The 72,089-nt window shown below is 44.2% G+C and overlaps 2 pseudogenes; both read right to left on the bottom strand.

The window, feature by feature from the left end:
* LOC147683824 (uncharacterized) overlaps window positions 1–11,844 on the bottom strand; it is a 16,222-nt pseudogene extending 4,378 nt beyond the window's left edge.
* A 2,925-nt stretch (window positions 11,845–14,769) lies between these two features.
* Window positions 14,770–51,448, bottom strand: LOC147683823 (E3 ubiquitin-protein ligase makorin-1 pseudogene; annotated as a pseudogene).
* Window positions 51,449–72,089: the final 20,641 nt, after the last annotated feature.

Raw genomic sequence — 72,089 nt, 5'->3', positions numbered from 1 at the left:
GCTGAGCTCGTCATGAAACTATGGTATTCAAATAATGTCAGCACAGGAGGGGAAAAGCCATAGCAGCCAAGGTGTTAAAGGAAAGAGCACCAGCACTTTAGCACAGACTAGCAGTGGTAAAGTACACAGAGGCATACAGTCAACAAAACAAATTCAGCTACAAGGAGGCAAAATGTTTGGGGGAAGACCTCACCAAGGCTATTGGGTCTAACAGGAGTACATAGTGGAATATAGAAATACAGGAGCTGGATGAAATGTAGTGTCAACAAAACTAACATTTACTGAAAATCTTTGTTAATGTTAAATAAGGGTTCTTCTGTTCATTAGACAGTAGAATTTCTTTTGAAGAACAAAAGAATAGTGTTATAAAAACCTCTGCTGAAGTGAAGTTATGGGTACTGAACAAAATTAAAATTACCCTGAAATTCGCCAGTTATTTTCAGCTGGGTGAGCCACAACTTTCACCCCCAGTAGGTGAAAAAAAATGCACACAGTGTTCAAATCACTGAAAAAAATACCTTGGACCATACTAGTTTATAGTTTAAATATGTATTTGTAATTCTTCCTGAAACAGGGAAACATTCATATTGGCGTAGGAATGGTCTGTTTAAAGGATGAGGGAAGGTGGACCTGGATAAAAAGTGTTACTTGGGCAGCTGGAATTGATAGGCCATCCTAGGAGAGACACTGGCATTGCCACAACACCACAAGAAATTGCGACTGTCAGCGGCTGTACATACTTTCCAAACTCCAGGGAAACCATGTATGGATCTGAATCAGAATAATCATCATCTAGATCATCATTGAACAAGTCCCATTCAATCTCCAAAGTCTGTTAGGTCATCGCCTGCCCATACAGCTGTAAGCATCAAGAGCATCTCTCCTAGTTCATACCCACCACCTCGTGTTCGTCACTCTCGAATGGATCATTGCTCTCTCGCTGATGGAACAAGAATTTGCAAGTAAGCAACTTGCTGGATAAATCCTCTCATATAAAACCATAATAAATTACTAATAATTGTTTGTAGTACTAATTTCACACAATATTCTTACACATATTAGAAGAAGGGGAAGCTTGCCTATGTGTCTACTAACAAGTAAACGGAGTGCAACTAAAATGGCAGCTAAAACGCGAGAAATAAACTGTGCATGCGCCAATTCATGACGTCATAACGCTTGGAGGGAAAGCGTTGCTTCTGCGCAGTAACACCAAATATATATATATATATATTTTTTAAGTTTTCAAAAACATTTATTGAGGAAAATCATGGCAGACACAATACACTGTGCAATACTGCAGCTCAAATCGACAAAATACAGATTAGAGCAAGTGTTTAGTAACAGGTAGATTACATCTTTCAGCAACTTAAAAAACTTGAAAGTTGAAATCACAGCTCCACTATACTGAGGTCCCTCCCCCCAGGGGGAACACACACAAAAAAGCAACATCAGTGGGGGTACTAAAAAAGCAGGGGCGCTTATGGAAAGGGAAATAGCAGTCACTGACCAGCACCGGCGGCCGCTGCGGACACAGGGCCGGCGGGGAGCGCAGGAGAGGCAGCGCCACTGGGATGTGAGCGGGAAAGGAGATAGGTAACCAGAGGGCCCCAAATGTCAACAGGTCGAGACCTGGCAGGCATTAAATCCCAGAACTCCGATAGGAAAGTCTGGCACCAAGAGGCATCGTCCAACCAACTCTCGGCTTTGGGAGCAGGCCGACGACCCCAATACATGGCCACCCTGCACCTAGCAAGGACAAGCAGCATCGTGATCAGACTTTGAGAAGCATCAGGACAGAATTTAACGAAGCAGAGAAGGCACAGGGGTGGATCGGGGTGCACTGCAGTGCTGGTGATGTCAGAAATGGTGGAACACACCACCCGCCAGAACTTAGAGATCTTAGGGCATAGCCATGCTAAATGGGCAAAGTCCACGGCAGGGGCAGCGCACCGCACACAATTATCTCCAGGAATTATCCCGAGCCTGTGCAGCTGCACTGGGGTGCGGTACAGCCTGTGTAAATACTTGAAATGGATCAGACGGAGCCGGTAGTTTGGTGACAGCTTTTTCATCTGATTACAGCAATATAGCCAGTCAACCTGCGAAATGTCGATACCGAGATCCGCACCCCATGCCTCCAGCACACGATCCAAGGAAATGGTGGCGGACATTAGGTTGAGAGCGTATAGTCTGGTGACTAATTTGTGTGGCGACTGGGAAGTATATATGAAATCCAGAGCCGGCATGATGGACGGTTGCCGAGGGAATGTGGGGTGCAGTGTCCGGCAGGTGGCTCGCAGCTGATAGAATAAAAGCGTGTCCAGCGGCACTGAGGAGTCAGGAAGAGAGTAGAAGGTGTTCTCTGAGTATAGATACGCCACCATCCTCAAACCTAACCGCGTCACATGTCTAGACATGCTGGAAGACTGAAGTGAGGGGAAATCTGGGTGGTTCACTATTGGCACGGAGTTGGCAGAGAGCCGAGGGATGCTAGAAAGCCGACGCAGGTTAGACCAGGCCCATCGCAGCGTCTCAACTTAGTTGAGCTCCGCCTGAGGGCGAACTGCGGGTGCAAACAAAGCCATGGACAAAGGCAAGGGAGAAGCCACATCCGTCTTGACTGCAACGTGAGGCTGATAAGGGGTAGGGTGAATCTAAAACTACAGTAAGCTGGCCTGGACACACAAGGCATAGATCCTGAAGTCAGGCGTGCCCATCCCACCGGCAGACATGGGGAGAGTAAGGATATCAAAAGCTACTCTTGGCTGTTTACCTGCCCAAACGAGATAAATGATTAGGGAGCATAATTTGCGAAAGAAATGAGAAGCGAGAGGGATAGGGAACAAATCGCGATTGCGATTCGGCCCGCCAGAGATAGCAGAAGTCGGCTCCATGATGAAATCCTGGATTCTAGCCAGTCCACCGCACACCCGAAGTTAGACCTTCACAGTTCATCCAGATCCCTATTCAGCCAAATACCCAAATAGCGCGTGGGGCCAGAAGCCCACACAAACAGAAAGTCAGGTGGTAATGGCACAGTGGCATCCATCAAGGGGAATAGAAAAGACTTGCTCCAGTTTACCTGGATGCCCGAAAGCCTGCCAAAGCGTATGATTTCCCGGACCAAGGGGCTGAGGTTCTCCTGAGGATGGCCGACATATAGGGTAACATCGTCCGCGTACATTGAGACGAGCAGGGAATGGGACAAGAAACCAATACACCTGTAATTGTGGTGCTGCCGAAGCCTGGCGGCCAGGGGTTCCATCACGATGGCAAAGAGCATGGGCGATAACAAGCACCCCTAGTGTGTGCCACGTTAAATACGAATAGGGTCGGAGACCTGGCCATTATTGTAGAGACGTGCCGAGGGATTGGTGTAAAGGAGTTTAACCTTACGCAGAAAGATTTCACTGAAGCCCATACGCGGCAAGATGTAAAATAAAAAGGGCCACTCCAGCGTATCGAACGCCTTAGTGGCATCCAGCAGGGCAGCCACAGCCAGTAGGTTAGGATTAATTTGATGCAAAACTGAGAAGATTTTGCAATGGTTGTGCGAGGTTGCCCTACCGGGAATCAAACCTGATTGATCGGGGAGAGCAATGGTGGGATTAAGTAAAAGAAGGCGGGAGGCGATTAATTTAGCAAAAATGTTGTTATCTATGTTAATGAGGGAAAGGGGGCAGTAGGAGTCTCGACGGTCGGCAGGCTTGTCGGGTTTCAGAAACAAGGTTATCATCGCCTCATGCAAGGACGGCGGGAAGAGACCGGTATCAAAGGATTCATTGTACATAGCCGCCAGATGTGGTTCCAAGAGATCGGTGAACGTTTTGTAGAACGAAGCTGGCAGGCCGTCCAGGCCAGGGGCCTTGTCTCCAGGTAGACTACTGATGGCAGCCAGTATTTCCTCCCTGGAAAACGGTTCATCAAGGAATTTACGGTGGTATTCTGACAGCCAGACCAGCGCAATAGATTCAAAGTATTGATCAAATTCCTCCCGTGGCAGAGGAGTACCAGCAGAATAGAGTTGTGAATAAAAATCGAGAAAGCGGGATTTTATGTCCTCCGTGGAGGTAGTCCTGTCCGGGCCACCATCACTGAGGGCCGTTATATAGGAGGCAGCACGCGGCAGACGAAGAAGGTTGGCAAGAGTACGCCCCGGGTGGTCCCCCCACACCAAAGCGACGTGCCCGGCCCACTCTGCCCAAAAAAGGCAGTTCGCGGCCAGCTTCATCCGAGAACTCAGTGTGTTTTTGGCGTAGTAGCGCCAGCTTCTCAGGACTGAGGTGTGCCGCCTGGGCAGCATCCAGATCCTTAATTTCCTCCTCAAGCTTAACCAGAGTGGTACGAATAGAGCGGAGGACGCCGGTCTGTTTAGAAATACATTCACACCGAATAACGGCCTTAAACCCTTCCCATAAGGTGGAGGCAGAGTCGATGGAACCCGCATTTAAATCGAAATAGTTGGTTATCACGGTTTGGATGTCTGCACAAAAAGCAGAATCACGGAGGGCGTTAGGGGGGAGACGCCAGGTGAAAGCCCGTTGCAGGGAATGAGGAGGGCTAAGACAGGTCTGGACCGGTGCATGATCGGAGAAGGTGCGAGCCATGTGCACTGGATTTGTGAGCCAAGACAAAACGTCCGGCGAGGTCAGCCAAAAATCAATTTGCGACCAGCAGCCCCTCGCGCCAGTAAAGCAGGTGCCTTCCCGAGCATCGGGGCAGAAGTGGCGCCAAGCTTCATAAAGAGCGTTATCGGTTCAAATAGACGTGAGAGCTGCAGCTGCACGCGGATGGGACGTATAGGTCCAAGGTCGCCAATAGAGTGACATTAAAATCTCCACCCCAATCTACCGTCGCGGGCCCGAAGGAGGAAATGAGGTGGCAGGTGTGATTAAAAAATTCCGAGTTATCGGAGTTGGGGCCGTAGACCGCGGCAATCGTAACGGGCTGAGCCAGTAGTAAACCATGGAGGATCACATATCTACCGTCTGGATCGAGGAGTACCCGGGCGGCCTGCCAAGGGAGGCCCTGGCACATCAGAATGGAGACTCCCCTGGCATACGACGAGTAGGTGGAGGAGTGGAATTCCCCCCAATAACGGGATTGGAGTCTGGAGACCAATCCGGGCAACAGGTGCGTCTCCTGTAATAGACATATATCTACTTTGTGTCGCTGTAAGTTTTAGTGAATCAGTCGGGCCTTGCAGAGGTCATTCAGGCCCCGGACATTCCAAGTCCAACAGACGATGTCAGCCATAAGGGGGCGGTTCAAAGTGTAGCACAACACACCGCAGACTGCAAGCTAGGCAGACAAGCACAGAGCAAATGAGAAAGAGGAAAGTCAGAAGGTGGCAGGGAGCAGTACAGGTAGGAGGCAGCGCAAGCAAATTGAACGGCCCTCGGAGGAATTCCACAAACAGGGCAGTGAGGGAGAGGAGCGCAAGCATCTAACTGACGGGCATTGCTGAGAGAGCAGAGCACGCGGGTGGGAAGTGATAGCGCCCCACAAACCAAACCACAAGAGGCGCAGCTTATAAGGGGGAGGAGGGACCAGTGGAGCAACATGTTGACCAACAATATATGACCAATGAGCGTAAACAAAACAAATCAGAGACCACAATGCAGTGCAGCAGACAAGACATACTGCGGATAGCAATCGTCTTGAGGCGAGGCGATGCGATGCAGGAAGCACAATGCAGTGTCAAGAACAGTACATGTGGAAGCAGTATACAACAAACATACAGTGGTGAAAAAAAGCCACAACCCCAATAGAGGAGCAAGAGGCCCCCATAGAAAACCTCACCTACCCCAATCGAACAGTACCTTGCAAAGAAACCCCCCCAACCCTGCACCCACTCCAACCCCCCAATTAGGCAGAGTCACCAACCCACCCCACCCCGCTCCCCCATCACACCAATCAATCAACCCCAACCGGAATGATTGAGGATGAAAAAAAGACCCCCAACCCCACTCCAACCCCCCAATCAGGCTGAGACACCAACCCGCCCCACCCCAGGAACCCACAACCAGGAAGGGGAAAAACAGCAGAGCAAGCGGGAATCATCCTGTGAGGGCATGGCAGGGCTAGGCATACACCCTCACAGTAAAGCATGGTGACCAAGCTTGGGTAGAATCAGACATCACATAAACAAGGGAGAACAACAGCAACATAGAATAGCACTTCAGTCATTGTCACTGAGGCGGTCCGCAGCCGCGGATGGGGATTGAGATGGTGGTGGCCGGGATGTTTTGTCGAGCTTCTTGGCGAACGCCAATACCTCCTGAGGATGAGGGAAGACAAGAGTCTTTGCACCCTGGCGGACCTTGAGCTTCACCGGATAGGCCAAGGAGCATGGGACCTCATGTTTCTGTAGGATTCGCTTGCAGCAAGGAACTCCTGCCGGGCCCCTGAACACGCGTGGTGTAGTCTGGGAAAAAGGAGAGGGTGTTGCCCTAGTGGACGATGGTGCCTCTGTCCCGCGCAGCTCTGAGTATGGCGTCGCGGTCCCGGAAATTGAGCAGTTTAGCATTGATGGGGCGGGTGGGCAGACCGGGACCGGGACGAGGACCAAGGGAGCGGTGCGCTCCACAATGAAAACAGAGTGGAGGAGGTTGCCGAAGAGTTCTTTGTCCAGGGTCTCCACAAAGTCCTCCATACAGGAGATGTTGGTCGATTCCGAAAGGCTCGTTATGCGGAGATTGCTCCGGCGGGAACGGGCCTCCAAATCCTCATTTTTCTCACCGATGACCGCAGGGATCTTATCCATTTGCAACAGTTTTTGACGATCCTGCGTGGTGGCATCTCCTGCTTCGGAGACCCGGGACTCTGGAACACTCCGGATGGGACGACCTGCGGAGATCGAAGGCGATCTTGGGCTGCTTCGGGTCGGACTTTCCCAGGGCAAAGAAGGCTGTCAGCTGACCAGCACGCCAGTGATGGGGACCCACACACGTGGGACAGCAAGGTCAGGGATGCGCTACCTGTGTCGAGAGCCACCAGCACAGCAATGTGAGGGAGCGTAGTCGTGCGGCTAAGGCAACCAGAGGGTGGAGGGTGAGAAAATGGCGACCACGCAATGGAATCAGTGGTGGGTAGACTGCACCCACACCCGGAGGGTAGTCAAGCAGGAGGAGGGGCACCAGCTGGGGTAGTGACCGGTATCAGGCAGCATCAAGCACAAGCAGGGACCCCGGTTCAGGGGCGTGGTCACTACGCCGGCCCCCTAGGCTAAGGTAGAGCAGGAGAGAGGGCACCGCACCCACACAGCATGAGGCCAAAGGTCGAGTCCACCAGCGCGGCCGGAGCAACGGCCCACGAGAACGAGGCCTTCACAAGGCGACCATGCAGGCCTTTCCGCTGTAGCGCCGACTCAGGAAGTCACTGTCCTGCATGTGGGGGGTACCTAGGCCTGACAGCAGTGAGAGCACAGCTGGGGTAGTGACTGGTATCAGGCAGCACCAAGCACAAGCAGGGACCTCGGTTAAGGGGCGCGGTCAGCACGTGGGCCCCCAGGCGAAGGAAGAGCAGGAGAGAGGGTGCTGCACCCACACATCATAAGGCCAAAGGTCGAGTCCACCAGCGTGGCCAGAGCAAAGGCCCACCCGAACGAGGCCATCACAAGGTGACCATGCAGGCCGCTCTGCTGGAGCGCCCAGTCAGGAAATCACTGTCCTGCATCCGGGGGGTGCCTAGGCCCGACAGCAGTGAAAGCAGAGCACAGGTGGGCCACACAGGGAAGCAGGCAATGGGCTGGAGACTCATTGGTGATGTCCACTTGGTAGGGCGGTATGACGGGCCGAAGGGGGAATCGCACACCATGCAGAGGGCCGCCCCGGCGATGAGACGCGGGGGTCCGCCGCTCCGAGCACCAGCGGCCGCCGTCAGATGCGGCCAGGAGGTGGTGAGAGTGCGTGATGTCATTCAGGCCACGGCGCTCCGGACCGGTGGTTGAACACACGGACCCCCAACCCCGCCAGCAACACCCCGAATGCAGCATCACTCACCGGGTGCCACAATGTCTTGGCTCCGGACCCCTCGCCAGCAGCATGCAGCACCAGGGTCCCGCCGGCCCCAGAGAGAGTCGGAGCGGCCCACACAGGAGGCAGCACGCAGTCCGGGCACAGGTTGCAGTCGACGTATCTTGGCCGCGGAGATGAGCTGAGGAGCAAGAGAAGGCACAGCCAACGCCTCTCACTGTGCAGCGCCTGAATCCATCGTCGAGGTGCAGGTAGGAGAAGAATGCCTGCAGGATACTGTCGAAATGTTAAGCTTGGCCGGCAGAGCCCACTCAAGGAGTGGCCATCTTGCAGCCGGCCAAGCCACGCCCCGCAGTATCACCAAATATGGCCACTTCAGAACTCACATGCTAAGCATCTGCTCTGCTCGAAATTAAACCTTGGATTGTACTAAGTGCTACTGCATAAAGAATTCTTTTTATTAAATGGGATTAGAGTAGAGATAAGTGGTATGCAATGAAATCATTTTATTTGAATGTAACATTTTGTCTTTTTGATTTCTCTGTTAGTTTGTAATTGGGCCTAAAGGAGAGTTGAGGCTAATAATCACGTGGTCCATGTGCACAGGTGCATTAGAAACAACTCCGGAGTCATGATCTCAAGTCTTGGAACCCGATCAATGACTCCCCTTTCCCATGTCCTGAGAAACGATGGAACATCCTGAAGACTCAATGGACACATGTATAAATGTTACACAATGCTATAAAGACATTATGAAAACAGGTGGGAAATAAAGCTTGGGTGAAACAAATGAATGGGCGGGAACATAAGACAATGCTCTTAAGAAAAAGTAGTAAACTTAGCATGGTGCGATGATCATCCCCTTGGCTTGTCCCAATCAGAATTAGCAGTTTACACAATTTTGAAACATTTGGGGGCGGAACATGCCATCAAAAGGTATAATTGGGGTAGTTAGTTAGATGAAGTAGCCTGATCGCTGCCAGAGCGGTGAGAGATAGAGATGCTGTCCGAATGCTGATTGAAATACCTAAAAGCAGACTTAGAATTTTTTAACAGATAAAACTAGGAAGGAGTTTTACAGAAGAATCGAGGAGGCAATAGAACTAGGAAGGAGATTTGCAGAAGAATCGAGGAGGTAATTAGCACCAGAGAAGGGTTTGACGCTGGCATTAAATCCAGAAGAGGTTATCTGCCCTCTCCTAATCCTGCCCTGAACCTGTCAACTTTTCTGAGGGGCCCAACTCTTGGCGAGAGGGGTCTGATCTTGCACCATCCTAGGCAAATGTAATATGTGTATTTTGTCAATGTGCCTTTTCTCTCTATCCTCTTTTTCCTGAGGTACTCGTCGCTAAAATGTATAGTCTAATTCTTACCTCTTCAGAATGATGGAGTTAACACTGTCATTTGTAATTGGTTTCACCTTAAAAATTAAAATAACCCTTAAATCTAAACTGAGTCTGTGGTCATTAATGAATAAACCAGGAAATTTGTTCTTTGTGAAATTATCAATACTAATCAACTAAAATAGATCCATGTGTAAGAAAGAGCTTAGTAATTAAATAGGCTCGAAATTTGTAGGCAGATCGGACATATAGACAATCCCTAAATTGATCTCCAGTGAATTTCATCGACTGGATATTGTAAGTGAGTGTGGTTTATGTGCCCGAATGTGTGTATATTAGTGATAATTGTCCGCAGGTTGGTGTCTCACTGGATCATCGCTCTTGGATGAACTCCCAAATGCATCTCCTCTGCTTGGCCTGATACCTGCTTGAGGAACCCCCTTTGGGCCGCGGCTGTGGCTCTCTGATATATTCATATGGATAAGCATGCTTGTAAAAACAATTCCCTCCAAATGGACAACTCCCTTTACCCTCATTAAAATAACGGCATGACTTGTTGCTCGTGACCTACTTGTAATTCTGGATGAGTTTCTGTTTTTCCTGCTTTTCCTCGATCCAATATTCACTTGGAACAACAATATTTGATTCCGCATCTAGGATTAAATGATCTTGCTCTAAAACTGCTTGGCACTCCTCCACTTGCGGATGAACTGCAGTATGTGTGGTTGTAGTTGGAGAGGATCCCAAATGGCCCCTCACTGGGTTTAACCTTTTCATAAATCACTTCCATGCACACTCTGCACACCATGTCCTTACTCCACTGTACAGAAAAAGAGAGGTCCAAGTCCTCATGTGCCTCCATGCAGGACTTTATGTGCTCCGACCTCTGAGCAGTGTCAACTGGATGGTCAACTCTGGGCTGCTCTCCAGATTGTCATGCTAATCCTACATTACCTTTGCTTGCTCAGGAGCTTCTGGAACAGATGGTGTGACTGGGGCATGTCCACAGTTAGGTTGCCCGGGTACAAACTAATACATTAACCCAGTATTCAATGCATTGCATCGACACAGTGTGTTGGGACTCTTCCACTTCGGTACCAGTTGTGCTCATCTCTGCAGTCGTGCTCACTTCAGTACATGAGACCGGGCTCAATACTGGGACAGACGAATCCACAGAAGTCCTTCCATCAAGTACCAGCTCCTGGTCCTTTATTTGCTCATATCTTCACTGGTCGCCGTAGGTGCAGCACCCTCGCTGGTAGTACCTGCAGTAAATTGTAGGATGACTGCTATAGAGATAATGGGAGTATCTGTAGCAGTGGCGTAGCTGAGGGGGGATCTGTCCCCCAAAAGCTCTGTTTTTTGGGCCGGTGGAGGCGAGCACCTTGGGTCTGTCCACTACCACCACCCCGCGAACAAGTTGTCTGTCGGCTGCCACCCCCTCCCTTCCTCCCCCCCAAATCAAGTTGTCTGTTGGCCAGCAGTATACAACAAACATACAGTGGTGAAAAAAAGCCACAACCCCAATAGAGGAGCAAGAGGCCCCCATAGAAAACCTCACCTACCCCAATCGAACAGTACCTTGCAAAGAAACCCCCCCAACCCTGCACCCACTCCAACCCCCCAATTAGGCAGAGTCACCAACCCACCCCACCCCGCTCCCCCATCACACCAATCAATCAACCCCAACCGGAATGATTGAGGATGAAAAAAAGACCCCCAACCCCACTCCAACCCCCCAATCAGGCTGAGACACCAACCCGCCCCACCCCAGGAACCCACAACCAGGAAGGGGAAAAACAGCAGAGCAAGCGGGAATCATCCTGTGAGGGCATGGCAGGGCTAGGCATACACCCTCACAGTAAAGCATGGTGACCAAGCTTGGGTAGAATCAGACATCACATAAACAAGGGAGAACAACAGCAACATAGAATAGCACTTCAGTCATTGTCACTGAGGCGGTCCGCAGCCGCGGATGGGGATTGAGATGGTGGTGGCCGGGATGTTTTGTCGAGCTTCTTGGCGAACGCCAATACCTCCTGAGGATGAGGGAAGACAAGAGTCTTTGCACCCTGGCGGACCTTGAGCTTCACCGGATAGGCCAAGGAGCATGGGACCTCATGTTTCTGTAGGATTCGCTTGCAGCAAGGAACTCCTGCCGGGCCCCTGAACACGCGTGGTGTAGTCTGGGAAAAAGGAGAGGGTGTTGCCCTAGTGGACGATGGTGCCTCTGTCCCGCGCAGCTCTGAGTATGGCGTCGCGGTCCCGGAAATTGAGCAGTTTAGCATTGATGGGGCGGGTGGGCAGACCGGGACCGGGACGAGGACCAAGGGAGCGGTGCGCTCCACAATGAAAACAGAGTGGAGGAGGTTGCCGAAGAGTTCTTTGTCCAGGGTCTCCACAAAGTCCTCCATACAGGAGATGTTGGTCGATTCCGAAAGGCTCGTTATGCGGAGATTGCTCCGGCGGGAACGGGCCTCCAAATCCTCATTTTTCTCACCGATGACCGCAGGGATCTTATCCATTTGCAACAGTTTTTGACGATCCTGCGTGGTGGCATCTCCTGCTTCGGAGACCCGGGACTCTGGAACACTCCGGATGGGACGACCTGCGGAGATCGAAGGCGATCTTGGGCTGCTTCGGGTCGGACTTTCCCAGGGCAAAGAAGGCTGTCAGCTGACCAGCACGCCAGTGATGGGGACCCACACACGTGGGACAGCAAGGTCAGGGATGCGCTACCTGTGTCGAGAGCCACCAGCACAGCAATGTGAGGGAGCGTAGTCGTGCGGCTAAGGCAACCAGAGGGTGGAGGGTGAGAAAATGGCGACCACGCAATGGAATCAGTGGTGGGTAGACTGCACCCACACCCGGAGGGTAGTCAAGCAGGAGGAGGGGCACCAGCTGGGGTAGTGACCGGTATCAGGCAGCATCAAGCACAAGCAGGGACCCCGGTTCAGGGGCGTGGTCACTACGCCGGCCCCCTAGGCTAAGGTAGAGCAGGAGAGAGGGCACCGCACCCACACAGCATGAGGCCAAAGGTCGAGTCCACCAGCGCGGCCGGAGCAACGGCCCACGAGAACGAGGCCTTCACAAGGCGACCATGCAGGCCTTTCCGCTGTAGCGCCGACTCAGGAAGTCACTGTCCTGCATGTGGGGGGTACCTAGGCCTGACAGCAGTGAGAGCACAGCTGGGGTAGTGACTGGTATCAGGCAGCACCAAGCACAAGCAGGGACCTCGGTTAAGGGGCGCGGTCAGCACGTGGGCCCCCAGGCGAAGGAAGAGCAGGAGAGAGGGTGCTGCACCCACACATCATAAGGCCAAAGGTCGAGTCCACCAGCGTGGCCAGAGCAAAGGCCCACCCGAACGAGGCCATCACAAGGTGACCATGCAGGCCGCTCTGCTGGAGCGCCCAGTCAGGAAATCACTGTCCTGCATCCGGGGGGTGCCTAGGCCCGACAGCAGTGAAAGCAGAGCACAGGTGGGCCACACAGGGAAGCAGGCAATGGGCTGGAGACTCATTGGTGATGTCCACTTGGTAGGGCGGTATGACGGGCCGAAGGGGGAATCGCACACCATGCAGAGGGCCGCCCCGGCGATGAGACGCGGGGGTCCGCCGCTCCGAGCACCAGCGGCCGCCGTCAGATGCGGCCAGGAGGTGGTGAGAGTGCGTGATGTCATTCAGGCCACGGCGCTCCGGACCGGTGGTTGAACACACGGACCCCCAACCCCGCCAGCAACACCCCGAATGCAGCATCACTCACCGGGTGCCACAATGTCTTGGCTCCGGACCCCTCGCCAGCAGCATGCAGCACCAGGGTCCCGCCGGCCCCAGAGAGAGTCGGAGCGGCCCACACAGGAGGCAGCACGCAGTCCGGGCACAGGTTGCAGTCGACGTATCTTGGCCGCGGAGATGAGCTGAGGAGCAAGAGAAGGCACAGCCAACGCCTCTCACTGTGCAGCGCCTGAATCCATCGTCGAGGTGCAGGTAGGAGAAGAATGCCTGCAGGATACTGTCGAAATGTTAAGCTTGGCCGGCAGAGCCCACTCAAGGAGTGGCCATCTTGCAGCCGGCCAAGCCACGCCCCGCAGTATCACCAAATATGGCCACTTCAGAACTCACATGCTAAGCATCTGCTCTGCTCGAAATTAAACCTTGGATTGTACTAAGTGCTACTGCATAAAGAATTCTTTTTATTAAATGGGATTAGAGTAGAGATAAGTGGTATGCAATGAAATCATTTTATTTGAATGTAACATTTTGTCTTTTTGATTTCTCTGTTAGTTTGTAATTGGGCCTAAAGGAGAGTTGAGGCTAATAATCACGTGGTCCATGTGCACAGGTGCATTAGAAACAACTCCGGAGTCATGATCTCAAGTCTTGGAACCCGATCAATGACTCCCCTTTCCCATGTCCTGAGAAACGATGGAACATCCTGAAGACTCAATGGACACATGTATAAATGTTACACAATGCTATAAAGACATTATGAAAACAGGTGGGAAATAAAGCTTGGGTGAAACAAATGAATGGGCGGGAACATAAGACAATGCTCTTAAGAAAAAGTAGTAAACTTAGCATGGTGCGATGATCATCCCCTTGGCTTGTCCCAATCAGAATTAGCAGTTTACACAATTTTGAAACATTTGGGGGCGGAACATGCCATCAAAAGGTATAATTGGGGTAGTTAGTTAGATGAAGTAGCCTGATCGCTGCCAGAGCGGTGAGAGATAGAGATGCTGTCCGAATGCTGATTGAAATACCTAAAAGCAGACTTAGAATTTTTTAACAGATAAAACTAGGAAGGAGTTTTACAGAAGAATCGAGGAGGCAATAGAACTAGGAAGGAGATTTGCAGAAGAATCGAGGAGGTAATTAGCACCAGAGAAGGGTTTGACGCTGGCATTAAATCCAGAAGAGGTTATCTGCCCTCTCCTAATCCTGCCCTGAACCTGTCAACTTTTCTGAGGGGCCCAACTCTTGGCGAGAGGGGTCTGATCTTGCACCATCCTAGGCAAATGTAATATGTGTATTTTGTCAATGTGCCTTTTCTCTCTATCCTCTTTTTCCTGAGGTACTCGTCGCTAAAATGTATAGTCTAATTCTTACCTCTTCAGAATGATGGAGTTAACACTGTCATTTGTAATTGGTTTCACCTTAAAAATTAAAATAACCCTTAAATCTAAACTGAGTCTGTGGTCATTAATGAATAAACCAGGAAATTTGTTCTTTGTGAAATTATCAATACTAATCAACTAAAATAGATCCATGTGTAAGAAAGAGCTTAGTAATTAAATAGGCTCGAAATTTGTAGGCAGATCGGACATATAGACAATCCCTAAATTGATCTCCAGTGAATTTCATCGACTGGATATTGTAAGTGAGTGTGGTTTATGTGCCCGAATGTGTGTATATTAGTGATAATTGTCCGCAGGTTGGTGTCTCACTGGATCATCGCTCTTGGATGAACTCCCAAATGCATCTCCTCTGCTTGGCCTGATACCTGCTTGAGGAACCCCCTTTGGGCCGCGGCTGTGGCTCTCTGATATATTCATATGGATAAGCATGCTTGTAAAAACAATTCCCTCCAAATGGACAACTCCCTTTACCCTCATTAAAATAACGGCATGACTTGTTGCTCGTGACCTACTTGTAATTCTGGATGAGTTTCTGTTTTTCCTGCTTTTCCTCGATCCAATATTCACTTGGAACAACAATATTTGATTCCGCATCTAGGATTAAATGATCTTGCTCTAAAACTGCTTGGCACTCCTCCACTTGCGGATGAACTGCAGTATGTGTGGTTGTAGTTGGAGAGGATCCCAAATGGCCCCTCACTGGGTTTAACCTTTTCATAAATCACTTCCATGCACACTCTGCACACCATGTCCTTACTCCACTGTACAGAAAAAGAGAGGTCCAAGTCCTCATGTGCCTCCATGCAGGACTTTATGTGCTCCGACCTCTGAGCAGTGTCAACTGGATGGTCAACTCTGGGCTGCTCTCCAGATTGTCATGCTAATCCTACATTACCTTTGCTTGCTCAGGAGCTTCTGGAACAGATGGTGTGACTGGGGCATGTCCACAGTTAGGTTGCCCGGGTACAAACTAATACATTAACCCAGTATTCAATGCATTGCATCGACACAGTGTGTTGGGACTCTTCCACTTCGGTACCAGTTGTGCTCATCTCTGCAGTCGTGCTCACTTCAGTACATGAGACCGGGCTCAATACTGGGACAGACGAATCCACAGAAGTCCTTCCATCAAGTACCAGCTCCTGGTCCTTTATTTGCTCATATCTTCACTGGTCGCCGTAGGTGCAGCACCCTCGCTGGTAGTACCTGCAGTAAATTGTAGGATGACTGCTATAGAGATAATGGGAGTATCTGTAGCAGTGGCGTAGCTGAGGGGGGATCTGTCCCCCAAAAGCTCTGTTTTTTGGGCCGGTGGAGGCGAGCACCTTGGGTCTGTCCACTACCACCACCCCGCGAACAAGTTGTCTGTCGGCTGCCACCCCCTCCCTTCCTCCCCCCCAAATCAAGTTGTCTGTTGGCCACCACCCCCACTCTTACCTGCACCAGGAGACAAACTTAGGGGTTGCCCCGGGGCGACATTAAGTCTAACCACGTCACTGACCTTCAGGCTACTTACTGGGCCCCAGGTGGCGGAGGAAGAGGAGCCGGCGGCTGCTGCTGACTTTATCCCCAGAGCCACTGCATTGAATATAAGACTTTTGTTCTAAACACAAAATAATAAGTAAAATACCGGAGAATTAAAAACATCTCAAGCACTCATCATAAGTAATTGCCTTTGTTTGTAAATTAGATAAAGGGAGATAAAGGGAGCCCTCCATCGTTTGTCCAGAATATTTCATTGCATGCTGTTATTGTGTATTTTGTATCATTATAAACCGCATTTTCACTCAGCTGTGTTTATTTTCTTTGATGTATGGTGCTGAGTGCAGTAACACCTTCGCTGCGGCGGCTATTCCGCCGCAGGGCTAAGGGGGCAAGGCAGCCGCGCGGCGCTCACACGCTGGTGACGGAACCCCTCCGTCACCAGCTTTGGGTGAGCTGTGCTGATGACGGAGCGGTTCTGTCATGGCCCGCCCGCTCAATAGACCGCCAGCGCAGGCGCAGAATCCGCGCCACACAGGCGCGTCGGGCGGGCCATGATGGCACCGCTCCGTCATCAGCACAGCGCCACCGCGGCTGATGACGGAGCGATTCCGTCATCAGCGTCGAAGAGGTTAATGAATTCACACATGTAAGCAATAGATGATCTAAAGTTTGTTGTCTTTTTCCATTACAGACAAATGGTGTTTCTAGTTTGACAGAATTGCAATTCACGGTTTTCAAGTGAATAACTCCAACGTTACAGGTTTGTGGCAGGTGGTCCAGCTTAGTTAAGCCCACACAAAAATATTTTTGTGGCATTCACTCATCTATTTTTACACCGCATATACTTTGATTTGGAAAGATCTTTGATGAATTTTGATTTAAACCCTGTTCACCACCTTGTTCCACGTACTTGCTCATCATTCCCATTTTTATGACTGCAATGAGGAAGAGTGGGACTGGATGCACTTAAATCAAAGAAAAGTAAGCATGCCATTAGGAGTACTATGCCATCATGTGAGTTAGAATACATTTTAGGTTTACTAGGCACATGTTGATCAAAGTCAAGATATAAAAAGTTGCTTATTGATACCAAAGGTTTTTATACTTGTGAGCAGTGATTTGCTACTTTATAAATACAATTAACTTAAATTCCATATTTTTAAAGCACAAACCTATCACCTCTAAGGGTATTCAGGCACTGGGGGCCATCTAGGAGATTCAGTGAGCTATTGCCTAGAGTCACATGATGCTAAGCTGAGCTGTCGCCGCGATCAAATCGTGAGGACTGCGCTCCGGAGTAAGCCGCTCTGGCAATAATATAGTGGCTCCTGCATTGTTGATATGATACATGTTAAATTTAGTGAGGGTGTCTGACATCGGTGCTGGTAGCCAGAGTAAAGTTTATGCTCATTTTGCCTTTGAAAAATGTCTTCTTTTCTAAATATTCTCATACATTTCTCCTTCTTGGCTATGAAACTGAATCAATATTGTCACCAATTGACTTATGGCCTTACCTAGGCCAGAGCAGGTTGCACACTGGTCTTGCCAGTGGTGCAGATGTCATGAACTTCACCATCCTGGTTGTGGACCACATGAAGTCTCTAGCTATCTCCCCACCAAGCAGGATCTCTCTGAAACACCCAAAGCAGGATTTTTTTTTTCTGAACAAAATGTAAATGTTTTTGATGTGCAGGGAGCTTTTTCTCTAGGCATGGGGGCCAGCTAACATTTTCCCAACCTGTATCTGCCATGCCTTTCATGGTGAACGTGACAAGGAAAATGATTGATGGTCATCTCTTCCGCCACAGGATGGGACAAACATCACCATGACATTTTTCCTGTGGCAGACAGACCGCTCGGTCAGGGGTTACTGCCAAGTAGTTTTGATGACTCTATAAAGAGTGGGGAAAACGCAGGTTTGACTGGGTGGGAGGACCATTGGTTTACAGAGTTCCTCCCTCTCCACCAAACCCTATAAAAAAGGGATGTATGTCAGTACAACACGATCTTTTAGATCGCGGTACTTTACAATGCGGTTATTACAACGCAAGTCGTAACAACGACTTGCGTTGGAGGGCGCGATTGAGGATTATTATAATTTTCTATTCCAACACCAGCCCACGTAACAGTAGGGAAGGTGTTGGAATATAAAATTACAATATTCCTTAACCAACAGCGCCATTCAGCGCAAGTCGTAGTAACGACTTGCGTTGTAATGGCAGTGTGGTAAAGGTAGTGCGGTGTAAACACAGTGTTGTAAACAATGTTTCCCATAAGAAAGATCCCTAGGGCCTCATTTAGAGGTTGGCAGAGAGGGAACTCCACCACAAATGTGTTGGGATGCCCTATCAGCCAAACAGACAGTCTTCCTATTCTATTAAGAGTCATGTTTCCACCATAGGAACCCACTGTTGACTCCACCAATGGAAACCCTACACTGACAGCCCAAATAACTTGGAACATTCAGTATAAGTACCTCGGACTAACCTCCCTATGTTGAGTAGACATTCTGATGTACTTTTTTCTGTTTAGGACTACCAGGAAATGCATATAGAAAAAAAGAAAAATGTCACCCACACCTTGGGGGGAACTCTCCGGGTGGTCTGCTTTAGGAGTTTGTTTTTGAAAAATAAAAAAGTTTGCTGCGCTGCCGATGAAAACTTTAGGCTGCTCGATAAGCTGTCAATGCCTTCTGACGAGCGACTGTGGCCTTGGCATCTCTGATTGTATAGAGATTCCTAGCAGGCAGGCAAAGATCTCTAAATATCTCTAAATATGACCTTCGTCCTCCTGGCAAATGGCAATCACATGTCATAACTCTAAATTGTGCCTTGAGTATTTATGTGGTAACAGAGAAAATTTGGATCTATAGACACAAGTTGCAAACAAAGATTCTCATAATACAAAAAGTGTTTTCCTGTGGGTATGAGGGAAAGAGATAGATATAACACCAAAAAGAAGGAATATGTAATCCTGATTAAAACAAAGAAACAAGATTTTTACAAAGGAAATTGGGAAGTGATTGTTAGCACCCTCCTTGACAGATTTTTTCGACAAGGTAACAGACCCCCTTCGGTGTACGGTTCCAGAAGATGTTTGGGTCATACATTTAAGAAACATTTATATGGCCCAGGAGATAACAGAGATGTGGAGGTGGATTTCCCAAGGGAAGGAGTTATTGGTTTTACTCTCTGAACAGTCCTTAGGTAAACTAATATCCTCCCTTAAGTTAACAAATGCAGCCGGCCCAATCTTCCAGCAATTATTTGGAAATCTAATCCCAAATGGTTGGCTAGCTTGTTGTCTAAAGTCTTCGATATTATAACACAGATGGGAAGGGGAAAATGGGCGCAATAAATAATCTAGCCCATACATAAAAAAAGAAGCTAGATGATCACAGGAACTTTTGCCATATTAGTCTACTCGATGTGGTAGCAAAATTATATTCCAAAGCAATGTTACTGTTCATAAAAGATTGGATAAAAGCCAATAATCTTGTGCTCATGGAAAAAAGAGGCTTCAAGCAGGGTCATTATACAAATTACCACTGTTTTAGCCTGTGGTCCATCAGTCAGAATGCAATGGAAATGGGTTTTAGCTCCACCTTCAACCTTATGAATCGCAGTATCTTGTGGAATAAAAAGTGGAATATGGCTATTCCCCATAACCTTTTTGTTATCCTACAAGACCTACATCGAGATAATTGGGCTACATTGGAGTTACATTTAAGAGGGGGCCTTAGGAAAAAAGATCCTACTTGAAAATGGGCTGAGACAGGCTGTGTTCTTGCTCCTATGTTGTTTTTTCTATTTCTTGCAGATTTCCCTCAAGTTCTCTCTGATCCCAAATCCTTCATTTGCTATGTTCTTGTTCCCTAGAACATGTAATGCCTTAAATGATGAGAAGAGAAATGTCTTGCCTTCTCTATGCAGATTCTTAACCTGGCCAAAGGGGACTTGTAAAATAAATTGAAAACATTCAGTAAGTACTCAGTGGCAAATACATTTTGATAAGTGAAAAATAATACATTTTGGGAAGAAGGTGAATTATATAAGTGGTTATCAGGAGACAAAATTGTGGAAGTGGTAATCTCCTATAAGCATTTTGGGGGATAACATTTATTAATAAACAAAATTGGGCCCTTCATAGAGAAATTGTGGATGCTCAGGCAGTATCCACAATCGGAGTGCTAGTAACATTAAAAAATGCATTTGGAGGGCCATCTATGACCCATGTATTTACCTTGTATAAACCAATAGAGCCTACTATGCAGCAGAATTACTGTATCTCGGCTTCGATGTAATGTAAGATAAATGTGAAGGTATATGTTTGAAAAGATTGTTGGGGCTACCTCAAAGTACAATCGGTCCTATGATAAGACTACAAGGGGAACTACAGCCTTATAATTTTCTTCCTCATAAATCTAATATATGCTTCTGGGATACACTTTCAGTAGTGGAGGAATACATCATTTCAGTTCTCTGTGCAAAAGTAGTTACCTTCTAATTAAAAAGATTAGAAGCTATTGCTAAAGAAAATATTGGGAATTTTAAGGCCAAGGTCCAACATCAACTTTCGAAGTAGAACTTGAAAGTTGCTTGTAAGATGGAATCGAGGTTTGCGGACTTATGCTACTGAACTGCAAAAGCCTCTACATGTTATATGATGGAGTCTTAGGATAGTCAGCAAGTATACCCATATATATTTGCATCTCAGAATCCCCACTTACGCTATACGCTTGCTGCTATTAAAATTCCGGGTAGGTTCAACCATCGGTTTTAAAAGTACGAGAAATGTTGCCACATTTTGGATATGAAAATTAACTGTACTTGTGGGTTATGCTGTAATAACTTTAATGTTCATTTATTACTTGTTTGTCTGCATTTTTGCAGAGTTAGATGCCAGATTCTTAAACCACTCTTTTTAAAATATATGTACCATCGTTTTGAGGCGCTCTCTCTACTTTCGGACATGAAGTTTTTTACTTAACATGTGCGTTGGCAACATTTTAAAAAATAAGTTTGGGGTAGAAAGTTTATGATTTTTAATGAATGTGTTAAAGTCTATTGATCTCCATGTCAGTAGTATGCTTGCTCTAGTACAGGGGTGGAAGCAGTATTAGGGGCATATTATCAAGGGCCGGTGTTAAAATTATCTCTGTTTTATCGGCAGGAAACTGCCGATAAAACGGCGATAATGGGCTTGATAATACGCCCATGGTAATTCCCATAGAAGCCCATGTTATGATGTTAACATGGGCTTCTATGGGAATTAACAAGGGCGTATTATCAAGCCCATTATCGCCGTTTTATCGGCAGTTTCCTGCTGATAAAACGGCGATAATTTTAACACCGGTCCTTGATAATATGCCCCTTAGTTGTTTTTTTTAGTAAATTAGGATGATAATTGCAATGTGGGTTTCCACTCTTAGGGTGTTTCTGTGTGGTTTTCGGTACAGGGTTGTGCTTCTAGAATGCGTTGAACAGGTTGTGGAAGGTTGGGGCCATTTGGTTTTAACATTGCAGACAATGTGTATTTATTTGTTATTTTTTATTTTTGGTCCTCATATGTGACAACTTGCAAAGGTATAATATCAGGTATTGATATGCAGTTCTGACATTCCAAGCCAGCAGCTTTCCAGGCAAAATCATTCCTGATATACGTTTCTGCTCCATTAGGAAAGGTTGTGGGATCACCCGCTCAGTCTCTCTCTAGAAGCGAGAGTCTTAATCCTTGGACCTGAAAGTCTCACTATGTGATTGATTTGGGCACAAATGTAGCGGATGGCTTCCAGGTTCATATTCTTTTTAGTGACCCACTTAAACAATTTAGTCTGCTAATGCGTTAAGCTGATATAAACCATTCTGTACAAGAGAGGGAAACAGGTGATACCTACTTAATACAGATTTCCCCACGTCCTATAATTATCAAGGTGAACAAGAGTTGTTTTTTCATCTTCCTACCTCTTCCCACAAGATCATCATCTTTTAAAACCCCAGATATTATCAGTGGTAGGCTTACCTCAATTCTTCTTTCCATAAGGGTAGTCAAAGCCTTACCCACATCCTGCCAGTAGACTTGAATTGCTGGGCATTGCCAAAACATATGAATATCGTCTGCTTTCTCCTTCTCGCACTTTGGGCAATGCTAGATAGTATCTAGTACTTTAGACAGTTTCATGGGGCACCAATATACCCTATGGGAAAAACAGATGATTTTTTCTTAATCGAGCATATCTAACAAAAAACCAAAGGGTAGCCATAGATTCTTGCCACAAGGATGATACATCTACTGTTGGTAGTACTTCCTTCCATCTGTCTTCTGGGGGGGTGTTAGAGCCATCTTCTGCTTGAATCAGCAGCCAGTACCAGGTTGAGATTTCTTTCTTTTGCTCATTGGTGTCACAGATTTTCTTCACCCAGTCCATGGAACAGCCTGCCTCTGGCTGTTCATGTGCCCAACTTGTTAATTGCAAGTACTTAAACCTTAATAACGTGTTGTTAGTTTCCCATGAAATTGTATTCTCTTCCCCAAACAGGTCCCCCCATTTTCCTATTCTGGCCTTGATGAGTGGAAAGGCCAGTGCACCCAATAAGCATGATGGGGTTCTAGAGGATTTCCAAATTAGAACCCGGTGACAATAGTAGAAAATTCTGAGGATTTTCCTAACCTGTATCCACAGCTTACTTCCCTCAGTTAAAACCTTGAGTTGCATGCTCTTGAAGTATTTGGGGTGTCCAAATTTAAAGAGAAAGTGACTGCTCTGTTCTGCCAAATCTTTGATGAGAGCTCCAAAACATGACTGCCCCAATTGAGAGTTGTTTGTTAACAGAGTTTTAAAATGCTTTAATTGGAAAGCCCAGCATTTGAAAATATGGGAAGGCCACCCCACCATCTGTTTTCTTTTTACTCAACTTCTTCAATGCAATTTTAACGGCCTTATTTGCCCAAATAAAACTGCTCACTTCACCCTGTAACTTTCTCATCCACTTTCCCTCAAAATGCAGTGGTAACGCATTAAACAGGAAAGTACATTTTGGAAAGAGCAGCATCTTATGAGGTTAGTTCTGCCGATGATTGATAAGGGGAGGTGGGACCATAGTTTTAGGAGCTTTCTGGTTTCTTTCGGGATTTTAACCCAGTTTATTTCAGCCATGATATCCATATCTTGCATCACTTGCACAGCTATATATCTGATCTCCGTCTTCTCTTGTTTTTTCAGAGTAATGTCTAGTGGTATATTCCATGCCATGATCTTGGTCTTCTCTTTGTTGACTGAATATCCCAAAACTTTCCAGAAATCTATTAGAATATCCATGATGTTGGGATAAGCCCCTATGAGGTCTTTTGTGTAGATCATTAGATCATCTGCATATAAGGCCTCTTTCTTGATCCATTCTTGACACTGAAATGGTAAGATTCGCTGTTCCTGCCTGACTCTCCTGGCTAAGGGTTCAATATATAGGTTAAAAAGTAGTGGGGATAGGGGGCAACCTGCCTGGTTCCTCTATCTATCCCCACCACAGGTGTGAGAGAACATTAACCAGGATTCTTGCCTTAGGGGATCTGTATATATTTTGGATTGCATGTAAAAAATGATTACCTACTCCATTGAGTTTTAAAACTTTGAATAGAAAGGGCTAGCTCACTCTATTGAATGCATTGGCGACATCTACCATCATTATACCTAAGGAAAGTTGTTTGTCAGTGGCTGGGTCGATTGCACATACCAAATCATGTACAAGCTCATGTAGATGTCTATTTGCCATAAATCTCTTTTGGGAGGTGTTGATCTGCTCTCCCAACACTACACCCAATCTTTTGGCCAGAATGCGTGTATACAGCTTGTAGTCAATGTTGAGTAGTGAAATCTGCCGATATGATTCACATTTTTTAGTTTTTTTATTAGGTTTAAGAATTAATGTAATTGTAGCGTCATTCCACGTGTCAGGTGTAGGGATTTTATCCACATATATAAGATTAAATAAGGAGGTCTCCCAACACTACACCCAATCTTTTGGCCAGAATGCGTGTATACACCTTGTAGTCAATGATGAGTAGTGAAATCTGCCGATATGATTCACATTTTTCAGTTTTTTTATTAGGTTTAAGAATTAATGTAATTGTAGCGTCATTCCACGTGTCAGGTGTAGGGATTTTATCCACATATATAAGATTAAATAAAGAGGTCTCCCAACACTACACCCAATCTTTTGGCCAGAATGCTTGTATACAGCTTGTAGTCAATGTTGAGTAGTGAAATCGGCCGATATGATTCGCATTTTTTAGTTTTTTTATTAGGTTTAAGAATTAATGTAATTGTAGCGTCATTCCACGTGTCAGGTGTAGGGATTTTATCCACATATATAAGATTAAATAAGGAGGTCAGCTCAGGAGCTATTTCTTCAGCTAAGGCCTTATATATCTCAGATGGGATACCATCTGGGCCTGGCGCTTTCCCCTTTTTTAAATGTTTAATTGCTTCAAGAACTTCCTCAAGACTTATTTCCTTATTTAGATGTTGCTCTTTGTCTTGAGTAAGTTTTAAAAATGGGTCTAGAGTTAGCCAACTATCAACCTAGGAGTTCGATGCTAGGCAATCTTCCCTATACAATTTGTATTTATTGTGTAATTGATGAATCTCTAAATAATAAAGATTTTCTGACTTACTGATTAATTCTTGTATTTAATTGGTTAAAATGAGTGAAATTCTGTTTGCGAGCAACAACACATTTCATGCAACTTTTTTGTTCTATTTTAACAGTGTTTTCTATGTCATCGTCTATTTCTTATTTTGCTGTGTATCAATGAGCCAAAGGGCTAATGTGCCTGACAAATTACAGATTCTGGTAGGGGTGATACCATAGCCGTGCACTTTAATACAAAATATATACTGGCAAAGCTAATAGATCTGGCTTTTTGTTAGGGGATCATTTGGTGAATGTTGAGCGATGTTGTGTGCACTGCACAGTGTGTTCTAAAAAGAAAATCATTTAATAACGCAACATATTGGGTCACGATACAGAAGCTGGAAGTAGGACACCTTTGATGAAAAAACTCCATTAGCAGAGTTACTCAGCACCCCTAAAAAAGAGTGTTATGAAAAGAAGGTAGAAGGGGAAATTTGTTTGACCCTAAAAGGCATGGCAAGCAAAGTATTATATAGAAGATCATTTTGAGAAAGGCCCAATATATTGAGTGCTTCTTAAGAAAGCATACCGGTTTTTAGTGTGTGAACCAAAAGCCAGTAATTCCAACATGTTATCATAACATAGAGTAAAACTAATCAGTGCACAATAGTTGTTAGTGAATAGTACTGTGTATTTATGACATGTCCAGTCACCCAAATAGCAGGCATTTCATGTGCTATTTGTTTAGGCACTGATGATACGAGATGTTCAGACAGTTAACACTGATGGTATCCAGTTCTTAATATGACCTCATTATGATCTTTCTGTAGAACAAGCCATTACTTGGAGAGGTAGTGCATGGGCTGCAGACAGTGGAGAGCACTTAAACACTGTGAATGATTCACCTGTTTCTTTTTTCTGTGCAGAGGCAGCCTTAGTAAAAAGGCAAATAGAGTCTGGCTCCCTGCTGGGGCACAGACACACACTTCTGTGCACCAGCGAGGAGAAAGGTGATGCTGTACTTTTTCTAAGGCTAAGAAAGGTCCAAATAACATCTGGGTCCATTTGGGGGCTCAAGCACGCAATTCTATGCCCCCGCAAGGAGACAGGCACACTTTGGATGATTTTTCTGAGCCTAGATTGCAGATTATAGAAAATGAGCAACAGTTTTTCCTGCATTGTTATTTAAACTGAGCCAATATCTGGAAAATGGGTATCGGAGTATGGTAGTGAGCTGTGTGTTTCTATCAATCAATCAGTGCTTGTTAAGCATGGCTGCTCACCCGTGAGGGTCTCAAGACACTGAGAAAGAAGAGGGGGCGGGGTGGAGGGACTTGCACGTCCGACTGGGCGTTGTGGTTCATTCGAAGAGCCAGGTCTTGAGATCCTTCCTGAGTTGTGTCAGAGACGGGGAGAACCTGTGGTGAAGAGACATGGCATTCCAGGATTTGGTGGCGAGGTAGGAGAAGGATCTTCCTCCCGGTTCTGGTCTTGCTGATCTGAGGGACTGTAGCCAGGGCCAGTTGAGCAGGGTAGAGGAGTCTAGTGGGTGCGTGGAATGAGAGCCTGTAGTTCAGGTATGCAGGTCCAGTATCATGGAGGGAGCTTGAAGGTGACTCTTTTGTTGGCTGGGAGCCAGTGGAGTTCTTGTAGGTGTTTGGAGATGTGGCTGTGGTGAGGGAGGTGGCTGTGGTGGGGGAGGTTCAGGACCAATCTGGCTGCGCATTCTGCACGTTCTGAAATTCTCTGATGAGTTTCTGGGTGGTGCCAGTGTAAAGTGCGTTGCCTTAGTCGAGTCTGCTGCTGATGAGTGCGGGTGACCGTCTTCCTGGCCTCATTGGGAATCCATTTGAAGGTTTTCTGAAGCAGGCGAAGAGTGCAGAAGCATGATGAGGTGACGGTGTTGTGTTTAAAAATATAATGTTGTTCTTGATACTGAGGTAGTGACAAGCTGGAGTAGGAACGCATTGAGGGATTTTTCTGAAAAAGGGAATGGTACCTGATTGTTCTATGTATTGGTATATGAATTTCTACTCTGGCTAGTCAAGGTGTACGTATGTAAATGTGTGGGTTCGTGCTATTTTTGTTGCCTAAAACTATGTATAGGTCTTTACTGAATTGGAGGACAGTTTTTGTAGGCCTAATGAATTCAGGGATGTCATTCCAGATCCTGGGCATATAAATGGAGAATGCTTCTTGTCTTGTTTTTTCTTTTTTTCATGTATTGTCACCACATTTATAGCACCTTGTGCTGACTGTTGGTAGCAGACCTGCCTGTCCAATAGGGTGGGTGCTTGCCATTATGGTTCTGTAGATGATGTAGCTGGGTTTGAAGATGTGTGGAACAGAAATTGGAGCCTGTGTAGTGCCATTATGGTATGGGTGATTCAGACATATTTCTTCAGGCCCTTTATAGTGTGCTGTTGTGGGTAGGATGGCCATAAGAAAGGCCAGTGAGGAGTGGAGGCCATGGAAAAGCATATTGTCACAATCTAGATGTGAAAGTATGATGGGCTGACCAGGAGTTCTGAACATTTTTTCTGAGGGAAATTGTTTCACTTTCTACAGTTGCGAGATTTTGCCAGGCAATTTTCTTTTCTTTGCAATGTGTTTCTTTTGTGTGAGGCCAGTGTCCATGGTCCACCAAGTGACTTGGCATTGTGTGAAAGTTGTGATTTGAATCAATTTAGGTTGGTGTCATTGAGCCCAGTTTGGACTAATAATTGCTTGTTGTTGTTGGTGACTACAAGGAATTCTGTGTTGATGGGGCCGAGCTATAGATAGGTGGTGAAATTCATGACTGGTGAAGTGCTGGTTGAGCTGTTTGATGTTTGTAGTGGTCTTTCAAGTAAGGTTATGTGCCATGGGGGTATTTGTACTTTTGCTGCTGTTTTCTGTGAGTCATAAGAGATTTCATGTAGAGTTTGCAGTTCATGTGAACAAGATGGACCCTGAGGGACTCTAAATGTTATGGGGATTTTCTGTGATGTGGAGGTTCCCATGAGAATGAACTGGTCTCAGATGGATAGGAAGGAGGAGAGCCAGTCAGTGACATTGCCATGAAGCACCATTTGAGACTACAGGACATGGATGAAGAAGGAATAATATATGGTATTGAATGTAGGCGAGAGGTCAGGCAATTGTCACTTTTTTTCCGTGGCCTAGAAGGCATAATATGTGACCTGTAATATACCTGTCCTCTGTTGCAGGGTGATCTGATGCTGGATTGGTAGTCGAAGAGTAGACTGACGTGATCTTGGAGTTGTGCATAGACTACTTCTTTAATCATCCTGTTGAGGAAGGGTAGGTCTACAATGGGCCAGAAGTTGGCAAGTTCATCCAGTCTAGGCTTCTTCAGCAATTGGTGGATCTGGCCTGCCTTGGGAACTTCTGGGAAGATGCCTTAAGTCAGTGAGGGATTGATAATATCCAGTATGAATGAGAAAGCTTCTCTGGTTTTGTTGCACTTCACTTGCTCTTATTTCTTCTGTATTTAGTCACTGAAGAAGAGTTTCATATCAGAAGGTTTGTTAATAAAAATTGAATAAATAGCTATTGGCGGTCATCTGAAACCCACATCTTTTCACTATTAACGTGGATCCAAATGTACAGAGGGCAGTCTAACACCATTATCCTAATTATCTGTCTCCTAGACATCATTTCACTATGTAAATGTTGTCTGTTGTTTAAGAGGAAAAGGAAACATTTAATCAGGGTATAACTGGTTCATGGTAGGTGGTTCAGACTGAGTATGACAGAAGCAGAGAACATTTTTTGGGTGCACTCAGGTGAGGTCATGCTGTTTTGTTAATTTTGTGCTGGGTTGCTAATTCACCTTGAGTGTTCGTCTCTGTGTTGTGTGAACAGGTGGACACAAAGACATTTGTATGTGGGGCCCTTGCAAGTTCAACAAGAAGTCAGCATACAGCCTCATTATATCTACAGTAGTATTGAAGTGACATGGTGTCAACAGGAGAGGAACCACTCGTCATCAGTACAAAGGAGAGATTTTGGTACTGCTGTATGACAAATGTTTTCATTCTGCGTGCAAGGACTGGAGTTGATTCCTGAGTGTACAAATCAAAGACTCACAGTGAAGATTATATGGCGTCGAAGGAAAAAGGCCATGTTCTTCATTGGCATGAGTGAAACTGAAGTGATTATCTTTGACAAAAGTTCTCCAGTTTATGAGTTTCATAAGCAAGGAAGCTCGATTAAGCACTGATACTATGCAATTGATGAGGAAAGAGTTGGGAGGAAAGGGTATTACAAGGCTACAACTTCAGGTGCTAGAGGAAGGAAGATTTATGGTTGATGATAGACTCAAAGAGTGTAAGTAAAAAGGGACACAAGGAGATGTAAAATGGAGTAGAAACACATAAACACTCGGAAGGGGGGTTGTGCAAATATCCGGTGGTAGAGAGTTCCAATACAGGGGACTCAAGTGGGCTGAAGATCAGCACTTGGAAGCAGAGCAAGACATCAAATTATAGTAGGTAGATCTTACATATTAGTGTGCACTGAAATTAAGTGCCAAAGAAGTAGTTAGTGGGCAAACCTTTTATTGCCTTACATACTTGTGTCAATAGTTTGCATATGGTCATTGAGCATTGATCTGTCTGGCTTGGCTGTTGTCTGCTGAAGTAGGCGTGTGTCTGGCTAGACTGTACGGCATTTGGGTAGCAAAGTATATGATCTTGTCAAGTAATCAAATAAGTAAATGGGGATCACCACTAGAAGGCTACTTCAGTAGTCCACTCAACTGAATGCGAAGGAATTCCAAAGTATTTTGGCTGTTTTGAATGGTTTGGTATGTGTGAATATCTTACATATGTTCATGCACTGAAATCATGCAGTGCTAAGTGTGCTGGTAATGAAGGTGTGCAATTTTTATTGAAGGGCTAAAGAACATCAAGGATTCTGTCTGAAGAAACACATTTTGAAGAGTCCTAAGGAAGACATATAGAGTCATTAAGTAGGGTGGGTGCAGTTGAAGAGGAGAAGTGTAAAACCTTAGTTTTAGAAGAATTCAGCTCAAGTGAACTAAAAGCCATATGATGTTGGGTGGTAGTGAAAGATGCTTGATTGGATCGGAGGTGTTGGAATGAGATAGTTTGGATGTCATCAGCTTAAACATTATGTAAGAATCCATATGAAATTATAACTTTGCCAAGAGAAGTTGTATAGAGGGACCGGTGTATTGGGCCAGGGATGGAGCTTCGTGAGATACCCACTGGAATGGGGGGCGGCGCTGATGTCTTTGAGTTCCAGCTGACTGTGAAGCCGTGTTCAGAGAGGTAAAGTGAATAATTTGTCTACTGACCCTGTACTGCCTAGAGAATCTGGAAAGTAGAGTAAAATAAGATAATCAACAATACTCATGGAGACATATAGGTCCAAGAGTTTTAAGATGGAAGAAGTAAAACTGCAGTGGGCATTGTTGATAAAGTTAAACAAATGTGAGAGGTCATCATCATCATCAAACTTTATTCGGGTTTTCAAATACAACCATAAAAGTCATACAAGCATTGATAAAAACTTCACATAAGTACAAAATTGCACTACAGTACATCCCGTGTGGTCTAATTGCAGAGTAAGATGTATAGATCCCAATGCCAAGGTTAGTCGCAGCTTGACATAAGCCTACTAGTGGCCCTTAAAAAGCTAAACGTGTACAAGACGGTGTAATTAGAGAGAAGTTGTAAAAAAATAAAAGCAGGTCTCACCCTCCTAAAACAAGCCTTTTTAAGAATAGGGATAATAAAAGACTTTCTGGGAACCTCATAAAAACTACAAAACATTAATAAGTGCATCATGTCCTGAGGAGACTGACCTTCGCAGCCACAGGGTATGATGCACTGTCCTTTGTGAGCACCATGTGGTTGTGCCAGGAGATAGTGAAAAAAATCAAACCAAAATCTAGTCAATAAAAAGCGATCATGAATGCTTTCGAGCCCTTAAAGATAGGGTTCAGTGGTTAATACAGTTTTTAGTGCGATATACCTAAGCACACTGGGCTTGCACAGCTCTGTTTCCTCTCTGTCACAGCAACGCTGTCTAAGAAAACACACTTTAGCACGGGTAAAGTCCCTCTTACATATGGTCTCGGGCTTATGAAATAGTGCTGCCCTTCCTAGCCCACAGAGGCCTACTCTTCTGTACTGGAGCCATTGGAAGCGAGTGACATAGTCATTCGAAAGACAGTCCTTTAAGATGTCCTTGCTAAGAGTATTTTCTTGCTTGGTCCAGAACTATAAGAACAATGCGGGTGGGCGGAAAGCCAATTCATCTGAGAGGAAGGCTATCACCAGCTCTTCATGCACAACATAGGACGGGGTACTTTGCGGTACTGAAAGAACCCATCTTAAGAAAGTATTTTCTCAATTTGCAGGGCCTCCAACCCAATATGACCCCATATCTCGCACCCAGAACTGGCCTTTGCAATGCATTTCGCTCTATAAATCTTCAAAATGTCCCCTATCAGTCCCGTCCCCCCATTCTAGAAGCATAATTAAAAACAGCTGTGGTTGCTCTGACCAGATCCCCTTTCTTACGAGTGGTCAAAGGGCCCCAACTCAAGGTGCCGTCACTCACTACACCAAGATAGGAAAAACATTTGTCTTGGTTATTGGCAAAGTTCCTATCTTGAATATAGACTGCTTAGCCGTGCGAGTTCCCACCTGCATGACAAACGATTTAGTATGATTAACCATCAGGTTCAGGTTCTCCATAAAATGGACAAAGGAGTTCAACAGGAGTTGTAAACCCCTGGCTGTCCTCGCCATGAGGAGAACGTTGTCTACATATCATATAGGAGAACCCGCAGGCTACTCTTACTCACCTGGGGGTAATCAGCTTTTACATCCAAGAGGACCTTCTCCAGGGAGTTAATATATAGATTAAAGAGGAAAGGGGCCAATGAGCACGCCTAACGTACCCCTTTCTTGATGTCAAACTTGCGGGTCACTTTGTGATCTTTTGAATAACGGAAAACCGCTTTAGAATAGAAAAAATGTGAGAGGTCAATTTCTGTGCAGTGGTCGGAGCAGGAAACAGATTTGAGGAAATTAAGACGGCTGTTTGAGGAAAGATATAGTATGAAACAAATGAAGATTAATCTTTAAAGAATCTATGAGTAAAAGAGAATTTTAGATGCCCAGTGATAAAGGGAAAGGAGGGGCCAGCAGCAGTGGAGTGATGATGAGACAGTTGATGATCAGGTCTGATGGTGTACAGGATTAGTAGGCACATTTTATTATTGGAAAGAAATGGCATGAGCGTTGTATGGTAAAGTGTGAATATAGTTGAGCGAGATTGGGATGTAGTGGGGCTGGACGAAATTGGTGGTAAGTAATATACGCATGGTGTATCTCTTGTAGTGATTTCCGTGGAGAAATATGACTCAAAGTCTTTTCCTTTTAAGGATGGGTTATAGACACTGAACAAAGGGAAAAGAACAGATGTGGTAGTGTGCACAAGTATTGAGGCAGATTTGAAGTATTAGAATGTAGGTGTTAAGTTTAGAATATAAGAGGCAGTAGCATTTTCAATGAAGTTCAATAGTGTTCCTGGGGATTGTTTGTAACCTTCAAGAGTTTTAGTGATATTGCTCTTGTACCATCTTCATAGACGTGCTCTCATTTGGCTTTGAGACTGATTTATGTATTTATTTATTTATTTGCTTATATAGCGCTGGACTCGACCCCCGAAGGGGTATCTCCGCGCTTGATTCGCTGATGGTGCCAGATTCGGTGCCTTTAGTGGGTGTAAATAGGGAGCTATGTCTCACAGAAGAGATATGTCTTGAGTGCTCTCCGGAATGATAGAAGATTAGCATTTTGTCTCATACCGATAGGGAGTTTATTCCAGATGGAGGGTCCTATGTATGAAAGTGCTCGGCCGCCCTGCCTGGCCTTCTTAATGGGGGGGAATTTTTAGTAAGGATTGATTGCTTGAATGCAAGACATGTTCCGGTTTATGGATTTGGAATTTCTGAGTCAGGTATTGGGGGCCTGATCCATAAAGGCTCTTATGTATGATGCAGCAAATCTTAAAGTTGATTCGCTGACGTATGGGCAACCAATAGAGCTGTTCCAGTAGGGGCCTAGATGGTGTTCTCGAGGGGACATTGAGGACCAGCCTGGCCGCAGTGTTTTGGGCCACTTGAAGACCGTTGAGCACGTATTCATTTGCTGAGATGAAAAGACCATTGCAATAGTCCAATCGACCTATTACAAGGGCCTGGACAAGGGTCTTTCTATAAACGTCTGATAAGAAGGGAAAAACCCTTCTTAGGAGACTGATTGTCCGGAAACAGGATCCTGTCACTAAGTTCACATGTTCTTTTAGAACCAGGTCTTGATCAAGTCTTACTCCCAGATTTTTCACTGATTGCTTTGGGCAAGGGACGGGTCCGAGCTCTAAGGGCCACCAATCCGGTGACCATAGGAGATTGGCTTTCCCGAAGAGCATGACTTCTGTCTTGCCGACATTACACTGGAGGCAGTTGGAAGCCATCCAGGTGGATACCACTCTCATGCCCTCAGCAAAAATTTCCGGGGTAAGAGTCTGGAAGGGAAACAAGAGCTGGGTGTCGTCGCTTACGACACTGGAGTAAACCCGTATGCTCTCACAATGTCAGCAAGGGGGGCCACGTACACATTAAATATTGTGGGGCTTAGACATGAGCCCTGTGGAACCCCCTTGGTGAGCTCCCTAAAGGTGGAACAGTAGGAGCATGGATATCATGATTGTTACATGATATCCAGGGTTAAGAGTAGTGGCGGCTCGCATAGGGCGTGCTATGGGGCAGTGGAGCGGGGAAGGGGCAGGGTGGGGGATAGTAAACTTGGACATACGACGGAATGGAGGAAAGTAATTATTATGTTCCTCTGTTCTGCCTTGTGTCCGAGTTTACTACCCCCACCCTGCCCCTCCCCGCCCCACTCCACTGCCCCCCAGCACACCCTGGTTAAGAGAGTGATAAAGTGCAGTACGGATAGTGTGTAATGGATAGCGTGTAATGAAATCTTGTTTCAAGATATTTTTAAACAAGTTAAAAGACATGTTGTGTGGGAGTGGGGTGAGATGATTGTCTTATATAGGAATGATGAGTGAGAATCAAAGAGAATGTCCATTGGTAAACTGGGAGGCTAGTTGGGGGAAGGGAGCAGTGGGAGATTGTTGACTCTCAAGCAGGTGAAGCCATGATAAAAGTGGACGGTTAGACATTTGGGGCCAGATGTAGGAGCCAAAATACCGGTCGGTAACGGCCGATTTCAGCCGTTACTGACCGGTATTAAGTATTTGGCATGTAGGGGCCCTATTTTACTGATTCTGTAAATTTACCGAATCGGAAAATACTGAATCGGTATTTTTACCGATTCGGTAATTTTGAGATGTAGGTGGGACTCTTCTGAGTCCCAGAGGCCTTACCGAATCGGTATTTTACCACCCAATCCAATTGGGTGGTAAAATACCGATTCCAGGTGTGCATGCACATGTGTGCATGCACACCTATGGCATGTGACAGACAGACATGCCCTTAGGGCATGTCTGTGTGCCACATGTCACACATGCCTGAATTTGGGGTGCTAGAGGGTGTCAAAGTGACACCCCCTGCACCCTTGCAACATTCGGTATTTACCGAATCGGTAAATACCGATTCGGTAATGCCCATTGATTCCTATGGGCTTCAATGCCCATAGGAATCAATGGGCATTACCGAATCAGTATTTACCGATTCGGTAAATACCGATTCTTACAGAATCGGTAATTCAATTACCGATTCTACCTAAATCTCCCCCCTTCGATTTTACCGATTCATAAATACCGAATCGGTAAAATTCGGTATTTATGAATCGGTAAAATATACTTACCTACATCTGGCCCCTGGTTTTGAGCGTGATGCTGCGGTAAATATAATTTTTAGGTCTAACTAAGGGTGTCCCAAGGCATTAAAGTGTTATGAGGTGTGCATTGAATTACAAGAGATCAAAAAGGAATTGTGTGAATGTAAGAACAGGGTGTGTTGTAGATGATTTTTCAGTGTTACCTTGAAATCACAACGAAGGATGAAAGGAGTGGAGGGTTTAAGTGAGCCAAGGATAGAATTAAACTCATCAAAAAAGAGAGAATGGCTTCAGGGTATCAACAGAAAGACAGTGTGCATGCTTTGAATGGACCAAGAACAAATGTACAGTGTATGAGAGAAAGGGATCACTTGAGAGGTTTGTTTAAAAGAATTTCCACTCCCCCTCCTTTGCAATTGCTACAAGGTAGGTGTGGCAAAGTCAGAGTGGAGGGTTGCTGGTGTAGCCATAGTGGTTAGTTTGTAAAATAATAAGTGCCGGGGCTCTCATCAGGAGGCAGCTCATAAGTGAATTAAATTCTCCTGTTAGCGCCACCTAAAACAGAACCAACTGCTAACTATGAAAGTGGGGATAGGGTGTGGCGTAATTGCCAGAGCTGCTAGCTTCTGAGCTAGGGAACCAGATTCAAGTCTCAGTGCCAGCTCAACATCCTGTGTTTCTGGGAAAATCACTAATCTCCCTGTGTCTACCATGAATGTGTCCTTAAATGGTACTCAATAAAGCAACAATGTTGATGATTAAGTGCCGGTGCTGAGCACCAGAAAACACCGGCTTAAATTCAGCACTGTGTAGCTGCGTCCTTGGGGTCAATCTAGGTCTCTGTGTTTGAAGTTTTGTGGAATAGACGAATGTGGGAATCAGTGATGAGAAATATTTTGTGGTAGAATGAGCGAGCACTGAATAGGCAAAAGGAGACTGAGAGGCCATTAGAGGTATTCTGAGAGAACTCTTTGCTTTGTTTGAGGTTCAGTCTCTATTCAAATATAAGGTGGCTTACTGTTGTTTTGAAAGTATTATGTTGTAGAAATGGTGTGTGGCTGCTGATAATCTGTAGTGGTGGGTAGTGGGGTTGGTGGTGTAGACCCGAGTTTATGGTTAGTATATGGAATACAGGAAGGAGGAATATGAACACGGAGAATAATATGGTGATAGTATATTTGATGGAGCATAGCTTAATTTTTTATAGGGAATTTGAATGTGGTGATGATGCAATTGTTCATGCACCACACGATGAACCATTGACACTTGTTAAACTATACCTCTAGAGTTTATATGTTTTATTAGTAGATTTGGATCTCAAAGAGACAGTATATACAATAGAAAAATATAGGTAGCAAGGCAACGTTTTGTGTTTTGTGAATGAAAAGGTGACAATTGCATGGTAGCCTAGGTAGGTCAATAAATTATTTCGGCTGACTTCTCATCTTTTTATTGCACTTAATCGTAAGGGACTAACAGGTAGATTCATGAAGCCGAAATCGGCTTGCAAAGGACCAGATTCTGAGAATCTGGCCCTTTGCAACGCTATTTTTGCATTTGGGATTCATCATCCCAAATGCAAAAATCGCAATTATAGAAATCGCTAAATTGCGATGAATTGCATTTAAGGAATCTCAATTTGAGATTCCTTAAATGCAATTCATGAACCATTTAAAAATTGCGAATTCGCAATCTGGGGCCGCTATTTACGGCGAAGTCTAACTACGTGGTAAATAGCAAAAACTTTGAAAAATGCACTAAAGTGCATTTTTCAAAGTTTCATGTTGCGCACACTCATGCCCTAAGGGCATGTGTGTGCGCAACATATGTGCACACATCAATTTCAAGGGTGCAACAGGGTGACCTTTGGACACCCCTGCACCATTGAAATCGCAATCTCAGTTTGCGAATCGCTAAATGCGATTAGCAAATTGAGATGGTCTTCCCATTCATTCCTATGGGCCTCTAGGCACATAGGAATAAATGGGGAGATATTCCTTAATTGCGACTCGCAATTTGCGAGTCGCAATTAAGGAATTATTAGAAATCGCTATTTCTGAATGGATTTCTTGATGAATAGCATTTTGCTATTCCTTAATAGCGAATCTGTATTTTTCGCTATTAAGGAATCGCAAAATGTGTTCTTGATGAATCTGGGGGTAAGATATTTGATTAATAGAGGTAGGAGAAAACAATTACATTTAAAAAACTAAGCTTTAGTTTGTTGGACAAACTAGTATTCACCACTTCCCCAAACATCATTCTTTCTGATTTGTAACTTGCAGTGGCACACGTTATTCTCTCAAATTATGCTTGGGTCCTGTTAATCTGATTTATATAGTTTCGTTTAACAATCCCTCAGGCGAGTATTTGTAACTTTCAGCTACCCTTTGAGTAAATTACATTTTTATTGGCTTATAAAGGCAGCTTGGTTCTCGACGTCAACCTTTGACCTCTTGTTTTTTTAATTTAGTTACCATCCCTGACAGCAGCTTATTGGTACCAATCCATTGCTTTCCTGTCAAAAAACAATATTTTTCTATGAGATTCCGAAACGCGCTCTGCTTCCTGCCCTGAGGGCACGTGGGATTCTCTGTGTGAAGAATTGTACACGTGTCGCGATGGGCGCGCGTTGTTGACCCTGCAGCAGCGACTTTGTGCGTTTCAATAAGTGGACCTATTCTATTCTATTATAAGAGCTCTGATATGAGAGCGTTTCCTTTTGTTTTAGACGTACAGTTTATCGATGAAATACATCATTACTTATTTACAAACATATTCTTATATTAAAACACTGGCAATTCCATTAGCAATCTCCAATGAGCATAACTTAATGTAAACATAGTGAGATCATTGTAGATCACAGCGTGAATTTGGACAGTGATCATACAAAAAAATTGACATTTGACTTATTTTTTTCGGAAAAGCCTGAGTCATTGAGCAAGTTGTGAACATTAGCATCACTCATGTTCATAAAATCACTTTCCTCTCTTTCGATTACTAATATCTATATTTTATGCATTAGAGATGTTTTCGGCTCTGAAACCAAACTAGACGAAATGGAATTTTGTGCCTGGACAAATGCACTGGGGGTTTGCCTGGTTTAGAAGAAAGAACGTTGGTGAGTGAGAGACTGTAAAATATTAATTAATTAATTGTGGGTTTGTAATGCGCTAGAATCGACTCCCGAAGGAGTATCTCTGCGCAGTAGACCGCTGGGGAACCCGTCCTGACTTTCCCTGTGAGATGGTCCCTACTGGGTATCTCCAAGGTGAAACCAGGCATCCCCGGCGTATGTGGGGGGCCGTTGTGGAGATGAGGCAAGCTAATGCCCAGAGTTGCCGAGTGTGATCCCTGGTTAGAGTAGGCACCGAGGTGAGAATTATCGAGTCAGCTGACCCTGGTCCACAACCCTGCCGCGTCGGGAATTGAACCCTGGTCCCAGGCCGTCCTCTGCTCTCGGGTCTGCCGCTTCCAACCAGTGAGCCACACCACTCCAAATTAAGGGCCTCATTTATGAAAAGTGACGCATCACTGCGTGAAAACAGCGATGCGTCACTTTTCACTGTGCCCTCCTTGCGACACCAATGATGCGTCATATTTACAGTATGATGATGCATCATGGCGCTAGGAGTTACAGATACGTCAGTATTTCTGACGTATCTGTACGGCGCAAAAGTGACGCATTGCTGGAGTGTGTCACAAAAGTGATACAATTCCAGCAATGTGTCCTTTCTCATGGGGCAAGAGTAAGAAATTGACGCATTTGTGTCCTAGAAGTGGCGTAGTGAAATCTTATAGATTTCACTGCGTCACTTCTATGACCCTTTCTTGCATCAGAACGCCCCCCTGCATACATTATACCTGGCGTAGGTATAATGTAGCGCAGGGGTTTACAAAGTGACGCATCTACCTAGATGCGTCACTTTGTAAATATGGTGCAACAGGGCACATTTTTTACGTTGCTGGTGCGTCACAAAAAGTGATGCACCGGCGGCATAAAAGTGATGCAAGGGCTCATAAATGAGCCCCTATGTATCCCGGTTCTGAGTAGACCAGAGCAGTCACGGGGTACCGTAACCTCCACTGCTGCGCTCATGGTGTAAAAGACCAGGAAGAGATAGTCACACAGGTTCAACTCCTACAAGAAAGCATGTTTTAAACATCTCTAAACAATCGTTTTAGAAGAACTTTGGGTACCGATAAGGGAAAGGGGGCATAGTGAAGCATCATATTGCATGTGACCACCCCCGAAAAAGGACCAGACTGAAAACAGCAACCAACCCTGGCAGATTGCTGCTCGACCAGCCCGGAGAGTGGGGCGTTGGGGTGCTAGCAAGAAGCACCGCTCCTATGGCACAAAACCAGCCCACACCCCTCCGGTCCACCCAGGAAATGCCCGATGCCCGCTACGGCCAGTCTGACCCTGCCCCGAATATGTGGGGAAAGGGTGGGACAGATGTGCTTCACCAGAAAACATGTGAGTAGGAATGTGAGTAGGAATGTTAGTCTGTGTTCCCTACCGAAAACAGACTGGATAAAATTCTAAAGGCCAGATGTACGAAGATGGCATTTTGCACTTCCTAATTACTAGTTCCATAGGAATCGCTATTTAGGAAATGCAAAAATATATGTAATAATGTTTGCGATTTCCTAATAGTGATTCCTACAAAGTAGGCATCGCTATTAGGGAATCGCAGCTGGGAAATATCATTGCATTCCCACCTATGGGTAAAATAGGAAATGGTTTGCATTACGTAAATTGTTATTTCCTAATAGGAAATTGCAATTTAGGAAAACCAAACCCAAGGGTGCATGTGGCCTTGGGCCCAAATGCATTGTGCATATGTAAGTGTCCTAAGGGCATATGTGCGCTTCATGTCACATTACAAAATGTATTTTTTTATTTTGCACATAGTTACCGTCAACTTCAAGTCAATGGGGATAGCATTTCCTAAATTCACAATCCGCATTTAGGAAATGCTATGTACACATGCTTTAGGACTCAGAAATAGGGAATCCCCATTTGCGATTCATAAATCGCAGATGCAATTTGCGATTTCGACTGGGTCAAAATTTAAAAAGGCGGACAGTCCTATGTAGATCTAAAAAGGCCATTTAGCATTTCTAAATGGGCCGAAATAGCGATTCGACCCATTAAGAAATGCTAAATGCCTTTGTACATCTAGCCCTCATGGTACTAAAAATCCTCACTAGGAGATGATAACAAAAGAACAGAATCAAATATTCTTATTGCAGATCTTATTTATGGTATAGCATTTTTTTTATTCCTCCACAATGGTACCACAGTGGGAGACAGAGTGGATTACATTAAACATAGATTTATTAATGATCTCATTATGTAACACTTAAGTGCTATTTCCCAGTGCCCAGCGAGTTACCAGTAGGTAAAGCCCTCTGCAGAGGAAGTGAACCACTTTTACCTATCCACCTTGAAATTATGAGCCAACTGTCCCTTTCTGCCCTTTGTCCCTGTTTGAAAAAGCTCAATGAATTTAGAAGGCAGGCAAACAGCTCTTAAAATAATGCTACCATTCTAAGCTTTCTAGTTGGTTGATTCCATTGAGAGTGCTAATATTGATATAGAATTGATAACAATAAAGCATTTAGTACCCCATGCATTGGGTATTTCCTCCCAATATCTGATGGGGATATTAAGCCCTGGCTGTTTATGGGAAATGTGCATTACCTTGTTACTCTGAGGGTTGTTTTGGAGCAGTGGTGTCCCTGCTAAAAGTGATGCACAGCAAATGGCTCCAGGAGGGAAGATGCACTGTGACACTAATACCCTAATGTGGATAGAACAATGTAATTACAACCCAAATTGAAATGCTTCTAGCAAACTGTCTGTTAGGCCAGGCATCCTTGGCATGGTTTCCCCAGTCTTTTTGCCGCTACCACCTGTATTTGTGACTGGGTGCTGGATTACTCTTTTCCTTGTTTAGGTACACTGGGCACTTTGCCACTGCTGATCAGTGCTAAATTGCAAATGCTCCCTGTGTAAATTGTGATTATGATTCATTATCTGTGATTGGCATATTTTATTTACTGGTACGTTCCTAGTAAAGTGCACTGTGTGTGTCCAGAGCCTGTAAATCAAATGTGGTGTTCATTTGGAGTGTTTCACTGTGTTACTGTGTGTGTTATGTACAAATACTTTACACATTGCCTCTCAGATAGGCCTGACTGTTTGTGCCAAGCTACCAAGGAGGTGATCAGGGGTTATTCTTGGGTGTGTAATCCCCTTAACCAGACTAGAAGGAAGGGTCTCTACTTGTACAGGGTACATACCACTACCAACTAGAGACCCCCATTTCTAACACTGGCACATTGGTTTTTAAAAAAGGTGCTGCGACATAGCAACCTTAAACTGTTGGTTTCAAGGCTTCTAAAGTATAGAACAAGCTGGAGAGAATCGGTCTTCGCAATTTGTGTGCTTTTCACTTAGGGCTCAATTATGAGTCTAGCAGTCCATGGAACGTCAGACCCACAGGTGGTGCGGTGGTGTAGAGGCAGCAAAATGCTTGGGGGCACCGCCGCATCCATGCCAAGAATATTAAAAGTTTCCTCTCCGCCATGGTTTTCATGGCTGTTCTTCCTTCATGAACATTAGGAGTAAAGGAAACAAAGGGGGACATACAGTAATGTTGCCTTTGGGGCATTTGGTGCAAGCAGGGGGGCACAACATGTGCCCTCCTGTGTGCCTGCACCTCAGTTCCTGCACAGCATAGACTTTACAGTCCATGCCGTGCAGGAACTGTTTTTGACGCTCCAATTGCGTTGCACATTTTCTGAGGCACCGCCGTTGGCACGTAAAAGAAAAAGCCCGCCAGACACGAGAAACACTCATAATCTGGAGTGCTGCCCGGCCATAGGTTTGGCAGTATGGCTGCAGGGTGGACCTGGCGCCACACTGCTAAACTTGTAATCAGGCCCTAAGTGTTCCTTTAAAACTAACATTTTGATTGACATTCATTTCTATTTGGAAGAAAATAACTGTAAAACTTCTGATCAAATGCTTAGAACAATTATGAAAATATGCAGCGCTTCAATGACTCTTTAGCGCCAGGCTAAATGCCTGATAAAATGTATGCGGTAGGCCACGATCCACCAGGAAGGCAGAGGTTACCTCTGGCACCCTTGAAGACTGCTGCCCACCATATTTGGACAGCTCTGTCGGCTTGGTGGAGATCTTCAAAGGAGCCTCTTCCAACGTGGCTCCTCTGAAAGCACTGAAAGTTTGCTCAGCAGCCACCGTGTTTCATGCATCCGCTCTGCAAACTTTATTTTTTTTACAAAAACAACTCCAAAAGCAGGAGTCTGTTTTTGGAAAACAAAAAAAACCTAATGACCACAACACCCTAGGTGTTTTCTCCCAAGGTTTTGGGTTTAGGTCATTCTTTTACTTTTCTGTCCTGAACCACCAGACTTTCCTTGGCGGTCCCAAACAGACAAAAAGTACATCAGACCATCCTCAATAAATAGAGCAGACTGTCTGATGTACTTTCACAGATAGCCTCAGGTCCATCGGTGTAAGGTTTCTGGCAGCGGACCCTGATAGAGCGGGTGTACACTATACTTTGTCTTGTTTGTGGATAAGTACCCTATCAGCAAAACTCTGAATGAGACTTTATGTCATAATGAACATTCTAAAGGTAAATTTATCGGTATAAAAGGTAAATTTATAGCAGATGTAAAGTCATTGTTTTGATTTATCAAGCATATTTAGAGAGTGGAGTTCTTCACAATTGCAGATCTTGTTGAGTTGAGTTCTTGTTGAGTTGCACACTAATAACCTTATATCAGTGTTTCATATTTCTAAAAGATGTCCCTCTCTGAAGGGTCACCCCAAACGAGCTGCCTTCCTTCTCCTCTTTTTCTGACCTCATTTATGTTGGTGTTAGGTCTCTGGGAACTTTACCAGTGCTAAAGTACATGTGCTCTCTCCCTAAAATGTGGTAACATTGGCTTATCCACATTTGGCATATTTCATTTACTTATCAGTCTCTAGTAAAGTGCACTACATGTGCCATGGCCTGCAAATTAAATGATACTAGTGGCCTGCAGGACTGATTGTGCCACCGACTCAAGTAGCCTTTTAAACATGTCTCAGGCATGCCAATGCAGAGTCTGTGTATGCAGTTTACACTGCCATGTTGACTTAGCACTTAAAACTGTTTGTCAAGCCTTAAATTCCCCTTTTATTACATGTAAGTCACCCCTAAGCTAGTCCCTAGGTAGTACATTTGGCATGTTGTTGTGTAATCAAAAGGTTGGCTTGCACTTTTAAGTTTTGCATGTCCTTGTAGTGAAACAGACCCAAATTCATTCTTCACTACTACTAGGCCTACCCCTCTCATAGGTTAACATTGGAAATTCCTTATTGCACTCTTAAGCTGTAATTCCTGATTGAAAATAAGTAGATCTGTCATGTTTCATATCACTTGAATTTTAATGATAAATCCTCTATACTGGTAAAGATGAATTTATCACTTCCCTTATGGCATTTTTCTTTTCTTAGCCGTGTTCCTGCAGCCTGTCTTCAATACACATCTGGGGTAGGTGACAGCTGGACTGTGTGCATTCCCTCTGAACAGCCACGCATACACAGGGATCTTAGATGTGACTGAGTGGCCATCCACACCCTGATGGACAATCCTGGACATTATGGGAGGGATGAGCTGACATCTAGACCTGAATAGTCTGTTTCCTGTCCCTGCACAAAGGGCTGCATGCCCCTGTGGAGCCAGAGCTGGGAGGGAGGACCTCCATGCACTTCAAAGCCCCTCTTTGAAATCACCCCACTTCAAAGGCACAGCTGGGTATAGGTACTAGGTCTCTGACCCCATCAAATCAGATACCACTGTACCTCTGACAAAATGCTGCCAGGAGGAAGGACTGCTGTGAAGGACTGCTGTACTGCTACAAGAATTGTCACTCTGCTGGACTGCTGGTCTGGAAGAACAGCTTTTATGCTGGGCTGCCCTGCTGCTTGCTACTCTCAGCCATTGCCATCAGAACTGATGCATCAGAACCATTGCATCATTACCACTGCAGTGAAAGAGGATAATTACATCCCCTCGACTGCATGGAGAAACCCGGCACATCGCAAAATGTATATCTTGACTTCTACATATTGGATTTTGTTGTTTTGGTCTTGTTTTATTCATAAAATCATAATCTATTCTTCTAAACTGGCATCAAGTCTTTTTGCTGTGTTTGAAGTGTTTTACAAATAATCTATACATTGCCTTATAAGTTAAGCCTACCTGCTCTGTGCCAAGCTACCAGAGGGTGAGTACAGGGTGTGTTTCTGACCTAGTCAAACTCTCAATGGGAGCTCAGAGGGAAAGTAGGACTGGGTCGCCCTCCACTCAAACATAGACCAACAACAAAAGACCCTGTCCAACGGACGTCAACTTGTGTCAGTTACTAAAGAAATAGAACAGTCTATGTGTACTGATACCTATTCCAATCCCCTGCAAATTATGAGGGGACAATTCACTGCACTGCGCCCAAGTTCACGTTAAAAATGGCTCATCTTCCTTGACAGATACACAGAACAAGTACAAGTTATCTGACCCATCTAGGTCAATAACAGGGATCCACACCCTCAGTGTTGGACCAAATTCTACATAGAAAAATGTGCGAGAAACAAATGACACCTCACGGAAACACCACCTATGGGGTAACTGGTATGTAATTTCCAGACAAACCCCTGTCTCATCATCGGTAGTCACTTGATTCTCAAAGAAAGAAGAAGGAAAGTGTCCAAAACAAACAACCAAAAACGTGTAACAAACAGTGGAAAGCAGAGAACATCTGCTAGTGACAAACACATAACATAAATGAGTGCATAAAACACAGCATCCAGTTCCCTTAACCAACTTTATTCGTAGGGAAATGAGTGTATGCTGTACAGATAAAAAGGCTGCTAGCTATTCATGCATACCATTACCTATTGCCAATGCCGACATGTTTCACTGCCACATCAATTTAGGCAGTTTCATCAGGGCTGCACTATATGCTGACACTCCACTCTTGGACACTTGTTCTGTGTTAACTGCCAAGGAAACAGGCGCATGAAAACTGATAAAAGCATGTAAACACACCTAAGGGTAGCCGTATATCTGGTGCCATATGTAAGCATTATTTACCGAGAGCCAGCCTGGTTGTTCATACCGGCCGCCCATGGGTTGAAAGGGATGCAGGAGTACTCCAAATGTGAGTTCTCGCCTTCACTTAGCCTTTAGCATTCTGACGATATAAACAAACAGAATTTCCAACTGTCAGAAAACATTTTAAGCCTGTCTCATTGTTAGGGGGCTATAAGACCACTCTTTCAAGCCATCAAAGGGAGCACCCATACATACTATATCTCATTGTTAAAAAGTTATGCAACTGTGAATTCAAGATGTCGAACAGTAGCACACATCCATGCTAGACTTTAGGCACACACTGCTGTAGCTTCAAATGTATCATAAAAAATGCTTAAATGTTAGCATCTGACCGTCGTGAATTTATGCTCGAATGGGGGATGCAAATGTCAAACACCCTTGCTTATCGGGTACTCAGCCCTCACATAACGTCATGCGATGACCCACGTTTTATGGAGGACCAAACCCTCTCCATGCCCAATGTGCGACTGCTGGGCTCGAAACAAGAAACACACGCCCCAGAATCAATCTACTCCGATACTTCTCACCGTGATGTCTCGTCATGGGCGCTTCGTCTCCTTCACAGTGTGTGTGCCCCGGTCGCGCTGTGATAACTACCTGCAACAGCCTACGCCCTCTGCGAGCGGTCACATGACACGGTTGCAAAGGTGGCGGCCATCTTGGAAAGGTACGCAATGCTGAGGGACCGATGCCGGTAAATGTCACTGCCAGTGCCCGTCCTGATTAAATTGCAGTGCCATAATTATCGCCTAAAGTCTAAAGCAATGGATTAACTTAGGGATGCCTCCTAGTAATTTAACCGCACAGCAAACATAATAGCAAAGTGCAGTGCTGTGAATACCGGCCATCTTAGACTAGTCACAGTGTAATCAGCTCTAAGTGCAGTGCTCTACGTACAAAGAGGCTACAGACTTGCCAGAAAGAAAGACGTTACAAACTCATCCAATTTGAACCAAACAGACTCCTGAGGTCTAGCGTTTCTGTGTCACTCCATACCAGTCAGAACTGCATGCTCAAAAGGATACCCCAAAACATATGTAAATTGGGAAGGGACATATAATATATTGTATGTGCTGAAAGGACCAATGTTATCCTTGGCATTCATCTAGAGTGGAAACCCTCTTATGGCTACAAGTAGATGTTTTGGATCATCATTAAAACTGCGGCTGCACAAATCGAGTCACAAAGCAGCTCAGGACGGTAAAGAGGGGAACAATGCATGTCAACATGACCATGCCAGCTGAAAAACCACTGTCCAGTCTCGATGCTTAGCTAACATAAGTGTGGCAGGGTATGCTCAGATGTGAGTCCCATGCTCACTTTCCCACTGGATTCAAGCAAGCCGGGCTGAAGACGGCTGGAATGCCAGAAACTGGTCCTCGGAAGCTTGTTTCCGGTCCAGGGAAGACATGGCTTGGCAGTTCGGGCTGGACTGTTCCCATGAGGCACAGGGTCAGACTGATTTGCATATAGCCATGTCTGAACTGAGATGGCGGAGTGGGCTAAAAAACGGTGATGGATTAAACCCAGATATTTTGACTGGGTGTGAGTGTTTGATTGATTCAGATGCTCCGTCCATCACCACCCCCTTTTGTACCGCTTTTGGCCGCCATAAGTGTGGCAGGGTATGCTCAGACATGAGTCCCTTGCTCACTTTGCCACTGGATTCAAGCAAGCCGGGCTGAAGACGGCTGGAATGCCAGAAACCAGTCCTCGGAAGCTTGTTTCCGGTCCAGGGAAGACATGGCTTGGCAGTTCGGGCTGGACTGTTCCCATGAGGCACAGGGTCAGACTGATTTGCATACAGCCATGTCTGAACTGGGGTGGCAGAGTGGGCTAAAGAACGGTGATGGATTAAACCCAGATCTTTTGACTGGGTGTGAGTGTTTGATTGATTCAGATGCTCCGTCCATTACCACCCCCTTTTGTACGGCTTTTGGTCGCCATAAGTGTGGCAGGGTATGCTCAGACGTTAGTCCCTTGCTCACTTTGCCACTGGATTCAAGCAAGCAGGGCTGAAGACGGCTGGAATGCCAGAAACCGGTCCTCGGAAGCTTGTTTCCGGTCCAGGGAAGACATGGCTTGGCAGTTCGGGCTGGACTGTTCCCATGAGGCACAGGGTCAGACTTATTTGCATATAGCCATGTCTGAACTGGGGTGGCAGAGTGGGCTAAAGAACGGTGATGGATTAAACCCAGATCTTTTGACTGGGTGTGAGTGTTTGATTGATTCAGATGCTCCGTCCATCACCACCCCCTTTTGTACCGCATTTACAATGCAGCGCATCAGTGGAGGCGCACGGGTGGGCGGATGCATCGCAACTCTTCTGGCGCATCTCTGCTGATTAGCAGAGATGCGCCAGAAGTAGTAAATCTGCCCGATAGTTTTTCATTAATTTAATGTGTTTTAGTTTATATATTAATTTTAAGTGTTAGTATGGGTAGTAACATTGTCATTATTTTCTTTTAATGTAGTCTGCAATTTTAAGTAATTTAGAAATTGTTATTTCATTGCTAACAGTAATTTATCATGCAGCAGGTTGTTGGGTTTGTAGGGGGATAGGGTGGGAAACTAAATAAGTAATAACTAATTGATTCATAATGTTTTAAGCAGGTGTGTGATTTATGTTCATTATTTATATTATGTAATGTTGATTTATTTTGCTTATATTTAGGCGGGGTTGCTACGTTTGTAGGGCTATAGGGTGGGAACTTTATTAGGCAATAATTAATTAACACATTTATAATGTATTACTAATCATTTAATTGAATAATAATGATGTAGATTGTGCAATAATTACATTTGTTTTTGTTATATTTTATGTGAAGCGTGCTGGGTTTGTGGGGGTGCAGGTTGGGGAAGTTAATGGAGTAACAATTATTTAAACAATGAATTATTAATTTATTATTAATAATGTAGTTGGTTAATTATGTAAATGGCATGATAATGATATTATTTTGATATATTTTAGTTGTGGGTTGGTGGGTTTGTAGGAGTGAAGGGTGGAAAGTTATTTACATATTAATTAATTACCAATTAAATATTAATTTATTATTACATAATCAATTGATTACTCAATATGTATATTGAAAAAAATTTATATTTTATTTATATTTTAGGTGAAGGCTGTTTTAGGGATATAGGGTGTGAAGATAATTAATTATTAATTACCAATTATGTATTTATTATCAATTATTTAATGGATAATTAATTATGTACATCATGTAATACTGATTTAACCTTGTTATATTTTTGTTGCGGGTTGCTAGGTTTGTAAGGGTATAGAGTGGTAAATTAATTAAGTAATAATTAATGATCAAATAATTATCAATTGTTATTAGATAATTGATTATAAAGTATGTAAATTGTTTTATGCTTATTTATTTTAGCTGTATCTTAAGCATTGGCTGCTCGGTTTGTATGGGTATAGTGTGGGAAGTTAATTAAGTAATACATATATAAGCAACATATATTTGATAATTAATTTTCAAATTGTTTAATAATATGGTAAATTATTTAATTGTATCTTATTTTTTTTATATATATACACATTCTTTGGGGTGATTACTAATGTTCATATTAAGAGTTTGATATTTCTTCTAAATTAATAGGGTCATTCCAACATGTGAAGTGAAGTACTTTCCCTACTTTTGCTTAGTCTCGAGTGGGAATAGTAAATGTAACCCCTCTGAAGTCCAGCACCTTCCCTACTGCTGCACAGACTGAAGTGAGACTAGTGGATGTAACCCCTCCGAAGTCCAATGATTTCCCTACTGCCTTACAGACTTGAGTGACAATAGTAAATCTTACCCCTCCGAAGTCCAACGCTTTCTCTAATGTTGCACAAACTGGAGTGTGAATAATAAATCTTACACGTACGAAGTCCAGCGCTTTCCCTACTGCTACACAGACTGCATTGGGATCAGTAAATGTAATCCCTATGAAGTCCAACACTTTCCCTACTGTTGCACAGACTGGAGTGGGAATAGTAAATGTAAGCCCTCTGAAGTCCAACGCTTTCCCTACTGTTGCACATACTATAGTGGGAAAAGTACATTTAGTCACTCCGAAGTCCAAAAATTTCCCTCCTGTTGCACAGACTGAAGTGGGAATAGTAAATCCTATCCCTCCAATGTCCAATGCTTTCCCTACTGATGCTCAGACTGTAATGGGAATAGTAAATTTAATTTTCCCAAGTCCAACGCATTTTCTACTGTTGCACAGGCTGGAGTCAGAATAGTAAATCTTACACCTCAGAAGTCTAATATTTCCTCTAGTGTTCCACACACTGGAGTCATAATAGTAAATCTTACCCCGCCAAAGGTCAACGTGTTCCCTACTGTTGCCCATACTGGAAAGGGAATAGTAAATGTAATCCCTTTGAAGTCCAACGCTTTCTCTACTGTTGCACAGACTGGAGTGGGAATAGTAAATTTAAACCCTCCGAAGTCTAAAGATTTACCATCTGTTGCACAGGATCTATTGGAGTACAATCTGTAGTGACTTTGACTAGTGGGTTCTTTCCTGTCCTTTCGTGGTGAGAGCATAGTCTGTGGTTCTCCCATTAAATCACTACGAGTATCCAAAAGTGCAAATTTACCAGAAAGCCTCACTCATTTGGCCCCACCCATCCACTTTAGTAATATGCAATAGTCTTCCTGCCGTATTGCCAGTATGATGGGCAACTTACCAAAAGGTCCCCCAGTGCAATTGCCACCAATTATGGTGACACCATCTTAATGTGATGAATCTGAGGACATCACCACCAAACGAAGAAGCACTTACATAATTTTGTTAAGAAGAAGTACCCTTGTTTATTGGAGATTCGCCCCTTTGTAGTCTTGTCATTTTCTCTACAAGAGAAACCATGTTATCATAGATTTCTGGAAGAAGACGCACCTAGAACAATCTCATTGCTGGATTTTAATGAACAGAAGAAGCGGGGCAGGTGAGGTTCCATTCTGGCCTAGCCATTCACACAGCTACTGACACACCCACAAAGACACCCACTCACACACCCAGTCAGCCACTCTCAAACCCACTCACAAATGCACACAGCCACTCACACACCTCCTCACACACCCATACCATACAGTCACTCACACACCCACTCATCCCCCAAAACTACTCACAGCCTATACAGTCACTCACACACCCACATCACCACTCGCACATCCACTCACAGACCCAAGCAACCACTCACACAACCACCAAACCACTCACACACCAACACACTAGGAAAAAGTATTAAAAGAACATAGACATTCACAGAAAAAAATAGATGTTATAGGCACATTATAGTTAGGAAATAGAATTAAGAAGCACCTTAGAAATTCACTGAAAAAACAAAGGTTTTCATTTGAGATGTAATCACTGATGTCATCAGTGATGTCACTGACTATGTCATGAGTGATGTAATATATGATGTCATAAGCAGTGCATTGCAGGGACGTAAGTTAAAGTTAGCTCAGTTAACTGTAACTGCTGAATTTCCATGGTTTTCTGTGTGTGGAATCTGAGTCTAACTATAACATCCCAATAACCTTTGGTGAACTTAATTTTTTAAAACAGGACAGGTGGTTGAACTTACAACCAAGGCAGCAGGAACAAAAGCAAAAAGGAGAAAAATGAGAAGCAGCCAGGGCAGGAAGATGAAAGAAAAGTCAACAGTTTACCAAGCAACAAAAGTAGAACAAGAATCAATAACCTATGATGATTTAGTTAATCTAACTGACATGACATTAAAGGAAAAGGAAGTGAAGATCTTATCATTAGGACTCTCATACTATCCTGTAAGAGGCATAGGGCCTGATTTACAAAGGCAATCTAAGACAAAAATCTAACTTTCTGACTTCTGGTATTCACAGAGGTCATTCACGAGTCGTATCTTTACGTCGGCAGTCCCGCCAGAATCTCCAGCTTTGGCCACACTCTCCCCACCCGGGCCGTACTCTGACTTGAGCCGGATGAAGTATAATCAATGGGCTAGAATGCAATTTTTACAAAAAGGAACTTTAGTAATGTGTGATAAATGGTAGAAGAGTTCATGGAATTCAGTTTGGGCAGGGAATGGGGTGTGGCCGGACACTACATCATTTCCCAGCAAAGTTTGCGCCTTTGCATCATGGTAAGTGCAGTCAACAATGTGCGCTCCCCTTGGTGTTTACTGTAGTGTCAACATTACCGTCAACACTAAAGGGAGCGTTGTGTTACATTGCAGTCCCCTTAGTGTTGACTGTAGTGTTGAACTACAGTCAACACTGACTGGAGCGCAAGTTGTGAACTGAGGGAATTCAAAAGACACTATAGATCAGACAAAAAGAAAAGTTCACCAATATTCTAGAGAACATCTGCTTTATAAACCTAAACAATCTCAAAAAAGTCCTGGCTTCAGGATGATTACTACATATAGCATTCAAGAAGGTGTGATATGGAAGACCCTACTGGTTAAAGCCATCTCGATCCAGCCACATACTAGTGGTGCAGGGGACAAAGCCCAACTGAATTGTAGTTCATGCAGCCAAAGGAAAAGAGTGAGCATTGTTTCTGCTTCCCCACTAAGTGTTATTAATATGCTCTTGGGAAACATCTACAATTATGAGGCACCTACCCCCCTAAGGCAAACTACACTCAATACTGCAGTACCACCTAACTGCGGTTCTGCGAACTGTATTTGGAGTTCCCTCATTCACCAAATCATCAGAGCCCAGAAATTCTTCCTCAGAGTTTTGATTGCAATCATCAGCCCAGTCTTTTGAAAATGAGTGGCCTTCATTAATCACATCCTCGCCAATCTCGCCGTCGGATGCTAGTGAGACATCGGACATGGAGTAAAATTGACCTCCCAATTCAATAGATTCAGCATAATTTGAAGTTAGAGCTACTCCATTTACCTCTCTGATGCCCCCTTCATTAACTCGTGGCGAAACTCTGACCTCACCCACTGCTTGACAAAGTTCAGCTACATCCTTATCGATATCTTCTTCGAGGGGGGGAAGGTCCTCACCCCCTAATTTTGCAGGAGTAGGTAAAAGATTAGCACTGTGATTTTTTGATACAGCGCCCGACGGGTCAGCGGCTCCTTGCACTCCTTGCACCTTCCTTTTAGTGGGGTCTCGAGGTGTCTGCATAGTATTCTTGACTAGAATAATTGCATTTTTTTCTGAATAAATCAGGTATTGTTGGCTCCTTAATGACCTCATTTTGCTGGCGAGCACGGGTCTCCGGAGCAGGTCTATCTAAGGAGTTAAGCTCTGCTGCTGATCTTGTTGCAATACTTTCAGCATTACTAGTCATCGCACTAACTGGATTGTCTGAATTAGCTGATCTAGCAGCTGCTTTTGTTCTGCCCCCTCTGCCTTTAGGTGCCATGTTTTTCGTGTAGACTGTTAAAAGTCTGAAGAAATATATCAGAAGAGTCAAAATATAACTAATAGCTTATAAAATAGATTTATGCCAAGTAGGATAAGCTACTCCTCTTGTATAATACCGGATGGCAAAATTCCCAGGCACCAACACTGGCCAGTTTCTTAATTAATTTGCTGCTATTAATAATGTCCCAACAGTCCCAAGCAGTCCAAAAGGAAAAAAAGTGAAGGCAAACCTGCTTGGATATCAGTTTAACCCAGACACGTATGAGATTGCAGGAATGTTACAGCTCCCAGACCCTTTTTTGTTTTCCCTCAGCCAGTTTGCCGGAAAAAAAGTTAGTGCAAACCTGCTCTGCTGTCGGTTTGTCACAGACGCGTGTAAAGTTGCAACAGTGTTTCGATGTTTCAATTCCCAATCCTTTTTCTTTCTCAATCAAAAGCCGACTTGCCGTGCTCCAAGCTGAGCACCGACGATTCAGCACCTCCGCCTCTCCAGCGTCTCAGCGCGTCTCGTTCTGATCGGGTCATTGATCACAAACCCGGGAATGAGAGCAGAAACAACTCGCCAGAACAGGGCGGCAAAGCAGCAAAGCTGTCCCCACACAGACCGTGAGCCTGGTCTGGATTCAGACAGAACACGTAGCTCTTCACTCGGCTGCAGTAGCGGCCGCCATCTTGCTTCCAAAACCCTGCAAAACTCAAGGTGGTACACAAGGGGAAAACCACTTTTTTCGTGTCCGAGGTTAAAGCACAGCAATTTCTAGATGAAATGTAGTAAAAGACAGGACAAGGGCTATAAACTCTAGTCAGACTTCGTTCTTTTTTTTGGGGGGTCTCTGGGGTTTTCTTTCTCTCAAGAATGTTGGGGGGTAAGATATAACATGGGCCTGGGTGGATCAGGCAGAACCACTTAGCTCACTTTCACTTTCCATCAATGAGGGATTTTGCCCTTAAGCTTCTGGTGGTGGGTTTTTGGGAGGAGGGTGGGTTGGGCGAGTGGTTTGGGGGGGGGGGGGTTGAAGGGAAAAGGGTGTTGTGTTGGGTGCAGGGAAGTACAGCTGAAGTTTCGGTGCATTTGAATTATGTATGGTTGAGTTCAAATGTAGGAATGTTTTGTTTTTGTAAATGTTTCTGTAAATGTAAGACCAACTGCGGTATTATATTAATACAAGATAATGGCTAAATTTTCGATTTGCTCTATTAACGTGTGTGGGTTAAATGATAAAAGAAAAAGGGGGATAACCGCTCAGGTGTTTAAAGCTATGCGGGCTGACTTAATATGTATACAGGAGACTCATGTCTCTTGGTCAAATAGGGGATGGCTTAAGGACTTAGGAATGGAGGTTGTGGGATGCTCTCGTCAAAGTTCAATGATAAGGGGGGTGGCCATTTTAAAGAGGTTTGGGCTGGGGGAAGTCAAGAGAGTTAAAGAAGACCTGTTGGGACGATGGGTCATTGCTGAACTTAAACTTGGGGGATCCCTCATTACTATTTGCTAGGTTTATGCTTCTACTGTTGATAACCCCACAGCTCTCCATCAATTAAGTGTGGAACTGGCTTTATGGCCACCTAGGTTAATATTATGTGGGGATTTTAACCTCCATTTGGACGAAACATTTGATATCTGTGGAAATACTGCATATGTGGGGAGAAAAAAGAATGTATTTAAAGCAGTTAAGGGGCTTGCTCAAGAATACCGGTTGATAGATGTGGGTTTTGAGAAAAGGGGGGTAACTTTGGATGTACTTTCTTTTCTGCCCCACATCAAAAACATTTTAGGCTGGATTATTTCTTTGTTGCAAGGAACTTTTTTAATGAGCTGACACAAATGGAATACAGAGTTCTACCTAAAATTATATCGTATCACAACCCCATTATGTTTAGCTTTGAATCAACCATGTCACCTAGTTCCCGGTCTTGGTCTTTGGACCATAAGCTCTTGTTCGACGCATCCTATGTTGAGCATATGAATACTTGGATCCGTGAGTTTTTTAATAATAACAAGGGCTCTGCCTCGTTAGAGGTAGTCTGGGATGCATTTAAGTGCGGGGTTCGAGGTGAAACTTTGAGCTACTCAATAAAAAAACAGAGGGTGATTCGAAATAATGAGGAATGTGAGATGAATAAATTGAGACTGTTAGAGATTCGCCTCATGCAGGCCTGTAATAATGGCTCAGTTATAGATAATATCATTAAGGAGCTATTGGCACATAAGATCAAGATTCATCAGGGATTCGCTTCAAAGTTTGCTCAGCAACTTGCAGCTTTTCGAACAGAGGTTTATGAGGTGGGAGAAAACTCAGGAAAACATCTGGCCAAGAGGGCAAGGCAGAAAGCTGTTTTTGCTAGTATTGATAAAATTAACGACATTGTAGGGGCGACTGTTAATAATCCTGCAGATATACTCAAAGTGTTTTGTGATTTTTATTCAAAACTTTATACTGATGATACGGCAGGAGACTGCACAGACCGAATAACTCATTTTACTGATCAGGCCTTGAATGGCATTTTATCTATGCAGGAGAGGGAGAAGCTGGATTTGCCCATCGCTTGGGAAGAGATTGAGGTGTCGTTACTGTCATTCGCTTCTGGAAAAGCTGCAGGTCCTGATCTCATTCCCCTGGAGTTTTTCAAACATTTCCGAAATATACTAAGAGTAGAACTGCTGGATTTATTTCAAAGAGCCCAACAAGGTACTGCCCCTCAGTCATGGCACAATTCTATTATAACTGTTTTTCTTAAAAAGGGTAAACCTCCCCTGCTACCGTCATCCTTTCGTCCTATTTCCCTCATAAATGCTGACAGCAAAATCTTCTCCAAGATCCTAGCCTCACGTTTATCTAACATTATATCTCCATTAGTTTCTAAATACCAACATGGTTTTATCCCTTTCCGAGACACCGCGGATCATATCCGACGGGTGATCACGTTTTTGGATTGGTCCCAGGCAACCCGGTCTAGTGTTGGACTTATATTTTTAGATGCTGAAAAAGCTTTTGACCGGGTTGCTTGGAGCTATCTATGGAATGTGTTAGCTAGGAAGGGACTAGGTCCAGGGTTTCTAACGGCCCTAAAAACTATGTATATCGCTCCAAAAGCGTGTATTCGAATTAATGGCCAGCTTTCTCCTTTTTTTTTATCACTAGGGGCACCCGTCAAGGATGCCCCTGCTCATCTTTACTTTTCGCACTTTACATTGACCCCCTAATTAACCGGTTTATTATGGAACAAAGGATTAGCCCTATTTGCTTAGCTAATATTAATTATCGTGCATTGGCTTACGCTGATGATATTGTTATAACAACTACCGACGTGCAGACTGCTCTTCCGGCAATTAATGAACTTGCTAAACAATTTGGGTTATTTTCTGGGTATAAACTCAATATGGAGAAGATGCAGATTTTATGCTCCGGAGATAATCCACTTTTAAACATCCCTATTATTTCAGAGGTTATATACTTAGGAATTAGAATATCATTGCCCATAGAGAAAATACCTGAACTTAATATAAATCCCGTGATATCCCAAATTAATAGTTTGCTACAATGCTTAGACCATTTACACTTATCACTGCATGGTAGACTTAACATATTAAAAATTTTGATTTTACCAAAAGTGTTATATATGTATCGCACTATACCATTGGAATTTCCTCCCTCTTGTCTTAAAAGTTTAGAAAGGACCACCCCTAGGTTTTTATGGGGCTATAAACGCCATCGGAAAGCCTTAAAAAAGATGATATTGAGCAAGGAGTGTGGGGGATGGAATGTTCCTTATTTCTTCTTTTATTATTTAGCAGCAACGCTCCAATTTATCAGACCTCTTATAATTGGTGACAGAGCAGATATTCCTGCTGGTCAAACTCCATCTATCTTTGAATTGGACATGGGTGAGAAAGCGAAAGGTAGCTTTCTCAAGGTTGTCGAGCCAAGCTACCACAAAAAGACAAAGTATAAGACGCTGAAGTCAGCCTTTGGAGCTTGGCAAAAAGTACGGAAGCATCGGTCTATATTTAAACTAAATGCTTATACCCCTCTAGCGTCGCCTGGGCTCCTGCCAAATATTTTTTGTGATTTGACGGTCTACAGGTGGGAGCAGAAAGGATTACTATATTTGGGTGACTTATTTAGCAACGGCCAAATTGTATCTTTTCAAGAATTAGAGCAAAAAGTTCTGCTGGCAAGAAAGGATTTTTTTAAATTCCTTCAGATCCGCAGTTTTTTTACAGAGTCATGCATTTATTATTTCAGCCTGAATGAAAAAAAAATCTTTATTGGAACTTCTTCAGAAAAAAACCCCTATAGGCTCTCTTTATCTAAGTTTGATTCAAGAATGTGGGGATGATATGGAACAATGCCAGCTGAAATGGGTTAGTAAATTAGGCCTCCCTGGTATAGATGTCTTGTCTTCAGTTAAATGTGCTTCAGAATGTTTAATCACAGGGATGATGAAATCTCAGCATTTTATGTGCATACATGATCTCTATTATAATCCTAGTAAGGTTGTTAAGTGGAGCACCACTACTGGAACGAGCTGTAGCCGCTGCGGGTTGTATGCAGCTAATGAATTGCATCTGTTCTTCCAATGTCCTAAACTTAAGAGTTTTTTTCTACAAATTGAAAGTTTTCTTGCCGCCGTTCTCAAGTGTGACATCACAATAAACATCGAGATGGTGTTATTAGGAATGGACTTTTCTATCTCTAGATCAAACCCAGTAACTTATTTTTTTTTTTATTTGTATGGCAGTGGCTAGAGCTTGCATTACTAGGGAGTGGATCAATTCAGATCCTCCTTCCTTTTTTACTTGGCGTGAAAAATTATTGTTTATATATAATATTGAGTCTGCCATTTATAAGCTAAAAGGCATCAAAAGAAGAATTTTGGGGGAGAAAATGTGGGCTCCAATCGCTGACTGGATTTAATTAATTTGTGGGACTCTATAAGCTTTTTATGTTCTGTATGCATCCAAGATGAATTCTTTGTTTGTTTATTTGTATTGCTGTATTTCCCTGTAATGAAACAATAAAATAAAAAAAATAAAAAATAAAAAAAGTCTAAAATATAACCTAACTTTTTATAAGTTATAACATACTTGTGAATTGATCTCCCTGATTGAATGAAACCATGTCATAAATAAAAAAACTCTTGTATTACCCTGATGTTTCTATCCTAGGCAGGTGTACAAATCCTCCGTCGCATTTAATCCCCCTGGATATTTATAGCCTAATTGTAGGATGTATTACTCATATTCATTTCTTCTGCCAGTTACCTCTTCCTCTTTTTTTGCTGAAGTTCGGTGCGCCGCCTGTGTGCTTTGCGCCTCTGCCTCCGCTTGAAGTTGCTGTTTGCTTGCCATTGCTCATCTGTGGTCTTGGTCAGAGAGTCTGTCTCCTTTCGTAACATAAAACATCTCGTTCTTCACCTGGTAATGATTTTTGGTGTTGTCTATACACCCCTGGATTCCTCATGTCAGACTCTGATTAGTTGCCTCCAGCGGAACTTAAATCTGACTGAGATGTTTCAGTTGTTAATTCCCTATTTTTAGTGGTTGTTTTTGAGCCATCTGCCATTCTGAATTTGGACACCCTCAATGCATTGTATTTTTCGGAGAAGGTAAATATTTGTCCTAATTCGTAATCATTGCTATCTCTTTGAAATGTAAAGGTTTTTCTTTCCTTAATTTTATCTTTTTCTTTCTTGAGTCTAAGCATCATTTCATTTCTTAATTTTGCTTTTTCATCCGTTTGGTCTATTTTTTCAAATTCTTCATTGATTTCATCAATTTCTTTTAGAATTTTTGCCCGATCTATCTCTGCATATTTGATTAGTATTAAAACCAGTCTTCTGGAGGAATCGAGATTGCTCTCTGCCCATTCATGCATTAGTTCAGGATTGGGATTTTCATAACTTGGGACAGTGAGAATTCTTAAGTTAATTGGTATCCTGCTTACATCGATATATTTTCGCAATGATAGTTATTCCCTCCACTTGCTCTGTTCACTCTTCATCTTTTTTTCTAATATTTACCATTTTTCTTTTACGGAGTTGGTATTGCTCGTATTGTCTTTGTTTTTCTCCGAGTTTCAGGTATGTTATGGTTAGAAATTAGCATTTAAAAAACCTTACAAATTCATTGTAAAAACCACAGGTTTCAGGTACATTATAGTTAGGCTGACATTTCACTTGTACAAAACCAGAGAAACTCAGCGGTTATAGTAAGCTGAGCTAACTATAACTCGCGCCCTCGCAATGCACTGCTGATGACGTCACATATTACATAACTCATGACATAGTCAGTGACATCACTGATGACATCTCAACTGACATTACTAATGACATCACTGATGACATCATCCTGTGAGTGTGTGTATTTCTAAAAAGTTTAAGAATGTTATATATAAATATATATATATATATATACATAAATATATATATATATAGATTGAGTGTCTACAGGGATGATTTCATGGGTGCGTGACTGACTGTATGAGTGAGCGATTCAATATTTCTTAGTGAATGTATGGGTGAGGACTAATCTGTGTAAATGTGTGTATCAGTCTGTCAGTTGGTGTGTAACTGGCTGCATGGGTTGGTGAGTAGGTACATGAGTGTCTATATGGGTTATTGATTAGTTTTCTGAGTACCTGTATGGGTGACTCAGTGCCTGTGAGGTTTGGTGAGGGGCTGTGTGACTCCCTGCATGGATGTTTGACTATGTGAATCCCTGGGTGTATGGGTTCATGAATGCGTCTGTGATGGATGGTATGGTTGACTGAGTGTGCATATGGCTGCGTCGGTGATTGTATGCATATCTCAGTGGTATATGGGTGAGTAACTGCATATGTGAAAGGCAGTATATGTGAGTGTTGGAGTATATAAGTGAATGCATGTGTGAGTGATTTTGAGAGTGGCTATATGGGTGAGTGTGTGCTTTGTGTCAGTGATTGTAGAAGAGAGTAAGTATGTGTTACTATCTGTATGAATAAGTGAGGTGGTTTGTGTATAACTGTATAAGTGAGTAAATGGTAGTGTGATTCCTTCTTTGGGTGACTGACTAGGTGTGTGAGTAACCCTATGGGTGAGTGGCGGTATGTAAGTTTTATGAGTACATATATTAGTAGCTGTATTGATGACCGACTGCGTGTATGAGTGACTGTATGGGTTAGTGGATGTGTCTTTAGATCTATGAATCAGTGAGTGGGTATGTACTAACTGGTATTGGTGTGTGTATTGTTTCGAGAATGGTAGTGTGTATTTTCGAATGGTGTGTGAAAGGTTTTATTAAAGTGTGAGACGGAGCATCAGATACTAAGTGGATGATGTCATCAGTGATGACATTGGAGATGTCATCAGTGATGTCATCAGGGATGTCACTGACCATGTCATGAGTGATGTAATATGTGACGTCATCGGCAGTGGCATGAGTTATAGTTAGCTTAGCTAACTATAACGGCCAGATTTCTCTCGTTCTGTATGAGTGAAATGTCAGCCTAACTATAACGTCCCTGAAACTTGTGTTTTTTTCAGGGAATTTCTAAGGTTTTTTAAATGCTAATTCCTAACTATAACGTCCCTGAAACCTCTGTTTTTACGGTGTATTTTATGGCTTTTTAAATGGTAATACTAACTATAACGTCCCTTAAACCTCTGTTTTCTTTCAGTGACTTTCTAAGGTTTTTTAAATGTGAATTTCAACTATGCCTGTAGGACATGTGTAGAAAGAGGAAGAAAGACTCAGAAAGAAGCAAGAGAAGTACGGAAAGATACAAGAAAGTTGCAGAAAGAGGAAGAAAGGTATAGAAAGAAGCAAGAGAAATGCAGAAAGGGGCATCAGAAGTCCAGAAAGAGGAAGACTGGTGCAGAAAAAAGCAAGAGATGTGCAGAAAGAACATCAGAGGTGCAGAAAGAGGCTTACTTCGACTGTACCTTACAACAGACTCATACAAAGTAGCCTAATCACTAATCCTTATTTATTTATTTAAAGAGTTTTATAGTGCTGGCTAGACCTGAAGGTATCAGAGCGCTTTACATAAGGTTCCACAAAATTAAACAGTACATTAGAATCAGGTAACATCAGTTGCTAGAAAAACGTTTCGAGAGCATAGATGCAAAGAAGGGTAAGGGGGTAGGGAAGGTGGGGAAGGGAAACATAGGACAGGGAGACAAAAGGAAGTGTGCCCCAAGTCTGACTGGGTAGGTGATGGCTAAGGGGGAATTCCACAGCCCATCTCCTCTTTAGCTATCAGGTAGCTCATGGCAATCCTTATCCCAAGATGTCTTAAACATCCCTTTGCTCTTGAAGGTTCACTATTAATCAACTGCTCAGAATGTTAGGCATACCAAATATAAAAGTGCAGAAAGAGGCAAGAGAGTTGCAGAAGGAGGTAAGAGGGGTGCAGAAAGAGGCAAAAGGTGTGTAGAAATTTGCAAGAGAGGTACAGAAAGAAGCGAGAGGTGCAGAAAGAAGCAACAGAGGTGCAGAAAGAGGCAAGAGGGGTATACAAAAAGGCAAGTTGGGTGCACAAAAAGGCAAAAGAAGTGCAGAAATTGCAACAGATGTGCAGAAAGAGGGAAGAGGTGCGTGGAAAGAGGCAAGGGGTGCAGAAATTTACAAGAGAGGTGCAGAAAGAAGCAAGAACAGTGCAGAGAGAACCAATAGAGGTGCAGAAGGAGGGAAGAGGGATGTAGAAATAGGCAAGAGGGGTATAGAAAGAGGCAAGAGAGGTACAGAAAGAAACAAGAACAGTGCAGAAAGAACCAGCAGAGGTGCACAAAGAAGGAAGAAGGGTGTAGAAAGAGGCAAGAGGGGTGCAAAAAGAGGCAAGAGAAGTACAGAAAGAAGCAAGAGAGGTACAGAAAGAAGCAAGAGAAGTGCAGAAACAAGCCACCGAGGTGCAGTAAGAGACAAGGGGGTGCAGGAAGAGTCAAGAGAAATGCAGAAAGATGCAACTGAGGTGCAGAAGGAGGCAAGAGAAGTGCACAAAGAGGCATCAGAAGTCCAGAAAGAGGAAGAATGGTGCAGAAAAAAGCAAGAGATGTGCAGAAAGAACATCAGAGGTGCAGAAAGAGGCTTACTTCGACTGTCCCTTACAACAGACTCATACAAAGTAGCCTAATCACTAATCCTTATTTATTTATTTATTTAAAGAGTTTTATATAGTGCTGGCTAGACCCAAAGGTATCGGAGCGCTTTACATAAGGTTCCACAAAATTAAACAGTACATTAGAATCAGGTAACATCAGTTGCTAGAAAAGCATTTCAAGAGCATATATTTGAAGAAGGGTAAGGGGGTAGGGAAGGTGGGGAAGGGGAACATAGGACAGGTAGACGAAAGGAAGTGTGCCCCAAGTCGGACTGGATAGGTGACAGCTAAGGGGGAAGTTCACAGCCCATCTCCCCTTTAGCTATCAGGTAGCTCATGGCAATTCCTATCCCAAGATGTCTTAAACATCCCTTTGCTCTTGAAGGTTCACTATTAATCAACTGCTCAGAATGTTAGGCATACCAACTATAAAAGTGCAGAAAGAGGCAAGAGAGTTGCAGAAGGAGGCAAGAGGGGTGCAGAAAGAGGCAAAGTGTATGCAGAAATTTGCAAGAGAGGTACAGAAAGAAGCGAGAGGTGCAGAAAGAAGCAACAGAGGTGCAGAAAGAGGCAAGAGGGATACACAAAAAGGCAAGAGGGGTGCACAAAAAGGAAAAAGAAGTGCAGAAATTGCAACAGATGTGCAGAAAGAAGGAAGAGGTGCGTGGAAAGAGGCAAGGGGTACAGAAGTTTATAAGAGAGGTGCAGAAAGAAGCAAGAACAGTACAGAGAGAACCAATAGAGGTGCAGAAGGAGGGAAGAGGGATGTAGAAATAGGCAAGAGGGGTATAGAAAGAGGCAAGAGAGGTACAGAAAGAAGTAAGAACAGTGCAGAAAGAACCAGCAGATGTGCACAAAGAGGGAAGAAGGGTATAGAAAGAGGCAAGAGGGGTGCAAAAAGAGGCAAGAGAAGTACAGAAAGAAGCAAGAGAGGTACAGAAAGAAGCAAGAGAAGTGCAGAAACAAGCCACCGAGGTGCTGTAAGAGACAAGGGGGTGCAGAAAGAGTCAAGAGAAATGCAGAAAGATGCAACTGAGGTGTAGAAGGAGGCAAGAGAAGTGCAGAAACAAGCCACAAAGGAACAGAAAGAGACAAGGGGGCGCAGAAAAAGGCTAGAGATGTGCAGAAAGAAGCAACAGAAGTGCAAAAAGAGGCAAGAGAAGTACAGAAAGAGGCAAGAGAGTTGCAGAAACAGGAAAAAGAGGGATAGAAAGAGGGAACAGGGGTGCAGAAAGAGGTAAGAGAGGTGCCAAAACAGGCAAGAGAGGTGCAGAAAGAGGGAACGGGTTGCAGAAAGAGGCGAGAGAAGTACAAAAAGAGGCAAGAGAGGTGCACAAAGAGGGAATACAGGTTCCAGAAAGAGGTAAGAGGGGTGCAAAAAGAGGGAAGAGGGTACAGAAAGAGATTACAGAAAGAGGCAAAAGAAGTACAAAAAGAAACTAGATAGGTGCAGAAAGTGATAAGAGAGGTGCAGAAAGAAAGGAGATGCAGAAATCAGAAGAGATGTGCAGAAAGAGGCAAGAGAAGTGCAGAAAAGGAAGAGAGGTACAGAAAGAAGCAAGAGAGGTGCAGAAAGAGGCAAGAGGGGTGGAGAAAGAGGTGAGAGAAGTTCAGAAAGAAGCAACAGAGGTACAGAAAGAGATAAGAGAAGTGCAGAAAGAGGCAAGAGAGTTGCAGAAACAGGCAAAAGAGGTGCAGAAAGAGGGAACAGGGGTGCAGAAAGAAGCAATATAGGTTCAGAAAGAAGCAAGAGAAGTGCAGAATGAAGCAAGCAAGGTGCAGAAAAGGGCAAGGGAGGTACAGAAAATGTAAAGAGAGGTGCAGAAAGAGGGAAGAGGGTACAGAAAGAGGTAAAAGAAGTACAGAAAGTATCTACAGAGGTGCGGAAAGTGGTAAGAGAGGTGCAGAAAGAAGCGAGGTGCAGAAAGCAGACGAGAAGTGCAGAAAGAGGCAAGAGAAGTGCAGAAAAAGGAAGAAAGGCGCACAAAGAAGCAAGAGAAATGCAGAAAGAGGCAAGAGAGGCACAGAAATAAGCAAGAATGGTTTGTGCACCATTAGTATTAATTTAAAACTCACATTTAGCAATAAATACCAGGTGGCCATTCCAGGTTTGCAAAGGACCTTCCACCATGCTGTAACACTTGTCGCTGCATTTTTGGTAACTTTTGAGCAAAGAAACAAGGTTTTTTTTGTTCAAATCTGCAGATTATGCAGCAGATGATGGTTTATGTGCCAAATGCTGAAAATGTCTATTTATGTGAAAATCGGTGCAGCCGAACATTTGCATAATACCAGTGGCCCTGCTTATGCCTCAGACTAGGTCCAGAAGTGCTCCTCAGTGGTTCCTTCTTTTTTTGTCTCATTAAGTTTATAGTTTAGCTTCTATGGAAATGAGGAAGACTAAACCTGAGGTTACTACTCCACAACACAGACTGCCATATCACATAATTACTCTCCATAACACATCTCCCCACTCTACATAATTCCTATACACTAAATACCACATAATTTATATCCACATAATTTCACTGCACAACATACCACGTAATTCCATTACACACATCGGACAACCACTCCACTCCAAAAAACATTAGTAAAAATGTTTTACATTTGCAAAGCCAATAGCCCTACCTTTCACAAATGTGAGACCCATTACATTGCAAATGCTTCTTTATTTACTAGTCACGTTTACAAAGTGGTGGAGAAAGGGGGCTGGGCCTCTGACCAGCGCTCAGGAATTCTTCTGCATAGCATATAAAGGAGTTACCAGGAGGGCTTCGTGGCCCCCAAAGTCCCTCAGCAGTAAAGAGGACTTCATCCTGCAACCAGTAGTAGAATCCCCGTAGGCACATTTGCAGAGTGGTGGGGAAAGGGGTCGTAGCATCCGAGGACCTCTTAGCAATCCCACTGTATTGGACTTATTGGAGGTAACAAGAGGGGTAGTTTGCCCCCAAGGACATCCTTGGGGGCCAACTACCCCTCCTATTACCTCCAGTAAGTCCCACATAGGAGGATTGCTCAGTTCTCATAGCAGGCCAAGCCCCCTTTTTCCACCACTCTGCAAACAAGCTCCCTGGTGCGCTCTTGAATGAGGATTGAAGTCCCCTTTGCTGCTGGGGGTTCATAGAGGCCAACCTGGAGCCTACCTGTTACCTCCAGTAAGCCCAACATAGTGGGATTACTGAGAGGTGGACACAGGCCACCCCCCGGTTGTCCTCCACTCTGCAAATGTGCTTCCTGGCTCACTCTTGGTTGGGGATGAAGTCCCATTGCCTCCTGAGGGTTCCTGGGGGCCAACTAGCCTTCCTGTTATCTCTAGTGCTTACACAGGGGGATTACTGAGAGTAGTCAGAGGCCATGCCCTCTTTTTACACCACTCTGCAAACGTGCCTCCTGGTGCACTGCTGCTTGGGGGATGAAGTCCACTTAAGTCCTGAGTTCCTAAGTACACAAGGGGACCTCATCGCCCCACCAGCAGTGCGCAAAGAGGCGCGTTTACAGAGTGTTGTAATAAGGGGCATGGCCTCGGACCACCTCTCAGCAATCCCACTGTGTGGGACTTACTGGAGGTAACAGTAGGGCTAGTTGGAGGACCCTCACCAATAAAGGGGACTTCATCCCCCCAACCTAGAATGTGCCAGGAGGCGCTTTGGCGGAGTGGTGCAGGGAGGGGGCTGGGTCTCCGGCAAGTTGCAGTTTTTTATGTTATTTTAGGAAGGGGGTTGTGTGGCCCCCCTTCCCTTGAACCTTTTGGGCCCTGGGACCCCATCCCTAGGGGCCTGCACAATTTAATTTTTTATCCCGATCCCCTGGGGCTAGGTCTTTGATTATTTATTTATTTTTAAAGGTGAGGTGGACCACTTGGCCCCCCAGGCCAATTCCGGCCCGGGGACCCCACCCCCTGGTGCCAGCCAATACCTTTTTTATGGAAGGGGGGCCATGTGGCCCCCCCTTTCCTGGGCCACTTTTGGCCCCGGGGACCCCATCAACTGGAGCCTGCCCTGCCTGTTAAAAAAAAATTGGAGGGGTGCCTCGTGGTCCCCCTCCTGAGGCCAATTTTGGCACTGGAGACCCATGCCCCAGGGTCCGACCATATTCTTTTTTTATATATATAATTACAAAAGGGAAGGGGGCCAAGTGGTCCCGCTCCCAAGCCATTTTGTGCCCCGGGGAGCCCATCCCCCAGGGCATGGCCGCTCATTGGGAACCATGGGGGAAGCGCCAATGACCCTGCAGTCCCTGTCGACTCCCCGGCACCTGCGGGAGCTGGCATTGCTTTTGGACTAAGGTAGCTGCTAACATGCAGCTCCCTTTTCCCAAAAGCAAATCTGCTCGCTTCATTGAAGCGAAAGCAGGTTTCCTGCACTCGCTTCATGACACAAAGTAGGAGTTTGCTATGACAGGGTGGGAGCAAAGCTCCCGCCCTGCCATAGCGAACTGCAATGTCCCGGGGGTGGGCACCCCGGGACATTGCTGGAGCCAGCCCTGGGAAAAGCCTTCATATAGGGCTTCTGGAGGGTGGCTGCGCTGCCCCCCTCCCAGCATTTGCACACCCCGGGTAGGTGGTGGTCCCCAGGGCAGGGGGTCTCCAACGGTCTCCCGTATTTGGATAAAGTTTTCCCCGGGGAGGTGGTGGTCCCTGGGGCTGCGGGGGGCGCGGGCCCCTGCATTTAAAGCATGTAACCCCAGGGAGGTGGTGGCTCACGGGACATGTAGAAGCCTGTGAGGGCCCCTGTCCTAAATAAATTAAAGCCCCAGGGAGGTGGCAGTCCCCGTGGCTTGGGGGGCCTGCAAGGCCCCCATGCCCAAAACTATTTAATGCCCCGGGGAGGTGGTGTTCCCTGGGGTAGTATGGGGGAAAAGGAGACCTCACACACATTTTTAAGAAAAAGCCCTGGGGAGGTTGCAGTCCCAGGGGCTGCAGGGAAGCTGCATGCCCCCCTCAGATTAATAACAAAGCCACAGGGAGGTGCCAGTCCCCAGGGCTGTGGGGGTGCCTGCGGGCCCCCACACCATAACTATGTATTGCCCCCGGGACATAACCCACAGAGGGGATGAAACAAACGAAGCGCAGGAGCCTGAGCTTCGTTTTTTAAAAACGTTTCTACCAAATTCATGGACCCTACACCAGGGCCAATGCTTTTTTGGGCTCTGGGGGTCCCTGTGGGACTCCCTGCCCAGGCCTAAAGGGTCAGGGTGTTTCTACCCTGCCCTCTTTATCATTTTTTTACTGTTTTCTTGTGACTCAGTTCAACCGAGTCACAAGATTGCTGCCAACACTTCCTGGTTTGAAGTGTTGGCAGCCAATCAGAATCAAGCTCGTGATCGGGAGGGTTCGTGGACCCACGACGGTCACCAGATATCAATATTTTTTTATGTATGTATTTCTCAAAACTACTGAATGGATTTACACCATTTAAAAAAATAACGCTTTCTGAACCAAGAACTACCATTTTGCCGAATGTGGTGTAATTCCGTTCAGCAGTTCGTGCTGTAGGTTTGTCTGAAGTTTCCTATGGAAATTAGCATGGAGAAAACGCATTTTGGGATCCCCCTTATTTCTCGGCCCCCGCTTGACGAATCACTACTCCGAATAACACAGCAGTACTGACACACCACAGAATATTCTAGTATTCATTCATTCAAATTAAACAGCTTGCCAAGTATATATAGAGAGAACTGAGCGGGAGGATCGCAGCCCAGAAGTCCGGTACCCATCGTCGTCGGTGTTTGCGGGAAGAAGGGGATTGTGATTCCAGTCCGGGTTTCGGACTTGCCGGTCTGCTCTTGGTGCATCTGCAGGTGAGGGGAGCTGATGATGAAAGGGAGATTAACGGATCTTCACGGCATCGTTGGAAACTTCAGTGCATTTGAGAAAAAGAGAAATATTTGCACCCCTTAGTGCTAAATAAAAGTAGAACTGTGAGGTTGAGTTTGCATACAGCCGCTGAAGTGGAGTTCTGCGATAACATGACCTACCATATAAAGGATGTGAGCAGTTGGAGAACAATGGTAGATGTATACATACTGTGGCAGAGAAATAAGGTTTTGTTAAACTAAACCCGGAAAGTATACGAAAATTGCTACTGTAAGCTGGTGCTCCACGGAAGAACGGGAATTCAAATCCCATTCCGGATTTGTGCTGGCTACAGCCGCTGGTGTGGAGCGGAGGTTAATCCGGAAGATAGGCAAACATCGCCACTGGAAGCTGGTGTGCCACGGAAGAACAGGAATGGCAATCCCAGTTTAGGGGTTGTGCTGGCCACAGCCGCTGGTTTGAAGCAGATCTAAACCAGGAAGGCAGGCGAACATCGCCACTGTAAGCCTGAATGGGGAACTGACATCCCAGTGTGAGTTTTTATGGTTACAGCCGCAGGTGTTGAGTTGCACGATATCGCGACCCACTGCACAGATAACTTAACCAGCAGGAGAATATTATTACAATGTATACGAATCTTGGCAGATGAACAAGGTTTTCACTCAAAACCCAGAAGTTATACTAACACTGTCTCTTTTATACCACGGAGGAATAGGAGTTAGAATTCCAGTTTGGGTCTTTTTCTGGCCACATTTCATTTCAAGTACTTATAAAGAAGTTGCGTTTGAACAGAGGTGAGAGAAACCTTGAGAAGAAAAGGTCATGGGACCACAAATCTACATTTAGAGGTGGGGTGATAATTGGATAAACAGCAAGATGGCTGCAGCTTTGGAGGCTAAACGTAAGAATACGGCAGACAAATTAATTTTTGCTATAGTAGATGGAAGTGGCAAGACAGTAATAACACCAACCATAATAACCAAGGAAACTAAAACTCAAGCATTATTCAATCAACTTGAAAAACTTCATAGGAAAGAACTCGCCAAATGGTGGGAGGCAGAGTCGTTACATAGGTACATAGAGATGGCACGTGTACAGCAAGGCCCATGCATCTTCACCATCCCTACTTATGAGGATACCGACCCGCAGATGTTGGAGGAGTGGTCCAACAGCTCTAATGCCTGCTCAATTACCATGCTACGGATTCTGGTAAAATATGCTCCCAGAGACTGGAGTAAGTTACTGGCAGATACAGATTCAGTGCTTGGTGAACTGGCAAAAGCAACAACATAAGATGTAATTGATGATTTTATGAAGAACCTGGCTATTAAAATGGAGAAATTAGAAGAGGAAATTACAGCCAAAAAGCAACTTAAATTCCTCAGGGATTACAAGGACTATCAGGCTTGTCGTACTTTAACCTTCCACAGGAAATATGATCATCTGTTTGAGAAAGGAGGTAATACGCACAATATCCCTATTGCAGTGCCAGTAAATAGCGAAATTTCTTAAAGCGATGTATCAGATGGCAATCTTTCAGATGCATCCACATTGGCAATCAATCAGGTTCAGCAAAAGAAATCTAATTTTTTTACTCCAGTTCCAAATGATGAATCAGGAAAGGACAGAATAGCAGCATGAACAGGTTGCACAGAGAGGGAGAGTGCGAGGCAGAAGAGGAAGAACTAGAGGAACTAAAAAGCCAAATAACGGAGGAAAACAACAAATAACAACCCAGGGAGGAATGATGGCAAAGGACAAACAGGCATTAAAATGACTGTGGTAAACCTGTCATGGAGAACACTAACGGATGAAGAAAGCCAACTTCTAAGATTAGGTTTGTCCTTTTGCCCTACTAGGGATTTAAATTTTGTACAAACAAGAATAGATTTGTTTTATTTTTCTCGTAAGTTGAAATTGAAGAAATGGTATGACACTAAATGTAAAACGGGAGATTCTCTTATAGTTGATGATATTGATTTTTTAAATATATTGGCATCTCAGCACGAACAGGTAGAATCGACCAATGACATGATGAGTAATTTGACACTTATGTAAACAGGAATCCGGGCAGTGGGTTTAGGCCTAATTCTGTGTTTTCACCTCAGATTGAATGTGATGCCATTGAAGTATTTGAAAGAGGTGCGTTGGCCTATTTTTAAAAAACACGACACAAGAAAATCCCCATTGTGAAGAAAAACCTGAATTTAGATCAGATCAGGGTATTAGAGGACCTTAAAGCAGATACCACCATAGTAATACTCCAGTCTGATAAGGGCCGGAACGTGGTGGTACAGGACAAACAGGCTTATCTGATGGAAGGTTACAGACAGTTAACGGATGTAACATGCTACAATGTTTCAGACAGAAAAGCCATATTAAAATTGAATATGGAATATGGAGAGTTGCTTGTGGATTGGAGAGAGCGGGGACTACTGGAATGGGAGGAGTATATTTACTTAAATGCTCACACCCACGAGTCCCCGTACTCTATCTGTTGCCAAAGCTCCATAAGGATCCAGTCAACCCCCAGGGAGGCTGATTGTTTCCTCTGTGGGAGCACTATTGGAGAACACCTCTCATTTTATCTATCACTATTTATGACCGTTTGTGGTCAGTTTACCAGCCTATCTGAGGGACACAACGCACTTCTTAACCATTATCGATGGGATCCATTGGGAACCTAATTACACCTTGGTTACCCTGGATGTGTGGAGTTTATACACATATATCCACCATGATTTTGGCCTACATCCCAAAACACATTATTTGAAAACTCGCTCAATCTCTCTATGGTCACACTCTGAAATGATTGTAGCAATGATTCAGTTTTGCTTGACTAACAATTTTTTCATGTTTGAGGTGGGGCACAACAATGGGAACCTGCTTCGCTCCCAGCTATGCCAATTTGGTGATGGGCTGGTGGGAGGAGCAGGTGGTCTCACTAATTCCAGGATACGATTGCTGTGCCCTGTGGCTGCGGTTTATTGATGACATCTTCATAATATGGAATGGAGATATTGATTCAGTCAAGGATTTTGTCACTAAACTTAATGACAATCAATATAATCTGGCTCTGACTGAACATACAAGCAAAACTAGAATAGAATTTTTGGACGTTGTTGTAGAAATTGTCGACAACACTATACAGACACAACTGTTCCCGAAAATAACCGCAGGGAACAGTATTTTGAATGCCACAAGTGCCCATCCTCGGAAACTGATATACAGTATCCTCTATGGTGAATTACTACACGCTAAGCGCAATTGTAGTTCACAGAGCAGTTATTGTGATGAAAAAGAATGAATGGTTCAACGCTTTAAAGAAAGAGGATACAGTGGTAGAACTATATCAGAGGCATGTAAGAGAGTTGAGTCTGTTACCCCGTACAGAATTGTTAGATCCAACAACACGTCAAAATTAAAATGATAAGCTGAGATTTATAACGACTTATTCGGGACAAGCACAGGATGTGCGACAAATACTTAAAATACATTGGGACATCTTGCTAATTGATGTGAATCTTCGAAAACATCTTACCAGTAGCCCCCAAATTACTTTTCAAAGAAGTAAATATCTTAGAGATGAATTGAGTCTGAACTATGTGACGGAGAAGGGTGGGCTAACGGGTACTAATCGTTTCCGCTGCTGTAAAAAGTGTAAAGCATGCAGCAACAGCAGGGATTGCACAACACTTGTTATAGCAAGCAGAGACAGGGAATTCGTAATCAAGAAGGCTCTTACTTGCAATAATATGTATTGTGTTTATGCATTAATCTGCCCGTGCAATAAAGCCTACATTGGCAGCACTATTCACTGTGCAAAGAAACGGGTTCTCGAACATGTCAGGGCAATACGTCATAACAACAGGCGGTACCCAGTAGCCCAACATTTCTTTGATTTTCATCTTCAAAATGAGAAGCTTTTAAGAATGGTGGTGATTGACGCGGTCCCAGTGAATATAAGGGTGGGAAGAGACAATTGGCATTACGTCAAAATACATCATTGACCTGGAGACTCTGACCCCCTTGGGATTAAATTCAGGTGAAGAACTAGGGGTACATCTACGACAGTAAGGTTAATGAATTGCATACATGTAAGGAATCTTAAACAGTGAGTGTAATGTTTTAAGATGCAAAGTTCATTTTGATTTGTCTGCCTTTTTAATAGTTTTCTAATATAGAGTAATGATTTTATGTCATATTTCACATTTTCTAGGTTGGGTGCACTTCTTTAACTCAGGCCATGTATTTGTTGAGTGTGGAATCCATCGCCCACAGGGGCAGAATTGTAGTCTACCTACATAAGATATTTCACATTAGAGATATTGAAATTCTTCGCCCACTTTGGCAGAATTGTGTATACGTGAACATGGGACTGTTGGGCTTCTTTGTGTTATTGCCGCTATTTAGCAGATGTAATGATATGGATACTAGCAGACCATGAGCATATGATCATTTGTCCCAAAGTGTTCAAAGTAAATGGCTAGGAGTAGTCTAAAACACATGAGTATACAGGTGATTTACGCTATATAGTCGCGAACACATTAACGACGGCTTATGTGGAGAAATTACAAAGATCTTGAATGGTATATAGTAAACATGGCTTCCTATGTATTTAACTGTTTTAACAGTAACAAGCTGGCCACTATGTTTTGGTGAAATTTCACTTTTTTCTCTCTTTGTGGGTATTGTCCTTTCCCTATGTTCAGTGCACTTGTAAAATGAAATAAAAAGATGATGCTGCTGCTTAGCTTCAGCGTGACCAAGGCGTAGGCTGAAACGCATTGCTGGTGCAGTCAGTAATATCTGTACACTGCTACTTCCAAGGTGTCCTCGTTCTTTCTAAGTAATTGTCAGGAATTGGTGTTGTATGTTGAAGGGATTCCGATGCCCTGAACGAGGACTGCCCCATTCAGGCATCCTCTATTATTATCCGATTCTGTGAGTATATATATATAGTGACCAAAATCAGTTGTTGTGTTATGGATTAGATTTAGTTCCTGACAATATCAGAGGAGGGGATAAATTGAAGAAACTTCGCAGACTCGAATCAAGGTACATCATAGACCTTCACACAAAACCACCTTGGGGTATGAATAGTGGGGAAGACCTGATGGTCCATATTGGTACATGAATGTTAAAAACAGTTAATGAAATTGCAAAGACACAATTGCTATATCTCGCAATATGTATA

Source organism: Lissotriton vulgaris, chromosome 11 (assembly GCF_964263255.1).
Source record: "Lissotriton vulgaris chromosome 11, aLisVul1.2, whole genome shotgun sequence".
In the NCBI taxonomy this organism is placed as follows: Eukaryota; Metazoa; Chordata; class Amphibia; order Caudata; family Salamandridae; genus Lissotriton; species Lissotriton vulgaris.
Note: the sequence above shows the minus strand (reverse complement) of the source record. Positions and strands in the feature narration are given on the sequence as shown.